Consider the following 72089-nt stretch of genomic DNA (forward strand, 5'->3'; position numbering starts at 1 on the left):
AGGTAGACTCGAAGAAGATTGAAGCAGTGCAGAGTCGGCCTAGACCGTCTTCAACTACTAATATCCAGAGTTTTCTTGGTTTGGCAGTGTATTATCATCGATTCATAGAGGGTTTCTCATCTATTGCACCACCTATGACCAAATTTACCCAGAAGGGTGCTCCTTTCAGGGGGACCGAGGAGTGCGAGGAGAGCGTTCAAAAGCTCAAGACAACTTTGACTATAACCCCAGTGTTGGTGTTGCCTACGGGTTCGGGGTTTTATACTATGTACTGTGATGAATCGCTAGCCATGGCATGGTGTTAATGCAGGACAGTAGGGTGATTGCTTAAGTGTCTAGACAGTTGAAGTTACATGAGAAGAATTATCATGTCCACGACCTTGAGTTAGCAGCTATTGTTCATGCTTGAGGATTTGGCGACACTATTTGTACGGTGTCCCTTGTGAGGTCTATACCGACCACCGGAGTCTACAACATCCATTCAAATAGAAGGATCTTAACTTGCAGCAGTGGAGGTAATTAGAGGTTTTTAAGGACTATGATATCATCCCGAGAAGGCCAATGTGGTGGTCGATGCCGTGAGTTGCAAGGCAGAGATCTTGGATGGTTTAGCATATCTACTGACAACGAAGAAACATTAGCATTGGATGTTCAAGCCTTTTCCAACCAGTTTGTTAGATTGGATGTTTTAGAGCCGAGTCGAGTTTTGGCATGTGTGGTTTCTCGATTTTCTCTATATGATTATATCAGAGAGTGTCAATATGACGACCCCATTTGCTTGTCCTTAAGAACACGGTTCAGCAAGGCGATGCCAAGGAGGTCACCATCGGGGATAGCAGTGTATTATGAATGCAGGGCAGACTATGTGTGCCTAATGTAGAGGTTTTGCGTGATTTAATTCTTTAAAAGGCCCATAGTTTGTGGTAATCCATTCATCTAGGTGCTGCCAAGATGTACCAGGACTTGAGGCAACACTATTGGTGGAGGAGAATCAAGAAGGACATAGTAGAGTATATAGCTCGGTGCCTAAATTTTCAGCAGGTGAAGTATGAGCATCAGCGGCCAGGTGCCGCTCCCCCCTTTTCCCTCCGCGGAGAGGAGTCCGGGTTTCGACATTCATGGGGTGTAATGACTCATTTCCTTTTGGGAATTGGGTATTTAAAGAGTTGCAACCTAACGATTTTAAGGTGTGTTAGGGCACCTATAAGGTTCAACTACAACTATATTTGGTAACCAGAGATAGGTTAAGGACTTAAAATTATCCTAAGGGGATAGTGTTAGGCACCCCTAAGGATCCACTAGTGTGGTTCCCGACCAGATAGTTTTTTGTGAATTTGAACAATCAGCAAGTAGACAAGTAGAGCTCAAATAATAGGGAATTTAAGTTAAAGTACACAAGTATTTGAAAAACGATTAATAAAAGCAAGGTTTTGAAAAGAGTTATAATCTAAGCATACTTATAAAAATAAAAGGGGGCGTCCTAGGTTTTGTTTGTAATATGCATCACATAAATACAATACCCGGTATGACACTCCTCAGAAGAGGGGATACACGTGGTATTAGCGCATCGGTTATCATATCAATATCTACCCTTTCCCGCCCCGTGAAGGTAATTAAAGCGAGGGTTGGTCTCGACCACTATTGTATGCTGCTACCCATCCCTTCCTATCAGTCCCGGAGGAATGTAGGACTCCTATTCCTATAAGAAGGAGGTTCTAGGGCAGACCCTCAGGTTTAAAGGCAAAAATGCTAAAGCGACATACAAAAACATATAAGACTGCAATTAGGGGAAACATATAAGCAAATAGAAGGCTCGGTTATACCTATGCAAACTGTGCACATAAACAGCACAACTTATACACAATTAAGGTCTGAATTTAAAGTCCTAAGCAGGGTGTTTAAGTCAGAACCAGATTTTTCACATGACTCAGAAAAGAAGTTCGAATCAGGCCTGCCTTCTGGTTGTGACAGTTCATGATTAAACAAAGGCAGGTCTAGTTTTATTTAAGTCATTACCTAAGGCTTGCCTACGCATAAGCAGTATTCAGTAGTTATTCAGAATTGTTAAGACAGTTTGGAGATTATTATTACCTAAAATATGTTGTTCTAGTTGCAGAGATTATTACCACTTATCCAGAAACTCCGCAATGTGAAAACTATTACCTTACTACCTTTTTTCATGAATTAGTAATTAACTAGGCGTTTTAAACAAAATGCAAACAGGATCCTAGAACATGATATCTAATATGCACATGCAGATGGCAGAGTTCCTAAGGCATGATTTCTAAATGTACGAAAGAGTTGCGGAATTATTAAGAAATGACTTCATGAGTAACCGTTTTTATTTATTCGTCCTAGAAGCAGGATTTCTAAGTGTTGGACACGAAGCATGGATTAATGAATGAGATGCTAAAGCAGGAAACATGAATCCTAAGAACATGATTTCTAATGCATTGTATGAGTCCTAAACATGATTTCTATTGCACAACTTGGAATATAAACCTAATAACATGTTTTCGACCCTTTAACTATAGCATGCATATTTCCCCATCCCTTTTCACTAACCACCCCAATATTTGTTTACAAATTATTACAGACCATGTGATTTAATTACATAAGAAAAATACAAAAATAAGAAGTTACAACCATAGAAAGCCTAATCCTAACTTCCTCTCTGAGTTATACGATAAACCACTTCAAAAGCCAATATTGTTCCAAAGCCTTTCTCATATTTGGGTGAGTCAGAGCTCCCTAAGGACCTCAAGGGATCCCGAGCAGTGCTCACACCCAGATTGCATAACCAAGAATAGGTGCAATGTGGAAGGGCCAACTCTTATGTGTATAGGTTTAGAGGGATCTCAAGGGTCCCAAAGCAAGGCTCACACAAGAGGAGCATAACCTAATGATCTAAGAGTGCATGTGAGAGTGCTGGACATAGACTCAAAGGAGTTGAGTTGGAAATAGTTTTAGAAACATGTTTGAAGTGAGTTAGTAAAACAGCAGAAGAATTGCTTAATAAAATAGTTTTTGAAAGGGAAAGGGGGTAGGAGCAACACCAAAATATACAAAACAAGTTCAGAGAGAATTGCATGCTTCAGCAATTACAAACAGGGGAGTAGGGGTTGGGGACATAGAGGACCCAAATCAGAAACACACAATTAGTCATGAATTAGGTACATTATAGACATGCTAGTTGAAGGACATAAATAGGAACAAGTAAATATGTTGATCACATTTGAACAAAAGAGGGCAGAATTTTAAGCATGCTGACTAAAGCAATAAACAAATAGTACAACTCAACAACATGAGCCATTAAGTTAGTGCAGAAAGAGACAAGGATTGACAAATAAGGGAACACATAGAGTTGAGTTTTAGAATTTAAATTAAAAACATACCAGTTGAAGGAGCAAAGTGCAGAAAAAGTAAAGTAATCAGAATTCCAAAGTCTAGCCTTGGCTTTCAGCCGGCTAGACAAGGCAGCAGCACAAGTAGTAGAGAAAGAAAGAGAGTTTGAATGTGTAAGTGTGTATTTTTGAACTCAGTTGTTCGTGTCATTTTTGAGAAGAGAGGGTAGGATATTTATATCTTTGAAAACGAGTAGAAAATAAGGTAACAAGTAAACGTTTAACACAAATATGGAAATAATCACAATCAGAATCAACTAATACAAGTATTCCCTTTAATCAAGGAATTACTGCTTAACGGATATTAATAGGGATAATTAGGGAAAGAAAAATCAATTTGAGAAAGATTAATTTTTTACCATATAAGGGATAGTAAGAATATAGAGTATACAATTGAGTCTAGGTACAGAATATACTTAATTGGGGAAGGGATTCAGCAGGGGTGAAACATCACTACAAATAAAGAAAGGGAATTAATCAATTTAAACAAATGAGTAAAATTAAGGGTTTATAAGAAAACCCTTGCAATCAAATTGTAGCTTAAAGAAATCAAGATCAATCAAGAAAGAATCATGATTCTGCACTTCGCCATATAAATAGAGAAGAATGAACAAGAGTATCAGACATGCAAGGCCAACTATATTGGCAAAAGAAGCAACAAGATTAACATACAGTAGTAACACGAGTAGGCTAAGGATTCAGTAGTAAAAGAACCCATTCGAAACATGGAAATCAACAGGTCAAGTAGTCATGGCTTACACATAGAACCAAAGTGAAGAAACCAGTCTAACACATAGCAACAGGTAAAGGAGATCAAACCAACACACGAAAATAAGTAGAGGAAGTCTTTAAAACTCACAGTAACAAGTGAGAAGAGTTGTAGGAAATTAGGGGTTTAACAATAGTCGAGTTAAAAATGGTAAGAACTCTGAATCAGTTAACAAAGAAGAGGATCTAAACACAAAGAACTTAATCGAAATAAGTATACATATAAAACAAACAAAGACAGTTTCAGAACACGGATAAAACCAAAAATACCTAGGGTTTTAACATGATGAACCAGGTAGAAGAAAAACATAAGCAAATTGTTTAAACATAGTAAAATCATAAAACAACACTGAAAATCGGAGAAGAGATCTTTTAAAAGAGGTTAAGAAAACCCTAATCGTTGAAGACGAAAAGTCATTTTTGAAAAATCGGAAAACCTTTGAGGAAAACACTTAAGAGGTTCATAACATACATAGATCTACGATAGATCTGGAAAAAATCGGAAAGCCTTTAGAGTTAGGGTTTCGGAGAACCCAGAAAAATGAGAAAGACTTCGAAAAGTTACCGATCTAGCCGGAAAAGTCATGGATCTGACTCGAATAGCCATGGATGGCCGGAAAGAGACCATTGATAGAAGTTGAGCAAGGTATGGACTAGATTTCTTCGATATCTTTCCATGAAATCACGAAAACAGGCAATCGGTAGATATAGGAGACCGGTATACATCTCAAACAGCCATGGGAGTCCATGGATTGGGAGAGGATCGAAGGGGATTAGGGTTAGTTTGGGTGGCGGCGGCTAGGGTTTGAGTGGGGTTGCAGAGAGAATTGGAGAGAAAGGGGATTCAAAGGTAGTGGGTTGGTAGAAATAAAGTAGGTTAAGGGGTCGTTTGGGTCTAAATATGGAAAAGTGAATAGGGACTGTTGATTTGAATGATCAATGGTCTAGATTAAACGGTGTAGGTGGGGATCCGGGTTTGGGTTGGGTTTAAAAAGGTTAGGGTCGGGTTTAAATCAAAATTGGGCTGGGGAATTGGGGTCCGATTTGGGTTATAATTGAAATGCAAAAGGGGTTGTTATTTAAATAGCCAGTTTTCCCTTTTTAATTATAAAAAATAGTAAATAATTTCTGAAAAATAAATTAAAGTAGTGAAATGATTTTTAACACATACATAACAATATAAAAATACAAGACCCAATTTTATGAATATAAAACCTAATTCAACCTTAAAAGGCTAATATTGCAATTATGTGCAATTTAGCTTTAAAAATACTAAATGAAATTGTAAAAATTACTATAGCCATATTTTGGCATAAATATAAAAATACAATAGATGAATTATCAAAATAATAATTTTGAAAATAATTATTACGGATTTTATGGATAAAAAGGGAAAATAAATCAATTTAAAAACCTTTAAAATTATGGAAAAATAATAAAACACTTGAACATGCTTATATATGCATACATATGCTATTTTGAAGGTATTTTGCATATTGAAAAATATATAGAGAAAAATTGAGTATCAACACCAGGCAGATTGCTTTAGAGGCTAGAGATTCTATAGTGAAAATGGGAGCGGGTTACTATAGATTTTGTCATTAGGCTCCCACGGACTCAGAGGATGTTCGATGCAGTATGGGTTATTGTGGATAGGCTGACTGATCGAGGCCAACCCTACACTACTACAAGTAGCAAGAGTGGTCGAAGCAGCTTTTACCCAAGAAGGTCGGATCGATTTCCACAGGGAGCTAGATATTGGAATTGAGTGTCTATCTAAATTGGAGTTGCATAGTTGTTCCTAATTGCACTTGTAAACATTTTTGGTTTTGATATTACTTCTAAATTTATACTACTAAGATGATAAATTAGGCTAAGTCAAGCTAATAGTAAACTATTGAAGGTTGTCTAAATAAGTAAAAGGCACTAGGGAAGTGACTTTCTCCTAGGTGGATAATTGACGGATTCTCGAGACTGAGGCTAGATTGTCATATTTGGGGAGTATGATATAACCATTGCACGATTCTACCCACTCTATACCTCTCAGTAGGTCGAGTGATTTTGCCCTAATTGACTTTCTCAAGACCAATTAGGTATGATAATTTGTAAAAGCAATAAAGGTTCAAGTCGGGTATTACTATCTCTAGGTTTAACTCTTTAATTGGGGCTATCAATCTCTTGAATACACTCTAATTCCTTGTTTGACCAATTTTACGGACTTAGGCTCTCTTTCTCAAGAAGAGCCAAAATCAACTAGGCATAAACTAGTGTTTGCAACCACTAATTCAACATTTAAACCATAAATTAGTCCAAATATCAAACATCCATAGATATTCAAGCCTTAAAACACAAGACCCATCAATTACCCACACTAGGGTTGAGCCACAACCCGATCTAATGGGTCTATGATTATAGAAGAAAACAAAGAAATAGATGAAGAAAAACTCATAATATTTAATTACTAGATAAAACTTGAAGATTCAATGATGAAACTAAGCTAAAATTACTCAAAATAGAAAAGGAGTATTGTTCACGAGCGCAGCTGATCATTAAAATACAACTGATGACCTAAAAATGGGAAAAGAAACTATTTATACTAGGCTGAAAATTATGGACAAAAATACCCCTACGGGGCTAGTGCAGACCGCACAAAATCGAGTGCGGCCGCACTAAGGCTCTTGGCTGAAACAATCTGCTCTCTGAAGTTGGCCACCGCTGGCCGCACAAAATGCACCACAGCCGCGGTGGCTTCTATTGCGGTCCGCACAAAATGGACTGCGGACCGCATTGGCAATGTTCCTCCAACTTGGCACCTCTCTGAACTTGAGCTTTGAGGACCGCACAAAATTGAGTGCGGCCGCAATGAAGTCAATGCGGTCCGTATGAAATATTTTGTGGCCGCATTGCTTGGCTACCTGAAATGAGCACTCTCTGAACCTCCTCTTTGCGGACCGCACAGAATGGTGTGCGGCCGCACTAGTCCTATTATACTGAGCTTGGCCTTGTTCTTGGTACTTGTGCATGTTTCACTCCTTTTTGAGCTGGTTTTGAGAAATTGTCACCTTGTTGACCAAACCCTGCAATCAAGTAAAGCATGTGAGCCTTTGGGACTATTTTGTACATATTTCTAATCAAAACTTAAAAAAGAAGGAGTAAAATGCATCATAATCCCTAGTTATCAACTCCCCCAAACTTAAGCTTTTGCTTGTCCTCAAGCAAACCAAATAAGACCCACCCCTTAAGAGTCAATCCAAGAAAATTCAGCTGACCTAAAGTGACCTCATCTAGCATCAATTGGGACTAACAATTGCCATCAATTCAAACGAATCATTAACAACATTCACTCTTTTAAACACCATGGATTTAGAGAGACACAAGAGCCTCAAGAGTTGACTCAACACATCAAAGAAACTCTTTCTATTACTTTGGTCATTGTTGAACCCAAACTCACACATCCTCGACTCTCCCTAAGCAAACCTCACCTTTGGAATAGTAGCACTCAGAACGAGGTTAATGGAAATATACTCATCTCTCTCAAGGAAAAGTCACAAGTCCGGCTCGAAGTATCATATGCTTGCCCCATCTGTGAGTCACCACTAATGTAAGCTTCATTCAACTCAAGATCATATAGGCTTTTGTGGAGACATAGTGAAGGCTTTTGGTTCAGGGTAGGAAATGTTTGGTCTAAGTAGGTTCCATCTTTCCTTTAGCACTTCTTTTGCTTCGTTTTGGCACGCATTCACTTGACTTTGTAAGTCATTTGACTTCTTTTTAAGGGGTTAGAGAGACACATTGTCACTCATTCTTGTTCATTTCAAATCTTTTCTCCTTTCTCAACTTTTCACACCTTTCATTCTTTGCTTTTATTGAATCCCTTCATTCTTTTCTACATTGAACATTCTTTTTGTCTTTTTGCTTTTATTTCTTTTTCATTGTCTTTCCTTTTCTTCATTTTGTACCTTTTTACCACTATGTTGCAATCCCCGTCTCTCCCTCCGAACTTATACTTTTGCCATGTGCTAAGGAAATATCGGGTGCCAAGAGCGGGTATCTTTAGAATGGGTAAAGGCTTGTATCGTGGTTCTTGAAGGAAAAAAGTCTAAGGCTCAAAAGGGTTGACTAGGGATTTTATCATTGGTAGTCTATGGAAGTGTTCAAGATATCATTCGGATCAAGAAGAGCCTATAATCATATCTCAAGTCAAATTACACTTAGGATTTTACCTAGACAAACATTCAGGGCAAGTTCTAGACCAATGGCTCGGTACTTGGACTTGCAATTCAAATTCTCACCACATACAAGCTCTGGGATTGCTAAAGACACAGAGTCGGGGGTTCACAACAACCTTAGATAAGATTTGAGCACACAATGGTCCCGTAAAATCACTTGATGATTATCGCCAACACAAGAGTCTTAAGGTCACAACTTTCACCATCCTATACACAACGATTTGTTTTTGACCATAGGATCAAAGGCAAATGTGTTAGGCCCAAGTGAAGTTTTGCTTGAGGGACCCTTACCAAATAACTACTAAAACCAAAAAGAAAATAGACTCAAACCCTTAAGAAGGTCATCATGCCATCCATTATCGGGAAGAGCCACCAGTACACACAAATTCCACATTTGTAAAGAACCGTGGTATTAAGAAAACCAAAGGCTTATTGCAAAAACTCAAAACAAGAAGCTACGAACATAAAATAAGAATCTAAAAAAGGAAAAAATGTGGAAAGTAAAATGAATATGTACAAGAGGGGATTTAATCGAATATACAACAGTGGGGATGAATATATACATAAGAACGTAACTTTTTATATAGACCCAAAGTAAAAAGTATGAAAAGTGCAATGAAATGCTAAAATTATATACATACCAAAGATAAAAAAGAAAGAAATCATAAAATATTGTCATATGTACAGTCATCCAAATATCCAAATAGGCTACCCCCTCAAATGAAAGTTGCCATTGTCCTCAATGCCAACTAACAAAAATAAGCACAAAATATAGGAGAGAGGAAAAAGAAACTCCCTATGGGCCCTCCGTCTATATGGGATCCTGAGTCTGGGTCCCTGGGTCCTCTGTCTGCTCAGGAATATATGACTGGCTCCCTGTTATCTGTGGCTCTGCTGGGACCTGGGCCTGGACCTGGACTGAGTCCTGGGCTGAATCCTGGGGCTGGCTGGAGGAACCTCCCTGCGGGTCCTCCAACTGTATAACTGCATCATCATACCGAGGAATCACCCTTTTCCTCTTGGGTGGCCTCTCGGACTCCTGCTCTGGCTGGGGCTGGGCTGCTGGTGCTGGGTCATGTAATAAGAAATCTAAAGGCAGGTGATCTGTCTTCAACCTCTCAACCTCGACGCGTAGCTCCATCACTGACTCTTTTAAAGCCCAAGTCTTCCTCATTTTCTTCGCCTCCTTAGCAAGTTCCTTGAGTGCTTTTCCATGTGAATCAACTGCGTCCGTAAGCAATTTCTGGTTCTCTAGGATCTTCTTCTGGTGGTCCAGAAGATCCTTGAGAGTGTCTTCAATGGACTGTGGGACCTATGGAGGAGGAGGTGCTGATTGGGCTACCACAGTAGTAGATAATACAGACAGCTTAGAAGTAGCAGTGTGCATCCAGTTGTTGATGCTGGTGAGGGCCTGGCTCAGACGGTGGGTAGTAAATGGGTATTTAGTGGTGGAGGGTATGTCCGGAGCTTTAGAAGTGGATGGACCTGGGCCCATGTCTACTGAGGTGGAAGGAGGCTGAGTAGGAGCCACTACCATTACTGGCTCTTCAGACTGGCCAGTCAAAGTAGTGGCTTTGCCCTTGAAGTTCTTGCCTTTAGGGTTGTCATCACCCTGTAGGCTATACCATGAGAAAGGTGCCTTCACCTTCACTTTCACATCAAACTTCTGCTTTTCCACATCTAAGTCCTCCAGGTACATGGTCAGGAAGTTGGGGAAGGGATAAGATCTGTCACCTTCTTTCACTACCCGTGTAATAACCCAGGACATCACATTCCCGATGTTAATCGGGTACCCCGCCATGATAGATGCATCCAAAATTGCTCGGTGAATAGGGAGTGAGTTGTCATGGCTGGTGGGGTCTAGCCTGCTGCACACAAATGCCTCCCACCCCTTAGCCTCAAAGTTCAAAGTTCTCTTTAAGATCTTCACTCCCGTAGTCAACCAATCTGGGGTGGTACCTGGGATTGCGAAGTACTCCTCCAACCAAGGACGAGTTCCTCACCCAATGCCATCTTCTCCAAGTAGAAGGAGTCATCCTCCTCCAAGAAGCCCAGGTAATCATTTATGGTCTTGCCATCGAATTTCACCTTCAAGTTTCACACTTTGGATACTGTGGTGCCCTTTTTTGATGTGGGCCACATTTGTGTAGAACTCCTTCACAAAATGCTCATTGGAATCCTTCACATGGCCTATAAAGTAGTCCCATCCAGCTCTCTCTGAATTGCCTCAACACATTGAGGTTGAGAGGAAAAAGGTCCCGGGTGATAAATTTATGCTCAGGTATCAATTTTCTCTCGGGCCACCACTCTCGGAACATGTGGTAGGCAACCTCACTTACAAACTGGTCCTGCCATGCCTCCGGATTTCTAGTCCTCTCTACCCCACCTACTTGGGGCTCACCCCCTTCTACCTCTTCCCTTTCTTCTGCTACGGGACCCTCTCTGGACAATGAAGCTGTAGGGGAGGTGGAATATTTATTTCTACTACCGGCAGCTGAGCCTTCAGATGACTCAGAAGATATACGCACTGATACTTGGGAAGTGGGAGAGCCTGGAGGTGTATCCCTCAACCTGTTCCTCTCCGTCCAGTCAGGAATATACTCTGGCACGGTGCCTGAAGATGCCTCTCGGGAAGGCTCATACTCACTCCCTGACTGGTCAATAGCTCTCTCTGCAGCTCATATGATCCCTCCGTGTGTTCTTTATATTTTGTTGAACTTGTGGGGTCAATTTTATCATTCCTTGTCCCTTACCCCGGGAGGACTCTCCTCTTCCTAATTGTTTACCACCTTTACCTCGTGATTTCACCATTGTCTACAATCAACATTTAGTTTTGCTTTGTTACTATCAGTAGAACTAATGAAACTCAGAATTGCAGAAAAAATAATGCAGATAGTTAAAAGTTGTAGACTACGGACTGCACAAAATGAAGTGCGGCCGCAAAGAGGCTACCACGGACAGCACAAAATCCACTGCGGTACGCCCAAAGGTTGGGTTCAAACTACCCACTCCCTGAATCTATGCACCACGGACCACACAAAATGGCATTGCGGTCCGCATTGAGGCATCGCGGACTGCACAAAATCCATTGCGGCCGCGGTCCTCAAATGTCACCATTTAGTACTTGGTCCATTGCAATCCGAACAAAATAGCATTGCGGACTGCACAGAGGCACCGCGGACCACACAAAATCTATCGCGATCCGCATTGAGTGCCCAGCAGCAATACCAACCTAGGTTCATGTTTTGTTCATTTTTAGTCCAATTATTCACCTATTAATGATTCCCTAAGTGTTGCCTCAGTAGTTTAACTACCCAGTCCTAATTAAAACAGTATTTAATAAACCTATGCTACAAAATTGAAGGAAAACGGGAAGGGAAGGAAAAAGGAACTAAGAAAGACAAAAATTCAATTAAAATGACAAAATTAAACAAATGAGAAGGAATTAGAGTTACCAAAAATGAAATGTAGTGATGATTAATGAGCCTTAGCAGTTAATTGCGTGCAATTAGCGAGATGAACAGTAGTTTTGTGCTTCTAAGATTAAAGAGATTGAAAAATTCAAATGGAGGACAACAGGTCCTATTTATAGAAAAAGGTCCTGGGCCCCAACTCACCTACCCACTGCGGACCTCACAAAATGGCACTGCAGTCCGTGGTGCTCAAAACCATGAGGCACTGGCAAATTAACCACTGCAGACCGCAAGAAATCCAGTGTGGTCGCAATGGACCACCGCGGACCGCACAAAATGCAATGCGGTCGTGGTGGAAAACTTCAGAGACTTCCTACTTTTGTCAAATCACTTATGTGGTCCGCATTGATTTCTTGCCCCCGCACAAAGGCTTTTGCGGCCGCACAAAATGAGTGTGGTCCGCATTGCCAACTTCAGAGAGTGATCATTTTTCAACTTGTTCCTGCACTGCATCAACACAATCCTACAGCATCTTACAACCAGTCAGTCCAAAAATAAATCCTACACTACAATGAAAATCAAAGAAAAATAAGAAGAAAGACATATGGGTTGCCTCCCAAGAAGTGCCTGATTTAACGTCGCGGCACGACGCAGGTTACCATCAAATCACTTGAGATGAAGGAGTGCCACAACATGGTCATCATCAATCTTGCCCAGGTAGTGCTTGACCCTGTGCCCATTCACTCTGAAAACTTCCCCATTTTTGTTCTTCAAGTCAAGTGCACCAAACGGAGTCACAAACACCACTTCAAAAGGTCCACTCCATTACGACTTAAGCTTTCCTGAAAACAGACGTAACCGAGAGTTGAACAAGAGAACCAAATCACACACTTTGAACTCCTTGCCACGATCATATTTATCATGAAGGCACTTCATCTTGTCCTTGTACAAGGACGAACTAGAGTAGGTATGGAATCGGAATTCATCAAGTTCATTAAGCTGCTCCACACGAAGATTTGCTGCCACATCCCATTCATGATTCAACTTCCTCAAAACTCACATGGCCTTGTGCTCTAACTCAACCGGTAGATGGAAAGCTTTCCCAAACACCAACGGATACGGATACATACCAATCGGAGTCTTGTAAGTAGTCTGATAAACCCATAGAGCATCATCCAACTTCTTTGACCAATTGGTCCTATTTGCATTGACCGTCTTTGACAATATACTCTTGATTTGCCTGTTTGAGACTTCAACTTGGCCACTCGCTTGAGGATGATAAGGAGTAGAAACTTTGTGGTTGATACCATACTTTGCAAGCAAAGTGTCAAAAGCTCTATTACAAAAATGAGACCCCCCCAACACTTATGATTGCACGAGGAGTTTCAAAACCTTGTAAAAATGCTCTTCTTGAGAAACGCAACAACACTTCGGGCCTTATTGTTGGATAAAGTCACGGCTTTAACCCATTTTGAAACATAGTCAGCTGCCACAAGAATGTATGTTTTCCCACACGAGCTAACAAACGGGCCCATAAAATCAATGCCCCATACATCAAAAATATCAACTTCAAGGGTGGTATTGAGAGGCATCTTATCTTTCTTTGAAATTCCACATGCTCTTTAACATTAGCCACACCTCTTCACAAGTTCACTTGCATCTTTGTACAAAGTTGGCCAATAAAACCCACAACTAAGAACATTGGAAGTCGTCCTCGCCCCGCCATTATGGTCATCATAGGGAGAGGAATGACAAGCCTCCAGGACACTCAATTGCTTTTCCTCCAGGACACGCATCCGTGCAAATCTTGAACAAGTACAGCTCATCCCAATAGAAATACAAACTATCCCGTTTGAGCTTCTTCCTTTGGTTAGAAGAGAGCTCACACGGGATTATACCTGTCACAAGGAAATTATATAATTCACCGACACCGAAATGAGTTGTTCGTCGGGAAATGAATCATTGATCTCTAGGCCATCACGAGGCCTCTCCTCCTCCAAGCGGGACAAGTGGTCCGCCATTTGGTTTTCACTACCTTTCCGGTCCACAATCTCCAAATCAAACTCTTGAAGTAATAAGACAAATCTCATCAGTCTAGCTTTGGAATCCTTCTTCATCATCAAATACCGGAGTGCGGCATGATCGGTATGGACTATGACCTTGGCAACCATAAGATACGACCAAAATTTATCCATGGAAAACACAATAGCCAAAAGTTCTTTCTCGGTCACCGTGTAGTTCACTTGAGCATCATTCATTGTCTTGCTCGCATAGTACACCGGATGAAACATTTTATTCACTCTTTGACCCAAAACTGCCCCAACTGCAACATCGCTCGCATCACACATGAGCTTAAAGGGTAAGCTCCAATTAGGTGCGGCAATGATAGGAGTGGTGGTCAACTTGTGCTTGAGAAGTTCAAAGTCTTGCATACATCTCTCATCGAACACGAACTTGGCATCTTTTTCCAATAACTTGCATAAGGGGTTTACTACCTTCGAAAAGTCTTTGATAAATCTCTGGTAGAACCCCGCATGCCCAAGAAAACTTCTGACTCCCTTGACAGAGGAAGGGGAGGGAGCCTTGAAATCACATCAATTTTTGCTTTTTACACCTCGATACCATGCTTTGAAATTTTATACCCATGAACTATGCCCTCTTCCACCATGAAGTGACATTTCTCCCAATTAAGAACAAGATTGGTTTCTTCACAACGGGCCAACAATCTATCAAGATTTTTCAAACACTCTTCAAATGAATCACCCGTAACACTAAAGTCATCCGTAAACACCTCCAAAATATCTTCCCCCATATCGGTGAAAATGGCCATCATACACCACTGAAATGTAGCCGGTGCATTAAACAACCCAAAAAGCATCCGAGAAATGGCAAAGGTGCCATATGGAAAAGTGAATGTAGTCTTCTCCTGATCTTCCGGAAAAATCAAGATTTGGTTGCACCCAGAATACCCATCCAAGAAACAGTAGAAGGCACGCCCAGTAAGTCGGTCTAACATCTAGTCAAGAAAAGGCAATGGAAAGTGATCCTTGCTGTCACTTTATTCAACTTGCGGCAATCCATGCATACCCTTCAACCGGTGACGGTTCTAGTAGGAATCAACTCATTTTGTGAATTTACAACCACGGTCATGTCACGCTTCTTCGAAACACATTGCACCGGCGAAGTCCAAGAGCTATCAGAGATTGGGTACACAACGCCGGCATCCAACCACTTGATCATCTCCTTTTTCATAACTTCCTGCATTGCCTCATTCAACCTCCTTTGATGTTCCAAGGAGGGCTTTGCATCATCTTCCAAAATAATCTTGTACATACAGAATGCGGGGCTTATTCCCCGAATATCGGCTAAAGTTCATCCAATTGCCTTTTTCCTCTTTTGAAGCACCGCCAATGTGGCATCAACTTTCATGTTAGTAATACAAGAGGAAAGAATAACTGGCAAAGAAGAACTAGGCCCTAAGAACTCATACCTGAGGTGTGGAGGCAACGGATTCAACTCCAACACCAGAGGGTCCTCAATTGAAGGTTTCGTTGGTGGAGTCTTCCTATTATCAAGGTCCAAAGATAGTTTCCTAGGGTCATAAGAGTAAGAGCCCATCCCATGTAAAACATTCACACACTACACTCAGCCTTCATCATCATTGACATCAAGATTCAACAACACGACCTCTAGAGGTCTTCCATATTGATCATTGAACTTGTATCATCAACTATCACTACCGTGACAAGGTCCACAAAAGAGCACACCTCAGAACTGTTGGGCTGCTTCATTGACTTGCACACATGAAAGACTGCTTTCTCATCACCTACCCGGAAGGTGAGTTCCCCTGCTTCCACATCAACTAAGGTCTTCCCAGTAACAAGGAAAGGTCTCCCCAATATGATTGGAACTTCATAATCTACCTCACAATCCAAGATCACAAAATCAACTGGCAAGATAAATTTGCCCACCCGGACAAGGACATCATTAATAATACCCAATGTTCTTTTCATCATTCTATCCACCATTTGCAATCTCATGGAAGTCGGCCTCGGTTGCCCAATACCCAAAGTCTTGAAAACTGAGTAGCGCATCAATTTGATACTTGCCCCCAAATCACATAGAGCCTTAGCAAAGTCCGCACTCCCAATGGTGCAAGGAATGGTGAAAGTACCAGGATCTTCAAGTTTCGGGGCCATTGAATGCACTATTGCACTAACTTGGTGGGTCATCTTTATAGTTTCACAATCCATGGATCATTTCTTTGTCACCAAGTCCTTTAAAAATTTAGCATCGCCCGGCATTTGCTCAAGAGCCTCCACCAAAGGCACATGAATGGATAAGCTCTTCATCATATCAATAAACTTTTTAAACTGATTCTCATTTTTCTGCTTCACGAGCCTTAGAGGATAAGGTGGAGGTGTCCTTGGCAAAGGAGCCTTGGCTTTAGGCACAATCGGCTCCGGCATGTCTATTACGTGTTCCCTAGACAGGTTCATGTCATTTTGAGTTTCCACCTCGGGCATCTTGAATATCATTACTCACTTCTTCATTCTTGAATATCATTACTCACTTCTTCATTCACATTCTCATCAATCACATGTTCAACCACCAAAGGAACTTCATCTTCTTGCAACTAAACTTCACCACTCAAAATTTGCTTTTGTTTGGTGGCATTCACATCACTGCCTCGTCCACTCCTTGTAGTTACTGCCATAACATGATTGTTCCCACCCTTTGGGTTTACTACTGTATCACTTGGTAGAGCTCCCTTAGGGTGAGTATTCAAGGATTGTGAGATTTTGCCTAATTGAACCTCTAAATTTCTAATTGAAGTATTGTGGGAAGACAACTGAGCATCAGAGTCCGCATTCTTATTCATCATCTGTTCAAACATCATTTCAATTATCCCCATATCATTGTTGGAAGAACTAGGACCTTGGGATGGAAATGGGGGTGGATTGTTCGGTTGTTGGTACATTGGGGGCCTTTGGAAGCCTTGCCCCCAATTTCCTTGATTGCCATTGTTCCAACTTCCCTGATTGTTGTTACCACCCCAGTTGTTGTTGTTGCCATTCCAATTACACTAATTATTCTTATTATTTTTATAATTGCCCCAATTGGAATTTTGGTTGTTGTTCCCCAAATTATCATTGCCTTGTTGTTGTTGATTTCCCCAATTGCCTTGGGGTCTCCATCGTTTTTAGTTGGAAGAATTGCCCCTTTGGCATTGATAGTTGTTCATGTATTGCACCTCTTCATTCTGCCCATCATAACCATCATCTTGGAATCCACCACAATCATTGTCAAATTGATCCGAACTCCCTTGGTTATGTTGACCTCTTTGTCTTCTTTGTTGACTAGAATGTTGACACCCTCCATGGCATTTACTTGGTGAGGATTTTGAACTTGTTGTAACTGTGCCTTTTCTAGTTGGTTCATTGCAGTTGTCAGCTCAACTATAGCCTGCCTATGATCATGTAACTCTTTGGGCAAATGAGTGACCGTGGGGTCACCCTGGGGCACATTGGCTCGACTTTGCCAAGTGGAGGAAGTGTCAGCCATCTCGTCAAGAATGTCACAAGCCTCTTCATAAGTCAGCTTCATGAAATTGTCCCCAGCAAGTTGGTTCACTATACACTGATTTGTTGTGTTAATGCCCCAGTAGAAAGTCTGTTGGATCATCGCCTCAATCATATCATTATTGTGGCATTCCTTTACCATTGTTTTATAGCGCTCCCAAATCTCATGTAATGGCTCAGTGGGCTCCTGCTTGAAAGCCAAGATCACATCTCTCAATGCTTTCATATGCCCCGGTGAGAAAACCTTTGCAATGAACTTATCCGCCAACTCATCCAAAGTAGTGATGGAATGGTTGGGAAGTCGCTCAAGCCAATCCAATGTCTTCCCTCTACGTGAAAATGGGAAAAGTCTCAACCGAAGTGAATCCTCTCAGACACATTAGTTTGCTTTATCTCCCAATAGGTATCCACAAAACCCTTGATATATTTGTAAGCATTTTGATTGGCAGCGCCCTTGAAATACCCACGCTGCTCCAGCAATGTCAGCATCACATTGGCAATTTAAAAATTGCACGCCCAGATTCGGGGTGGGATAATTGCACTTCCATAGCCTTGATTTGGAAGCACTCAAGGAGCCACTCTTGGAGGTAGCGAAGGAGGGTCTGGAATATTGTCACTAGCATTGTCCCGGCGGTGTCTATGTTGTCCTTGAGGTACAAGAGGCACCTTATCATCTCCTACATCATCTACTTCCTCTCCCGCAATCACATTTCCAAGAGGGCCATTGTTGTTTTCTACCATTTTGTACCTGAAGTTGTGACAGGCACAAATTAGTAACGCAGAAGGAAAAAAGAACAATACATAAAACTATTTAGATAAATAGCCAAAACTGTTAGCTCCCCGGCAATGGTGCCAAAAACGGATCGAAGCCAACCCTACACTACTACAAGTAGCAGTGGTCGAAGCAGCTTTTACCTGAGAAGGTCGGGATTGATTTTCAGATGCAGCCTAATATTGAAATTGAGTGTCTATCTAAATTGGAGTTGCGTAAGTTTTCCAAATTGCACTTCTAAACATTGTTGGTTTTGATATTACTTCTAAATTTATACTACTAATATGCTAAATTAGGCTAAGTGAAGCTAAGAGTAAACTATTGAAGGTTGTCTAAATAGGTAAAAGGCACTAGGGAAATGACTTTCTCCTAGGTGGATAATTGACGGATTCTCGAGACTAAGGCTAGATTGTCATATTTGGGGAGTATGATATAACCATTGCACGATTCTACCCACTCTATAGCTCTAGGTAGTTCGAGTGATTTTGCCCTAATTGACTTTCTCAAGACCAAATGGGTATGGTAATTTGTGCAAGCAATAAAGGTTCAAGTCGAGTATTACTATCTCTAGGTTTAACCCTTTAATTGGGGCTATCAATCTCTTGAATACGCCTCAATTTCTTGTTGGACCAATTTTATGGACATAAGCTCCTTTCTCAAGAAGAGCCAAAATCAACTAGGCAGAAACTAGTGTTTGCAACCACTAATTCAACATTTAAACCATAAATTAGTCCAAATATCAAACACTCATAGACATTCAAGCCTTAAAACACAAGACCCATCAATTACACACACTAAAGTTGAGCCACAACCCTAGCTAATGGGTCTAACTACTCATGATTATAGAAGAAAACAAAGAAATAGATGAAGAAAAACCCATAATATTTAATTAGTAGATAAAACTTGAAGATTCAATGATGAAACTAAGCTAAAATTACTCAAAATAGAAAAGGAGTATTGTTCACGAGCGCAGCTGATCCTTAAAATACAACTGATGACCTAAAAATGGGAAAAGAAACTATTTATACAAGGCTGAAAATTCTGGACAAAAATACCTCTGCGGGGCTAGTGTGGACCGCACAAAATCGAATACGGCCGCACTAAGGCTCTTGGCTGAAACAATCTGCTCTCTGAAGTTGGCCACCGTTGGTCACACAAAATGCACCGCGGCCGTGATGTCTTCTATTGCGGTCCGCACAAAATGGACCGCGGACCACATTGGCATTTTTCCTCCAACTTGGCACCTCTCTGAACTTGAGCTTTGCGGACCGCACAAAATCGAGTGTGGCCGCAATGAAGTCAATGCGGTCCGCATGAAATATTTTGCGGCCGCATTGCTTGGCTGCATGAAATGAGCACTCTCTGAACCTCATCTTTGCCGACCGCACAAAATGGTGTGCGGCAGCACTAGTCCTGTTATACTGAGCTTGGCCTTGTTCTTGGTACTTGTGCATGTTTCACACCTTTTTGAGCTGGTTTTGACAAATTGTCACTTTGTTGACCAAACCCTGCAATCAAGTACAACATGTGAGCCTTTAGGACTATTTTGTACATATTTCTAATCAAAACTTAAGCAAGAAGAAGTGTAAAATCCATCATAATCCCTAGTTATCAACTCCCCCAAACTTAAGCTTTTGCTTGTCCTCAAGCAAACAAAATAAGACTCACCCCTTAAGAGTCAATCCAAGAAAATTCAGTTGACCTAAAGTGACCTCATCTAGCATCAATTGGGACTAACAATTGCCCTCAATTAAAATTAATCATCAACGGCATTCACTCTTTTAAACACCATGGATTTAGTGTGACACAAGAGCCTCAAGAGTTGACTCAACACATCAAAAAAAACTCTTTCTATTACTTTGGTCATTGTGGAACCCAAACTCACACATTCTCGACTCTCCCTAAGCAAACCTCACCTTTGGAATAGTAGCACTCAGAATGAGGTTAACGGAAATACACTCATCTCTCTCAAGGAAAAGTCACAAGTCTGGCTCTAAGTACCATATGCTTGCCCCTTATGTGAGTCACCACTAATGTAAGCTTCATTCAACTCAAGATCATATAAGGCTTTTGTAGAGACATAGTGAAGGCTTTTGGTTTAGGGTAGGAAATGTTTGGTCTAAGTGGGTTCCATCTTCCCTTTAGCACTTCTTTTGCTTCATTTTGGCACGCATTAACTTGACTTTTTAAGTCATTTCACTTCTTTTAAAGGGTTAGAGAGACACACTGTCACTCTTTCTTGTTCATTTCAAATCTTTTCTCCTTTCTCAACTTTCCACACCTTTCATTCTTTGCTTTTATTGAATTCCTTCATTCTTTTCTACATTGAACATTCTTTTTGTCTTTTTGTCTTTTTGCTTTTCTTTCTTTTTCATTGCCTTTCCTTTTCTTCATTTTGTACAGTTTTACCACTTTGTTGCAATCCTTGTCTCTCCCCCCAAATTTATACTTTTTTCATGTGCTAAGGAAAGATCGGGTGCCAAGAGAGGGTATATTTAGAATGGGTAAAGGCTTGTATTGTGGTTCTTAAAGGAAAAAGGTATAAGGCTCAAAAGGGTTGACTAGGGATTTTATCATTGTTAGGCTATGGAAGTGTTCAAGATATCATTCGGATCAAGGAGAGCCTATAATCATATCTCAAGTCAAATTACAATTAAGATTTCGCCTAGACAAACATTCAGGGCAAGTTCTAGACCAATGGCTTGGGACTTGGACTTGCAATTCAAATTCTCACCACACACAAGCTATGGGATTGCTAAAGACACAGAGTCGAGGGCCCACAACAACCTTAGATAAGATTTGAGCACACAATGGTCCCGAAAAACCACTTGATTATTATCGGCCAACACAAGAGTCTAAAGGTCACAACTTTCATCATCCTATACACAATGATTTGTGTTTAACCATAGGATAAAAGGCAAAAGTGTTAGGCCCAAGTGAAGCTTTGCTTGAGGCACCCTTACAACCTAACTACTAAAAGCAAAAAGAAAACAGACTCAAACCCTTAAGAAGGTTGTCTGCCATACATCATTGGGAAGAGTCACCCGGTTCACACAAATTCCACCTTTGGAAAGAACCGTGGCATTAAGAAAACCAAAGGCTTATTGCAAAAACTCAAAACAAGAAGCTACGAACATAAAATAAGAAGCTAAGAAAGGAAAAAATGTGAAAAGTAAAATGACTATGTACAAGAGGGGATTTAATCATATATACAATAGGGGAATAAATATATACATAAGAACGTAACTTTTTATACAGACCCAAAGTAAAAAGTACGAAAAGAGCAATGAAATGCTAAAATTATATACATACTAAAATTATATACATACCAAAAAGTGCAATGTCATATGTATAGTCATCCAAATATCCAAATAGGGCTACCCCCTCAAATGAAAGCTGGCATTGTCCTCAATGCCAACTAACTAAAATAAGCACAAAAATAGAGGAGAGAGGAAAAAGAAACTCCCTATGAGCCCTCCGTCTGCATGGGATCCTAAGTCTGGGTCCCTGGGTCCTCTATCTGCTCGGGAACCTGTGACTGGATCCCTGTGATATGTGGCTCTGCTGGGACCTAGGCCTGGACCTAGACTAAGTCATGGGCTGAATCCTGGGGCTGGCTGGAGGAACCTCCTTGCGGGTCCTCCAACTGCATAACTGCATCATCAGATCGGGGAATCACCCTCTTCCTCTTGGGTGGCTTCTCGGACTCCTGCTCTGGTTGGGGCTGGGCTGCTGGTGCTGGGTCATGTAATAATAAATCTAAAGGCAGGTGATCCGTCTTCAACCTCTCAACCTCGACCTGTAGCTCCTTCACCTACTCTTTTGAATCCCAAGTCTTCCTCATTTTCTTCGCCTCCCTAGCAAGTTCCTTGAGTGCTTTTCCATATGAATCAACAGCGTCCGTAAGCAATTTCTGGTTCTCTAGGATCTTCTTCTAGTTGTCCAGAAGATCCTTGAGAGTGTCCTCAATGGACTGTGGGACCTGTGGAGGAGGAGGTGCTAACTGGGCTACCACAGTAGTAGATAATATAGATAGCTTAGAAGTAGTTGTCTGCATCCAGTTGTTGATGCTGGTGAGGGCCTGGCTCAGACGGTGGGCAGTCAATGGCTATGTAGTGGTGGAGGGTATCTCAGGAGCTATAGAAGTAGATGGACCTGGGCCCATGTCTGCTGAAGTGGAAGGAGGCTGAGTAGGAGCCACTACCATTACTGGATCTTCAGACTGGCCAGTCGAAGTAGTGGCTTTGCCCTTGAAGTGCTTGCCCTTAGGGTTGTCATCACCCTGTAGGCTATACCATGAAAAAGGTGCCTTTGCCTTCACTTTCATATCAAACTTCTACTTTTCCACATCTAAGTCCTCCAGGTACATGGTCAGGAAGTTGGGGAAGGGATAAGATCTGTCACCTTTGTTCACTACCCGTCTAATAGGGAGTGAGTTGTCATGGGTTGTGGGATCTAGCCTGCTGCACACAAATGTCTCCCACCCCTTAGGCTCAAAGTTCAAAGTTCTCCTCAAGATTTTCACTCCCGTAGTCAACCAATCGGGGGCGGTACCTGGGATTGCCAAGTACTCCGCCAACCAAGGACGAGCTTCCTCACCCAATGCCATCTTCTCCAAGTACAAGGACTCATCCTCCTCCAAGAATCCTAGGTAATCATTTATGGTCTTGCCATCGAATTTCACCTTCAAGTTTCGCACTTTGGTGACTCTGGTGCCCTTTTTGATATGGGCCACATTTGTGTAGAACTCCTTCATTATATGCTCATTGGAGTCCTTCACATGGCGTATGAAGTAGTCCCATCTAGCCCTCTCTCTGAATTGCCTCAACATATTGGGGTTGTGAGGCAAAAGGTCCCGGGTGATAAAGTTACGCTCAGGTATCAATTTCCTCTCGGGCCACCACTCTCGGAACTTGTGGTAGGCAACCTTACTTACAAATCGGTGCTGCCATACCTCCAGATTTCTAGTCCTCTCTACACCACCTACTTGGGGCTCACCCCCTTCTACTTCTTCCCCTTCTTCTGCTATGGGACCCTCTCCGGACAATGAAGTTGTAGGGGAGGTGGAATATTCATTTCCACTGTCGGCAGCTGAGCCCTCAGATGACTCAGAAGATATAAGCATTGATGCTTGGGTAGTGGGAGGGCATGGAGGTGTATCCCTCAACATGTTCCTCTCCGGCCAGACAGGAACATACTCTGGCACGGTGCTTGAAGATCCCTCTCGGGAAGGCTCATACTCACTCCCTGACTGGTCAATAGCTCTGTCTGCAGCTCATATGATCCCTCCTTGTGTTCTTTATGTTTTGTCGAACTTGTGGGGTCAATTTTATCATTCTTTGTCCCCTATCCTGGGAGGACTCTCCTCTTCCTGATTGTTTACCACATTTGCCATGTGATTTCACCTTTGTCTGCAATCAATATTTAGTTTTGCTTTATTACTATCAATAGAACTAATGAAACTCAGAATTGCAGAAAAAAAAATAATGCAGACAGTTAAAAGTTGCAGACTACGGACTGCACAAAATGAAGTGCGGCCGCAAAGAGGCTACCACGGACAGCACAAAATCCACTGCGGTACGCCCAAAGGTTGGGTTCAAACTACCCACTCCCTGAATCTATGCACCGCGGACTGCATAAAATGGCATTGCGGTCCTCATTGAGGCACCGCGGACCGCACAAAATCCATTGCGACTGCGGTCCTCAAATGTCAGCATTCTGTTCTTGGTCCATTGCAATCCGCACAAAATTGTATTACGGACTGTAGAGGCACCGCGGACCGCACAAAATTCACCACGGTCTGCACTGAGTGCCCAGTAGCAATACCAACCTAGGGTTCATGTTTTGTTCATTTTTAGTCCAATTATTCACCTATTAATGATTCCCTAAGTGTTGCCTCAGTATTTTAACTACCCAGTCCTAATTAAAATAGTATTTAACTAACCTATGCTACAAGATTGAAGGAAAACGGGAAAGGAAGGAAAAAGGAACTAAGAAAAACAAAAATTCAATTAAAATAACAAAATTAAACAAATGAGAAGGAATTAAAGTTACCATAAATGAAATGCAATGATGATTAATGAGCCTTAGCAGTTAATTGCGTGCAATTTAGCGAGATGAATAGTAGTTTTGTGCTTCTCGGATTCAAAAGATCGAAAAGTTCAAATGGAAGGCGTCAGGTCCTATTTATAGAAAAAGGTCCTGGGCCCCAGCTCACCTACCCACCGCGGACCGCATAAAATGGAACCACGGTCCGCGGTGCTCAAAACCATGAGGCACTGGCAAATTGACCACTACGGACTGCAAGAAATCCAGTGCAGTCTCAGTGGACCACCGCGGACCGCACAAAATGCAATGCGGCCGCGGTGGAAAACTTCAGAGACTTCCTACTTTTGTCAAATCACTTCTGCGGTCCGCATTTATTTCTTACCCCTGCACAAAGGCCTTTGCGGCTGCACAAAATGAGTGCGGTCCGCATTGCCAACTTCAGAGAGTGATCATTTTTCAACTTGTTCCTGCACTACATCAACACAATACTTTAGCATCTCACAACCAGTTAGTCCAAAAATATATCCTACACTACAATGAAAATCAAAGAAAAACAAGAAGAAAGACACATGGGTTGCCCCCACGAAGCGCCTGATTTAATGTCGCAGCACAATGCAGGTTACCATCAAATCACTTGAGATGAAGGAGTGCCACAACATGGCTGTCATCAATCTTGACCAGGTAGTGCTTGACCCTGTTCCCATTCACTCTGAAAACTTCCCCATTTTTGTTCTTCAAGTCAAGTGCACCAAATAGAGTCACAAACACCACTTCAAAAGGTCCACTTCATTTCGATTTAAGCTTTCCCGAAAAGAGACGTAACCGTGAGTTGAACAAGAGAACCTAATCACCCACTTTGAACTCCTTTCCACGAGCATATTTATCATGAAGGTACTTCATCTTGTCCTTGTACAAGGACGAACTGGAGTAGGCATGGAATCGGAATTCATCAAGTTCATTAAGCTACTCCACACGAAGATTTGCTGCCACATCCCATTCAAGATTCAACTTCCTCAAAGCTTACATGGCCTTGTTCTCTAACTCAACCGGTAGATAGCAAGCATTCCCAAACACCAACCGATACGGAGATATACCAATCGGAGTCTTGTAAGCAATCCGATAAGCACATAGAGCATCATCCAACTTCTTTGACCAATCGGTCCTATTTGCATTGACTGTCTTTGAAAATATACTCTTGATTTCCCTGTTTGAGACTTCAACTTGGCCACTCGCTTGAGGATGATAAGGAGTAGAAACTTTGTGGTTGACACCATACTTTGCAAGCAAAGTGTCAAAAGCTCTATTACAAAAATGAGACCCCCCATCACTTATGATTGTACGAGGAGTGCCAAACCTTGTAAAAATGCTCTTCTTGAGAAACGCAACAACACTTTGGGCCTCATTGTTGGGTAAAGTCACGGATTTAACCCATTTTGAAACATAGTCTACTGCCACAAGAATGTATGTGTTCCCACATGAGCTAACAAACAGGTCCAAAAAATCAATGCTCCATACATCAAAAATATCAACTTCAAAGATGGTATTGAGAGGCATCTCATCTTTCTTCGAAATTCCACCCGCTCTGTGACATTCGTCACACCTCTTCACAAGTTCACTTGCATCTTTGTACAAAGTTGGCCAATAAAACCCACAACTAAGAACTTTGGAAGCCGTCCTCGCCCTGCCATAATGTCCACCATAGGGAGAGAAATGACAAGCCTCCAGGATACTCAATTGCTTTTCCTCCAGGACACACCTTCGGATCACACCATCCGTGCAAATCTTGAACAAGTATGGCTCATCCCAATAGAAATCAAAACTATCCCATTTGAGCTTCTTCCTTTGGTTAGAAGAGAGCTCACACGGGATTATGCTAGTCACAAGGGAATTAGCAACGTCCGCAAACTATATCATACCATTCATCGACACTGAAAAGAGTTGTTCGTCAGGAAATGAATCATTGATCTCTAGGCCATCACGAGGCCTTCCCTCCTCCTCCAAGCGGGACAAGTGGTCTGCCACTTGGTTTTCACTACCTTTCCAGTCCACAATCTCCAAATCAAATTCTTGAAGTAATAAGACCCATCGCATCAGTCTAGCTTTGGAATCCTTCTTCGTCATCAAGTACCGGAGTGCGACATGATCAGCATGGACTATGACCTTGGCACTCATAAGATACGGCCAAAATTTCTCCATGGCAAACACAATAGCCAAAAGTTCTTTCTCGTCACCATGTACTTCACTTGAGCATCATTCATTGTCTTGCTCGCCTAGTACACCGGATGAAACATTTTATTCACTCTTTGACCCAAAACTGCCCTAACCACAACATCGCTCGCATCACACATGAGCTCAAAGGGTAAGCTCCAATTAGGTGCGGCAATGATAGGAGTGGTGGTCAACTTGTGCTTGAGAAGTTCAAAGGCTTACATACATCTCTCATCGAACACAAACTTGGCATCTTTTTCCAATAAGTTGCATAAGGGGTTCACTACCTATAAAAAGTCTTTGATAAATCTCCGGTAGAACCCCGCATGCCCAAGAAAACTTCTGACTCCCTTAATAGAGGTAGGGGGAGGGACCCTTAAAATCACATCAATTTTTGCTTTGTCCAACTCGATACCATGCTTTGAAATTTTATGCCCATGAACTATGCCATCTTCCATCATGAAGTGTCATTTCTCCCAATTAAGAACAAGATTGGTTTCTTCACAACGGGCCAACACTCTATCAAGAATTTTCAAACACTCTTCAAATGAATCACCCACAACACTAAAATCGTCCATAAACATCTCCAAAATATCTTCCACCATATCGGTGAAAATGGCCATCATACACCGCTGAAATGTAGTCGGTGCATTACACAACCCAAAAGGCATCTGAGAAATGGCAAAGGTGCTATATGGAAAAGTGAATGTGGTCTTCTCTTGATCTTCCGGAGCAATCAAGATTTGGTTGTACCCAGAATACCCATCCAAGAAAAAGTAGAAGGCACACCCAGTAAGTCGGTCTAACATCTGATCAAGAAAAGGTAATGGAAAGTGATCTTTGCGGGTCACTTTATTCAACTTGCGGTAGTCCATGCATACCCTCCAACCGGTGACGGTTCTGGTAGGAATCAACTCATTTTGTGAATTTGCAACCACGGTCATGCCACCCTTCTTCGGTACACATTGCAACGGCAAAGTCGAAGAGCTATCAGAGATCGGGTACACAACCCCAGCATCCAACCACTTGATCACCTCCTTTTTCATAACTTCCTGCATTGCCTCGTTCAAACTCCTTTGATGTTCCAAGGAGGGCTTTGCATCGTCTTCCAGAATAATCTTGTGCATACAGAATGCGATGCTTATCCCCCGAATATTAGCTAAAGTCCATCTAATTGCCTTTTTCCACTTTTGAAGCACCGCCAATGTGGCATCAACCTGCATGTTAGTAAGACAAGAGGAAAGAATAACTGGCAAAGTAGAACTAGGGACTAAGAACTCATACCTAAGGTGTGGAGGCAACGACTTCAACTCCAACACCGGAGGTTCCTCAATTGAAGGTTTCGTTGGTGGAGTCTTCCTATTCTCAATGTCCAAATATAGTTTCCTATGCTCATAAGAGTAAGAGCCCATCCCATGTAAAGCATTCACACACTCCACCCGGCCTTCATCATCATTGACATCAAGATTCAACAACACGGCCTCTAGAGGGTCTTCCACATTGATCATTGAACTTGTATCATCAACTATCACTACCGTGACAAGGTCCACAAAAGAGCACACCTCAAAACTGTTGGGCTACTTCATTGACTTGCACACATGAAAGACCACTTTCTCATCACCCACCCGGAATGTGAGTTCCCCTGCTTCCACATCATTTAAGGCGTTTCTAGTAGCAAGGAAAGGTCTCCCCAATATGATTGGAACTTCATAATCTACCTCACAATCCAAGATCACAAAATCAGCTGGCAAGATAAATTTGTCCACCCGGAGAAGGACATCATCAATAATACCCAATGATCTCTTCATCATTCTATCTGCCATTTGCAATCTCATGGAAGTTGACCTCGATTGCCCAATACCCAAAGTCTTGAAAACTGAGTAGGGCATCAAGTTGATACTTTCCCCCAAATCACATAGAGCCTTAGCAAAGTCCGCACTCCCAATGGTACAAGGAATGGTGAAAGCACCAGGATTTTCAAGCTTTTGGGGCCATTGAATGCACTATTGCACTAACTTAGTGGTTCATCTTTATAGTTTCACAATCTATGGATCATTTCTTTGTCACCAAGTCCTTCATAAATTGAGCATAGCCCAGCATTTGCTCAAGAGCCTCCACTAAAGGCACATTAATGGATAAGCTCTTCATCATATCAATAAACTTTTAAACTGATTCTCATTTTTCTGCTTCGCGAGCCTTTGAGGATAAGGTGGAGGTGGCCTTGGAAAAGGAGCCTTGGCTTTAGGCACAACCAGCTCCAGTATGTCTATTACATGTTCCCTAGACGGGTTGACGTCATTTTGAGTTTCCACCTCAGCATCTTGAATATCAATACTCACTTCTTCATTCACATTCTCATCAATCACATTTTCAACCACCAAAGGAACTTCATCTTCTTGCAACTCAACTTCATCACTCAAAATTTGCTTTTGTTTGGTGGCATTCACATCACCGCCTTGTACACTCCTTATAGTTACTGCCATAATATGATTGTTCCCACCCTTTGGTTTTACTACTGTATCACTTGGTAGAGCTTCTTTAGGGCGAGTATTCAAAGATTGTGAGATTTGGCCTAATTGAACCTCCAAATTTCTAATTGAAGTATTGTGGGAAGACAACTGAGCATCAGAGTCCACATTCTTTTTCATCATCTGTTCAAACATCATTTCAATTCTTCCCATATCATTGTTGAAAGAACTGGGACCTTGGGATGGAAATAGGGGTGGATTGTTCAGTTGTGGGTACATTGGGGGCCTTTGGAAGTCTTGCCCCTGATTTCCTTGATTGCCATTGTTCCAACTTCCCTGATTGTTATTACCACCCCAGTTGTTGTTTTTGCCATTCCAATTACCCTAATTGTTCTGATTATTGTTCTGATTGCCCCAATTGGAATTTTGGTTATTGTTCTCCTAATTACCATTGCCTTGTTGTTGTTGATTGCCCCAATTGCCTTGGGGTCTCCATTGTTGTTTGTTGGAAGAATTTCCCCTTTGGCCTTGATAGTTGTTCAAGTATTGCACCTCTTCATTCTGCCCATCATAACCATCATCTTGGAATCCACCACAATCATTGTCAAATTGATCTGAACTCTCTTGGTTCTATTGAGCTCTTTGTCTTCTTTTGTTGACTAGCATGTTGACACCCTCCATGGCATTCACTTGGGGAGGATTTTGAACTTGTTGCAACTGTGCATTTGCTAGTTGGTTCATTGTAGTTGTCAGCTCAGCTATAGCCTACCCATAATCATGTAACTCTTTGTGCAAATGAGTGACCGTGGGGTCACCCTGGGGCACATTGTCTCTACTTTGCCAAGCGGAGGAAGTGTCAGTCATCTCGTCAAGAAGGTTACAAGCCTCATCATAAGTCAGCTTCATAAAGTTGCCCCCAGCAAATTGGTTCACTATGCACTGGTTTGATGTGTTAATGCCCCGGTAGAAAGTCTATTGGATCATTGCCTCAGTCATATCATTGTTGGGGCATTCCTTTACCATTGTTCTATAGCGCTCCCAAATCTTATGAAATGACTCAGTGAGCTCCTGCTTGAAAGCCAAGATCTCATATCTCAATGCTGCCATATGCCTCGGTGAGAAAAACGTTGCAATGAACTTATCCGCCAACTCATCCAAAGTAGTGATAGAATAGTTGGGAAGTCGCTCAAGCCAATCCAATGTCTTCCCTCTAAGTGAAAATGGGAAAAGTCTCAACCGAAGTGCATCCTCGGACATATTAGTTTGCTTGCTCCCTCAACAGGTATCCATGAAAACCTTGAGATGTTTGTAAGCATTTTGATTGGCAGCGCCCGTAAAATACCCACGCTGCTCCAGCAATGTCAGCATCACATTGGTAATTTAAAAATTGCCCGCCCAGATCCGGGGTGGGACAATTGCACTTGCATAGCCTTGGTTTGGAAGCACTCAAGGGGCTACTCTTGGAGGTGGAGGAGGAGGGTCTGGAATATTGTCATTGGTATTGGCCTGGTGGCCTCTACGTTGTCCTTGAGGTACAAGAGGCACCTCATCATCTCCGACATCATCTACTTCCACTCCCGCAATCAGATTTCCAAGAGGGTTATTGTTGTTTGTTGTCATTTTGTACCTGAAGTTGTGACACGCACAAATTAGTAACGCAGAAGGAAAGAAGAACAATACACAAAACTATTTAGATGGATATCCAAAACCGTTAACTCCCCGACAACGGCACCAAAAAGTGATCGAGGCCAACCCTACACTACTACAAGTAGCAAGAGCGGTCGAAGGAGCTTTTACCCGAGAAGGTCGTGATCGATTTCCACAGGGAGCTAGATATCGGAATTGAGTGTCTATCTAAATTGGAGTTGAGTAGTTGTTCCTAATTGCACTTCTAAACATTGGTGGTTTTGATATTACTTCTAAATTTATACTACTAAGATGCTAAATTAGGCTAAGTGAAGCTAAGAGTAAACTATTGAAGGTTGTCTAAATAGGTAAAAGGCACTAGGGAAGTAACTTTCTCCTTGGTGGATAATTGACGGATTCTCGAGACTAAGGCTAGATTGTCATATTTGGGGAGTATGATATAACCATTGCACGATTCTACCCACTCTATACCTCTCGGTAGTTCGAGTGATTTTTCCCTAATTGACTTTCTCATGACCAATTGGGTATGATAATTTGTTCAAGCAATAAAAGTTCAAATCGGATATTACTATCTCTAGGTTTAACCCTTTAATTGGGGCTATCAATCTCTTGAATACGCTCCAATTCCTTGTTGGACCAATTTTATGGACTTAGGCTCTCTTTCTCAAGAAGAGCCAAAATCAACTAGGCAAAAACTAGTGTTTGCAACCACTAATTCAACATTTAAACCATAAATTAGTCCAAATATCAAACACCTATAGACATTCAAGTCTTAAAATATAAGACCCATCAATTACCCACACTAAAGTTGAGCCACAACCCTAGCTAATGGGTCTAGCTACTCATGATTATAGAAGAAAACAAAGAAATAGATGAAGAAAAACCCGTAATATTTAATTAGTAGATAAAACTTGAAGATTCAATGATGAAACTAAGCTAAAATTACTCAAAATAGAAAAGGAGTATTGTTCACGAGCGCAGCTGATCGTTAAAATACAACTGATGACCTAAAAATGGGAAAAGAAACTATTTATACTAGGCTGAAAATTCTGGACAAAAATACCCCTGCGGGGCTAGTACGGACTGCACAAAATCGAGTGCGGCCGCATTAAGGCTCTTGGCTGAAACAATCTGCTCTCTGAAGTTGGCCAACTCCCCAACCCTGAATGCAACGTCGCGAACCCTCCGATCCGCGCAACTCTTCTATCTAGATTGGATAGTGCGAAGTCGATCTTGAATCAATTTAACATTTTCCAAAGCATCCTAAACCAAGTTTGTACCCAATAGCCTAGCCTCACCCGACTCCAACCAACCAACAAGAGACCGACATCGCCTCCCATACAAGGCCTCATACGGAGCCATTTGAATGCTTGACTGGTAGCTGTTGTTGTAGGCAAACTCCACAAGCGGCAAGAACTGATCCCAAAAACCCCAAAACTCTATCACACACATACAGAGCATATCCTTCAGTATATGATAGTATGCTCAGACTGTCCGTCCATATGAGGGTGAAATGTTGTACTCAACTCAACCCATGTGCCTAACTCACGTCGTACGACCATCCAAAACCACGATGTAAACTACGTACCTCGGTCAGAGATGATGGGTACCAGCATGCCATGAAGCCTGAGGATCTCGCAAATATAAACCTAAGCTAGCTGCTCTGAAGAATAAGCAGTCACCATTGGAATAAAATGCGTCGATTTGGTCAATGATAACTAGGGATTATGATGCATTTTACACTCCTTCTTGCTTAAGTTTTGATTAGAAATGTGTACAAAATAGTCCCAAAGGCTCATATGTTGTACTTGATTGCAGGGTTTGGTCAAAGGGGTGACAATTTGTCAAAACCGGCTCAAAAAGGAGGGAAACATGCACAAGTACCAAGAACAAGTCCAAGCTCAGTATAATAGGACTAGTGCGGCCGCACGCATTCTGTGCGGTCCGAAAAGAGGAGGTTCAGAGAGTGCTCATTTCAGGCAGCCAAGCAATGCGGCCGCAAAACATTTCATGTGGACCGCATTGACTTCATTGTGGCCGCACTCGATTTTGTGTGGTCCGCAAAGCTCAAGTTTAGAGAGGTTCCAAGTTGGAGGAACATTTCCAATGCGGTCCACAGTCCATTTTGTGCGGACCGCAATAGAAGCCACCGCGGTCGTGGTACATTTTGTGCGGCCCACTTCAGGTTTTGCCCATGAAGGGTGTTGTGAGGTTTAGGAAGAAGCGCAAGTTGAGCTCTAGGTATATCAGACATTTTCAAGTTATTGAAAGGATTGGAGAGGTGGCCTAAATGCTTGCACTACCACCTAGTCTAGATGTAGTTCATCCAGTATTCTATATTTCTATGCTCCGAAAGTATCACAGCGATCCGTCTCAGGTGTTGGATTTCAGCTCAATCCAGTTGGACAAAGATTTGTCTTATGTTGAGGAGCCGGTGGCCATTTTGGACAGGCAGGTCCGAACATTGAAATCAAAGAACATTGCTTCAGTGAATGTTCAGTGGAGGGGTCAGGCAGTCGAGGAGGCGACTTGGGAGACCGAGCATGATATGTGTAGCTGTTATCCTCATCTTTTCACCACTTTAGATAAGAGGGGAAGAATGTAATGACCTGACCGGTTGTTTTGAGTATTTTAGCCTCGATCCCTTATCTGTTGCCTCTTCTATTTATATTGTGATAATATGACTTTGTGGGGTGTTTGGTTTTGGTTTCGTGTAAGTTTCGGAGTGAAATAGGACACATAGTCCCTAAGTTGGAGTCTTAAGTTGATAGAGTTGATAGTAATTTTACTTTTGTGTAGACGAATCCGGAATGGAGCTTTGACGGTTACAATAGCTCCATGTGGTGATTTTGGACTTAGGAGTGTGTTCGGAAGTTCATAAGTTCATTAGGTTTGAATCGATGCGTGATTCGTGGTTGTAGTATTGTTTGATGTGATTTGACACTTCGAGCGTGTTCGTATGATGTTTTAGGATTTGTTGGTACGTTGGTCTAAGGTCTCGGGGCCTCAGGTATAATTCGGACCATGTTTAGCGCATTTCGTAACCTCGAGGATTTGCTGAAGCTACTGGTTATTCTATAGGTCTGGTTTCCTTCTACATGTTCACGAAGGTTGTCCCGCATTTTCGTAGAGTCTTTAGGGGTCACTGGAATTTTACCATTCGCGTTCGCAAAGGTTCTATGAGTCGTTCATTGCGAACGCGTAAGGTTAATCGCGTTTGCATATAAGAAAGACAGACTAGGGGCCTCACACGGTTGGTCTACGCGTTCGCGTATGAGGGGTCGCATTCGCATAGGCTTGGGCTCAGTGTTCATCGCGTTCGCGTGGGGGATCTCTTGTTCACGAAGAGGACTTTGGCAGCTGTGTATTTTTGTCTATTGTGAATGCGAGGCACATTTAGCATTCACAAAGAAGGAATCGTTGGGCAGTAAAAAAAATTCAAAACGAGGGTTCTATCTCATATTTCTTAATTTGGACCTAGAGAGCTCGGTGTGAGACAATTTTTCGACGGTGCTTGAAGGAAATTGTTGGGGTAAGTGATTTTAACCCGGATTGGACTATAATTTTATTAATCTATTACTATTTTCATCATCTAATTAGGGATTTGAGTTGGAAATTTGGGGGGAAATTGTGAAAACTTCCTAAACTAGATTCTTTTGAGTTTTGAAAGGCGATTTGAGGTCGGATTTGAGTAATTCTTATATGGTTAGACTCATTGTCGAATGGGTGTTCGGATTTTGTAATTTTTATCGGGTTTCGAGACATGGGCCCTGGTTGACTTTTCGAGTTGACTTTTTATTTCTTTGTAAAGATCGTAATTTTATTATTTGAATTAGTTTCCTATAGTTTATATTTATAGTATGAAGTTTTTTTGGCTAGATTCGAGTCGTTCAGAGTTGGATAATTGAGGGAAAGGCCTACTAGTGGATTGAGTTAGCATCTTTTGAGTTAATTGACTCGCCTAACTTTGTGTGGGAGAATTTTCCCTTAGGATTGGTGTTGTTTGTGATAACTGTGATGTGTGAAAGCCGTGTACGCAAGGTGTCGAGTGTAGGCATGGGCTAAATGTGGAAATTTGTTGGTTTTAGCTAAGTAGATTCCTTTCATGCCTTAATTGAGTTATCTTAACATGTTATCTTCATCAACATTAGTATACTTTCACATGCTCTACTTGTCATATCTCTTACTTGCTAATTGCTTTACATGTTTAGTTGAAGTTCTTGTTTCCTTTATTCTGCATTCATTATTTAACTGTTGAACTCTTTACTTGAAGTTGTCATTCTTGGAATATCTTGTTGTTGAATTTGGTATTTAGTTATAGCGGACGTCAATTCCATTGAGGCAAAGTATTAAGTTGTGAAATACTATTCTGTTGAGTTATTCACTTCCGGTGTTACGACCTGGAATTCCCAACGTCGACCGTGATGGTGCCTAACATTTCACTTGCTTGGCGAACCAACTTTAGAAACTTTTGTCCATTTTTAACAGTTTAAATTAATTAATGAGAAAGAAGTGAAATAACTGCAATAATTCAAAGTAAAAATGCGGAAACTAAAATAGCTAAACATCTGATACAACTCTGGACCCGATGTCACGAGTGCACAAGCTACTAGAATAGTACAAACAAGGGTCTGAAATAAAAATAAAGTTATCTGAAAAGAAAGTACATAGCTAAATATAAAGGAAGGGGACTCCAGGAGCTGTAGGCGTTGAGCAGTTGTACCTCAAGTCTCCATAAGTTGTCCAATCCGAGCACGCTAATAACCGCCATTGGGATCGACTGCAAAATCTGCACAAGAAGTGCAGAGTGTAGTATGAGTGCAACCGACCCCATGTACTCTGTAAGTGCCGAGCCTAACCTCGACGAAGTAGTGACGAGGCTATGGCAGATCACTCACACTACAACCTGTACACAGTATATAATAAAGACAGAAAAGGTAATACGAAATGAAATAAGACAATCAGTTGAAGAAAATAGTTACAGCCTCAAGAAATAAGCTAGTGACGTTCAGAATTACCAATCCTTAGAGTTTCAAATGAAAATACAAAAAGCCAACACAGCTCAAGGAAACAGAAACACATAGGTTATTGTGGCGCGCAACCCGATCCCATCGTACAACACAGAGTCCTCCATTATTCCATTGTAATAACATGAACAATCATACATACATATATATATATATATATATATATATGTTGCGGCGCGCAACCCGATCCCACAATATAACGATATCAGTATCATAATTCACCCTTATTTCACCGTATCAATCCACCCTTATTTCACATGTTGCAGCGTTCAACCTGATCCCACCATATCAGTACAAATTCACCCTTATTCTGAACCAGAAAGGAAACCTTGTATAATATGGGAATTCACATAAGTAACACTACACAGCAAGACAACCCAGTAAATGATAATTAGAAGGTGCAAGCAAGTCAATTAAAGCATATAGCAGGGAATCATGAAACTATGAAAAGATATAACATCATTAACAGGAGAAAACACTCATTAACATATAGCAAATAAGCATGGAAGGCATTTAGAGCATATAACAGTTAAGATAGGGAATAAGATAATTAAGGAAAGCGGAAAATCAGGGAAAGTAAGTAATTCGGCATTATAAGCACTCGTCACCTCGCATATACGTCACAACACATGAAATTCACATAGCACATAATCCGAGGGTCCCTAATTCCCTCAAGTCAAGGTTAAACTCAATACTTACCTCACTCCGCAGTCAATTCAGAGCTCTACCGGGGCCTTTCTCCTAGAATCCACCTCCAAACCTCTCGTATTTAACCACTATTGACTCAATAATATCAAATATTGCTAAAGGAATTAACTACAATGCATAAATTTAGAATTTACAAACTTTTCCCCAAAAAGTCAAAAATCGACCTCGGGCCTGCTTGGTCGAAACCCAAAATTCAGACCAAAACCCGATTACCTATTCACCCCTGAGCCCGATTATGCAATTTGTTTCGATATCCGACCTTAATATAAGGTCTAAATTCTAATTTTACAAAAATTCCTAATTCTTCCCAAACACTCAATTTCTACCATGAAAAATCCTAGATTTTTGGTGGAAATGTTATGAAATGTAATGGGTAATTGAAAGGAAGTAGGTTAGAATCACTTACCAACAAATTGGGGAAGAAAAACTCTTGGGAAAATTGCCTCTAGAGTTTCTAGTTTTGAAATTTTGAAAGAATGGACAAAATCCTATTTTAGGGATTTTTTAATCACTGGCGTCAAGTGTTCATCATGTTCGCGTGATCCCTGACGCGTTCGCGAAGAGCAGAGCCTCAATGGCTTAGGCGATCGCGGGAGACTACACGCATTCACGAAGGTATAGCTCACCTAATCTCCGCGTTCGCGAGACTGGACTCGTGTTCGCATAGAGTCACCCCAAATTCCCAACCCCCACCTCACTAAACTACACGTGTATGTGACTGGCCGCGTTCACGTAGAGCAGGCCCCACAGTGCTCCGCGTTCATGACCAGTGTCTCGCATTCGCGACTAGTGTCTCGCGTTCGCATCTAGTGTCTTACGTTCGCGTAGAAGAAAAACCCACCCAGCCCAGTTCACTCTTCGCGATCGCAAGAGTACCTTCGCAATCGCGAAGAAGGAAACTAGATGATATCTGAAGTTGAGGGAAAAACCAGATTTTCTAAGTCTAAACCATATGTTGCCTATCCGAAATTCATCCGAGCCCTAGGGCTCCAAACCAATTATGCACACAAGTCCAAAAACATCATACGAACTTGATCGTGCAATCAAAAAACCAAAATAATGCCTAAAACTACGAATTGGATACAAAACCAAATGAATTTTTCAAAAAAGCTTTAAAACTTCTATTTTAACAACCGGACGTCCCACTCACGTCAAACCAACTCCGTTTCTCACCAAATTTGATAGACAATTCATAAATATAGTAATGGACCTATACTGGGCTCTGGAACAGAAATACGAACCTAGTATCCACAAAGTCAAACATTAGTCAATTCTTTAAAATATTAAACCTTTAAACTTTAAATTTTCGACAAAAATAAATAATTAAAGCTAGGGACCTCAGAATTCTATTCCGGGCATACCCCCAGGTCTCAAATCACGATACGGACCCACCAGGACTGTCTAAATATTGATCCGGATCTGTTTTCTAAACACGTTAACTGAAGTCAACTCAAATGGATTTTTAAGACAAAATTTCATATTTTTATCAGTTTTTAACATAAAAGCCTTCCGGAAAAATACCCAGACTGTGTACGCAAAGTGAGGAAGGCTTGAAGAATCTATTAGAGGCTTCGAAATATAGAATTAGGTTCTAAAACCCTAGATGACCTATCGGGTCATCATATCCAGTTGTTATTGTTGAGACTCTTGTGTACATTGTGGTTGAGCCATAGGCTCTTTATTTTGAAAACACCGTTATTGTTGATTTTTTTGGCAAGTTGTGATATTGTGCACTTGAGGTGTGATTTGTGATATTGATACACATGCGGTGGTATAAGGTTTTAGGGTTGAAACGCATGCGGTGAAATAAGGTAGGCTTGATACGCGTGGATAGTAGGGGAACTACTAGAATTCATGCGGCGTGATAAGATGGGCTAAAACACGGGATGTTATTTTAGGAAAATAATTTTTAAAACTAAATGCAAGGCTCCCGCGGTGATATAAGAAAAGGTTGTGATTTACTCTTGTTATTTGAGAGTACGAGGAGATACCTCGGTAGTGACTCTTGTTGGTAATTCTCTTTGGTTGCACATGTCTTTGGTTGCTTTGTTTCCTTATCATATCATCCATTGTTTCTTCTGTGTTGCATTATTTGCTTTAGTTCCCTGAAGTTAATCTTGATATTTATTATTGTTATAGTTTCATGTTTATCATTTCTACACTACCATATACTCGTACAGTTTTCCTTATTTAAATCTAGTAAGGCCCTGACCTGACCTCATCACTACTCTACCGAGGTTAGGATTGGCACTTACTAGGTACCATTGTGGTTCCCTCATGCTACGCTTCTGCATATCTTTTGTGCAGATCCAAGTACCTCTTACCAATCCAAGTAGTAGTGAGCTGAATTCGTTGGCGGAGACTTTAAGGTACACCTGCCAGTGTCCTCAAGCCTCGAAGCCACCCTCTATCCACAGTTATATCTTCCTTCTTCTATTAGTACAGTTGTATAGGGATGACTTGATACTATCGTAGAGCTTGTGACTCGACATCACCAGGTTTTGGGGAAATTGTATATGTTAAACAGCAGAGTTTATTTATATAGATGTGGTATATTTAAGAGTTTATCTGTTATTTTAGTATCACCAGGTTTTGAGGAAATTGTATATGTTGAGCAGCGGAGTTTATTTTATATAGATGTGGTACATTTAAGAGTTTATCTGTTATTTCAGTTATTCCGCATGTTTGCTAGCTTACCTAGTCTTAGAGACTAGGTGCCGTCATGATATCTTACGGAGAGAAATTATGGTCGTGAAATGGGATCGGGCTGCAAGTCGCAGCAGGCCATATTGGCTTTATATTAGCGCTTGGGCAGGATCCGCCCCTTCGGAGTTTGACATACCAGCAGTGAGCACAGGTACCGTATAGTACCGAGTGATTGTGTATGATGAGTGGGAGTTTGAGACAGGCAGCTTGAGTATGTTTGAGGGTGAGAGTACCCAGGAATATCATCGTAACATCATTCATTTGACATTTGTACTTGGCATGTAGGCATAGAAATGCATTTTTCCTCATGTTACATAGTGTTGTGACATTCATGATTTGACATGTACATTGCCTGTAGGCATTGAGATAAGTGATGACTTGACATGCATATTGACATGAAGGCATAGAGATGCACTTACCTCATGCTATCTGATAATGAAGTATCTTATATGTTGTTGAAAGTTTGGGAAAAATAACAGTTTTATGATATACTCATATTTTGGTAATTCTGGTGAATGATTTTGGTTTTTCTGTTATACCTGAAAAGCTTGTCTATTCTTTTGTAACTATGAACGAGCTGAGCATGAGATCTTTTGACTTATTACATGTACTGCTTTCATTATATTGTTACAGGTTATTTTCGGCTATTGTTGTTGGACTCTGACTATTTTTTCCGAGCTCGTCAATGCCCAAGGTTAGGTTTGTTATTTATTGAGTACATGGGGCCGGTTGTACTCATACTAAACTTATGCACCTTGCGTGCAGATCTTGGAGCTGATGTTGTTGCATATGGTGGGAGTTGGCATTGAAGATGCACTTGCATTCCAGTTATAGCTGCCTCTTGTTCTTGGTAGCTTTAGAATTATAAATCTGTTTATGTATATTTCAAACAGATGATGTATTTATTTCATACCATATTTGTAAAAGTCTAAGTCTTAGAAGCTCATGATTTGTACGACCAATCCTTGAGATTTTTGTATAAAAGTTCAATTATTTGATCATTTATTTTCTTAGTAAATCTCATTTTGAATTGGAATATTATTAATTGGCTTACCTAGCAGGTTTGGTTAGGTGCCATCACGACTAGTTGGATTTTTGGATCATGACAAAAAATTATCCAATTCATGATTTAGAGTTGTTGGCGATTGTGCATGCACTTAAGATTTTGAGGCATTACTTATATCGTGTATCATGTGAGTTTTATACTAATCATCACAGTCTTCAGCACTTATTCAAGTAGAAGAATTTGAATTTGAGGCTTAACAATTATGATATCACTATCTTGTATCATCCATTTTAAGGCAAATATGGTACTATTTGGTTAGATTTGGGTCATTTGGAGGAGAATTTCAAAGAAAAGCAGTTTTCTAAGTTTGAAACGCTAAAGGAAGGTATCCCGCGCTCTACCTCCGGCCCAGCAGTAACAATATGAATAGGTGTCTCGTTATCACAAATTAATGATGGTGATAACGATAATTAAACGCACATCAAACTTAACCATGTCACCTTAATTAGCCACCACAGTCCTCATGAAACTAAACTTTGGCTTCAGAAGTAACATATAGAATAGGAATTTTATCTTTCATTTCCGGTATTTCCTTTTTGTTTCTAAAAGATTGCATACGATCTTTTCCCCTAGAAATCCTTCTTCCCATTCTTCTTTGATTGTCTAAACCATCTTACTTTATGGTATGGATTTTTGGTACGTTTTTTGTTACTTTGATTTCTTTTCATCCCCTTTCTTTTTTTATAAAAATCTGTTTTCAATCCAAAAAAGAAATGGAAATTAGAAAGGCCAACATTACACGTGATATAGACCTAAATGCCCTAAACTAGAAAACAATTACAGAAATCGACAAGGTAAATGGTAAGTATACCAATGCTGAATTGGTTTCAAGAAATGTAGAAAACAATTATCGAGATACTCGATGAAGTATATACGAATAAAGTGCTCCTCGGACATCTTAAGCATATTTAGATGTTCAAAGTCTTGTCAGTAATAAGTCGGTGGTGTTCTTCTCCTGAAAACATTAATAAATTGGTAAACCGAAAATTTAGAACAAGAAAATTTGAAGGTTCAACTTTCAAAAACCATCCAATCAAAAGAACCAGAAACTCATAAATAAAGAAACGAACATTCATAAAATCCTTTTCCTTCTTCGTAAAATTTCCTTTTTTTTTCCAACTTCATAATTGCTCTCTTGTCCTTCAAAATGTTTGCAGAACTCTAAGTAATAATGTTTGAAATTATGCATATATGATCAATATATAAAAAGTACAAAAATTTGAATTCATCTCCGAAAAGTATAGCGTAGATCGCAAATAAATTAACTTATAATTAAGAAAGTGAGAAGTTTCCTTTTTACAATAGAATACAGGTTGTGTATAAACACACATATACACATGTTAGTATACTGTATTTGTAAATAATTCTGGAGAAAAAAATAATAACGTATAGATAGAAATACAGAAGAAAAAGAATTTAATCCGAGAACACTGAATTCACAGTGTTTCCTTAAGAAACTTAATCCCCTCCTAGTACCCGAAGTTGTGGATTATTTTCTTCCAGGATAGAACGGATTACACAGTGGTGTAGCGGTACTTCAAACCCAAGTATTTCAGCGAACACAATGATCGGTAGCAATCACACTTACTATTGCTTTCTTTGTAGTTAAAACAATGCAGAAGAAAGGAGGAGAATTCAAAATTTCGTATGGAAAATCTAAGAGAATGGACTGCTATTTATAGCCAACATATTGAGTTCAAACGAAGAGGTACAACTCTTCAGAGGTCAGTTATGACGGTTAACCTAAAACGGTCATAACGTAAATGGCCATTTACACAAATTAAAACGGAAATTAAAAACGCAGAGGAAAATTAATTTTTCGTTACAAAAAACGGATAATTTGGATTAAATATTAATTATCCCTTACAAAAATGGATATTTAATAATATTACGTTAATATTTACTATTAACAAATAAATTTGGTCCAAAAAATTAATCATTCAATTGACCGAAGCCGAAGCCGAGCGACAACGACGACGGCACGAGGCTTGCCTTCTTCTTAATTCTTTAAGCGCTAGAAGAAGAGCAATTGTATATATATTCATCAAAAGTCTTTTCCTCCTCCAATATAGGACAATGCCCCTTTGTCCAAGAGGGAAACTCAAATATTTCATTTTCTCTCCATTTCTCATTCACTTACATGTAATATGTTCTATTAAGGGTTGAGCTTTATTTCCAAAGTTTTTTCAACGTTGATGTACCAAATTTCCTTTCCAGCGTTCGGATAATGCCAACTGGGGCGGAGCTAGAAGGACTGCATAATATATACTCCCTCCGTTTTAATTTATGTGAACATATTTCCTTTTTAGTCCGTGCTAAAAAGAATAACCTCTTTCCTTATTTAGAAACAATTTACCTTTACACAATGATTTATTGCCACACAAAATATATGTGCCTCATTTTACATCATAAGATCAAAAGTCTTCTTTCTTTTCTTAAACTTCATACCCGATTAAATGGGTTCACATAAATTGAAACAGAGGGAGTATAATATTAAATTTATTTTTTACTATAAATGATAAATTCGTTTGATAAAATTTTGACTTCGCCACTTTTAGTAACCCCCTTCTTTTCTCTTTGTGGTACATTTTTTTAGTATATTCGTACGTGTTCTGCTTTTATCGAAATTTTGAGGTAAAATAATTCATAGGTACTATAGATGTCAATTGGAACAGTGGGAGAGAACAATGTAAGGACGAAGTAGAATGTACTTGCCCTCATGCATGTATATTATCGACATATTTTTGCATGTATATATAATTTAAGTAATGAGTATAATTTCTGTGTATAGATCATTCATAATTTTCGTACTTTATTGGGATAAATAGATTTATGTTACGACCCAAAAATCTACCGTAATCGTAACGGCACCTAACATAACTGTTAGGTAAGCCGACTTCATAATTACCCAAAGCAAAACAAATAAATGATAATTTGTTGTTATGATATAGATAAAGGTTAAATAAGTCACACAGTATCAACCAAATACGAAACATACTACAATATTCTCGCAAAATCATGAAGTCATGAGGAACTAAATAGAGTACAACTGAGTCTCAAATGTAAAAGTACTGTCTGAAACAAAATAACAGTAGGATAGATAAGAAGAGGACTCAATAAGTTGCGAATACAGTACAACAGCTCAATGCAAAGTCTCCAAATCAAGCTGTTAAGCGCTCTCCGGAACACTGTTAGAACCAATATTAGGATCTACATAAAAATGTCACGACCCGGAATTTCCACCGTTGGGACCATGATAGCACCTAATATTTCACTTGCTAGGCAAGCCAACGTTAGAGGATTCTTAACGCCAAATTTAACCAACTTCAATAATAAGAATAATTAAGATGAACAGAAATTAAAACTGCTTTGCCTAATAACATAAACCCATAACATTTGAAACATTTAGGATCTGGAGTCACAACTCACGAGCTACTATGATTAACTATAAATAGAGTCTGAAGGGAAATATATTGTTCTGAAGGAAAAGAAACAGTAAAATACTAAGACTAGGGAGAGACTCCAGGGTCTGCGGACGCCAGCAGATCTACCTTGGGTCTCTTGCCAATCAATCCAGCGGCCAACCTCACGATCAGCTCGGACCAGTACCAAAATCTGCACAGAAAGTGCAGAGTACAGTATCAGTATAACCGACCTCATATACTAGTAAGTGTCGAGTCTAACCTCGACGAAGTAGTGACGAGGCTATGACAAGACACCTACTAAAAAACCTGTGCAAATAACAGTATACGTACAAAATAATGGCAAGTAAAAGCTAGACATGTAATATCGGGAGGGGGAACTTACTGAGGGGGATTACAAGATAGAGAATCACAACATTAATGAGAACTTGATCAACTAATATACCTTGAATCAATAAGAACAAGTAAACAAAGTAAATGAAAAATGCACAGCATCACCCTTCGTGGTTTTACTCTCAACCTCACTATAAAATCAATAGAAAAGGCACGGCATCACCCTTCATGCATTAACTCTCATAACATGGCACGGCATCACCCTTCATGCATTAACACTCACAATATGGCACGGCATTACCCTTCATGCATTAACACTCACAATATGGCACAACATCACCCTTCGTGCATTAACACTCACAACATGGCACGACATCACCCTTCGTGCATTAACACTCTCCCTTACCATAATGCAATGAACAAATAACAATTGGGAGATAAAATAATTAGTACAAGCCTTACTTCAACATTTGGTTATACAATATTAACCTCGACTTCGGAATAAATACTCAATTATCACTAAAAGATCCATAAACATGATAAGAACGATCAATTTAACAATACTATTCTAAACATGGATAACATGAACAAAGGAAGCTATAATTGCAAGAAACCAAGCCCCACCCGCATGCTTTAACCTAACTACAACGCATAAGTACGTGTCACCTCACATATACATTGCTCCCAACATTTAAACATGTAGCAAATAGACAAACAAGTCATATTCTCTCCAGTCAAGATTAACCACGACACTTACCTCGCTCCAAAGACCAAACTCAAAGCTTAACCATGGATTTTCTTTTCAAGCAAGCCTCCGAACCAATAGAATCTAGCAAATTACCAACCAAACGATTCAAATTAAGCCTTAGGAACTACCCATGATTGCAAAGAATTCAATTTATGCCATTATTGAAAAAGTCAACACCCAGTCTCGCGTGATCCTAACCCGAAATTCGGACCAAAACCCGACTACTCATTCACCCCTGAGCCCGGTTATGTAATTTATTTTGGAATCCGACCTCAATTTGAGGTTTAAATCTCCAATTTACCAAATCCCTAATTTCTACCCAAAAAGCCCCAATTCTACCATGAAAACACAAGATTTTTTGTTAAAATCTAAGGAATTATAGTGGATGATTGAAATAAAATTGGGAAGTCATCGCAAATGCGAAGCTCTTCACACTTCTGCTTTCTTCGCAAATGCGAAGAATGGTTCACAATTGCGACCAATGATCTCCGCAAATGCGACCATTTGATCACATTTGCGATCACTGCCTCACCCTGTCCCTCTTCGAAAATGCGAAGCTTTGTTCGCAAATGCGAATCCTGGCCTTCCCAGCTACTATTCGCATATGCGATGAGTAGATTGCAAATGTGAACCCAACAGTGGTCACAATAGCGAGGTTTGAGGCCTGCAATAAAACTGAAGCGCACCAACAATGCTCTAAGTCCAATTTTCACTCTGTAGCTTATCCGAAACTCACCCGAGCCCTCGGGGCTGTAAACCAAAAGTGCACACAAGTCTAAAAACATCATACAAACTTGCCCGCGTTATCAAAACACCAAAATAACACCTAGAATTTCAAGAGCACCAAATCAAATGGAATTTTCAAGAAAACTTTGAAACTTCTATTTTTACAACCGGACTTCCGAATCACGTCAAACCTACTCTGTTTCTCACCAAATTTCACAGACAGGTCATAAATGTGGTATTGGACCGATACCATATTCCAGAACTAGCCCGTTATTCAAAAAGTCAAACTTTGGTCAAGCATTTCAAATTCATTAAGCCTTTAACTTTCAAATTTCGATAAAGTTCGATAACTCAGGCTAGGGACTTCCGATTTCGATTCTGTGCATACGCTCAAGTGTTAAATCACGATACGGATCCACCGGGACCGTCAAAACACGAATTCGGGTCTATTTACCAAAAATATTGACCGAAGTCAACTCAAATGTAATTTTTAGGCAAAAATTCTTATTTTTATCAATTCTTAATATAAAAGCTTTCCGAAAATACGCCCGGACTGTGCATGCAAATCGAGGAGGGATAAAATGAGGTACTTAAAGCTTAAAAGCACATAATTGAGTTCTAAAAAATAAGATGACCTTTCGGGTCATCACATTCTTCACATTTACAATAATCGTTCGTCCTTGAACGGATATAAAAAAGTACCTAGACTGGTGAAAAGGTGGGGATATCTACTCCGCATGTCCGACTCGGACTCCTAGGTAGCTGCCTTAATGGGCTGACCTCTCCACTAAACTCGAACTGAAGGATAACTCTTCGATCTCAAGTGACGAACCTGTCGGGTTAGAATAGCCACCATCTCCTCCTCATAGGTCAAATCCTTGTCTAACTGGATAGTGCTAAAATCTAACATGTATGATGGATCACCGTGATACTTCTGGAGCATGGTCACATGGAATACCAAATGAACTACTGATAAACCAGGTGCCAACGCAAGTCTATAAGCCACCTCTCCCACTCGCTCAAGAATCTCAAAATGTCCGATATACCTAGGGCTCAATTTGCCCTTCTTTTCGAACCTCGTTACACCCTTATTGGGTGATACCCGGAGCAACACTCTCTCTTGGACCATGAAAGCAACATCACGAACTCTACAGTTGGCATAACTCTTCTACCTGGACTGAGCTGCGCGAAGTCGATCATGAATAATCTAGACTTTATCTAAGGCATCCTGTACTATGTTTGTACCCAACAACCGAGCCTACCCCCGCTCGAACCATCCAACTGGTGATCGGCATTACCTACCGTACAATGCCTCATAGGGAGCCATCTGAATGCTCGACGGATAATTGTTGTTGTAAGAAAACTCCGCAATTGGCAAGAACTGATCCCACGAACCTCCAAAGTCTATAACACAAGTGTGGAGCATATCCTCCAATATCTAAATAGTGCACTCGGACTGTCCATCTGTATGAGGATGAAATGTTGTGCTCAGCTCAACCTGTGTTCTCAACTCACGTTGTACTGCCCTCCAGAAGTGCGAGGTGAACTGCGTACCTCCCAACTCACGTTGTACTTCCCTCCTAAAGTGCAAGGTGAACTGCATACCTCGATTAGAAATGATAGACACAGGCACACCGTGAAGGCGGATGATCTCGCGGATATAAATCTCTGCCAACCGCTCTAAAGAATAAGTAACTGCCACAGGAATGAAATGCGCTGACTTGGTCAGCCTGTCCACAATGACCCAAACTGCATCGAACTTCTTCTGAGTCTGTGGGAGATTAACAACGAAATCCATAGTGATACGCTCCCACTTCCACTCAGGAATCTCTAACTTCTGAAGCAACCCACTAGGTCTCTGATGCTCACACTTTACCTGCTGACAATTTAGACATCGAGACACATATGAAACTAAATCTTTCTTCATTCTCCTCCACCAATAATGCTGCCGCAAGTCCTGATACATCTTGGCGACGCCTGGATGAATAGAATACCGGGAACTATGGGCCTCCTTAGGAATCAACTCACGAAGTCCATCCATATTAGGCACACAAACACAACCCTGCATCCTCAAAACTCTATCATCTCCAACAATTAACTGCTTGGCACCACTGTGCCGCACTATGTCCTAAGGACAAGAAAATGAGGGTCATCATAGTGCCGATCTCTAATGCGCTTAAACAAGGAACACCGGGCGACTATACAAGTCAAAATACGGTAGGGCTTAGAAACATCAAACCTCACGAACTTATTTTCCATAGCCTGAACATATAATGCAAGCGATCTCTTACTGACCAGAATGTACGCAAGGCTGCCCATACTCATTGACTTTCTACTCAAAGCATCGGCCACCACTTTGGCCTTCCTGGGATGATACAAGATGGTGATATCCTAGTCTTTCAATAGCTCCAACCATCTCTTCTACCTAAAATTGAGCTCCTTTTGCTTGAACAAATACTGCAAGCTACGATGATCTGTGAATACCTCACACAGCATGCCTTATAGATAGTGCCTCCAAATCTTCAGCGCATGAGCAATGGCTGCCAGCTCTAGGTCATGAATAGGATAATTCTTCTCGTGAACCTTCAGTTGTCGTGAAGCATTATGTGATTACCTTGCCATCCTGCATCAATACCGCACCAAGTCCAATACGAGATTCATCATAATATACCGTATAAGATCCTAAACCTATGGGCAACACAACACCGGTGTTGTAGTCAAAGCAGTCTTAAGCTTTTGAAAGCTCACCTCACACTCGTCTGACCATCTGAATGGGGCACCCTTCTGGGTCAACCTGGTCAACGGGGTTGCTATAGATGAGAACCCCTCCACAAACTGACGGTAATAACCCGTAAAACCGAAGAAACTTCGGATCTCCGTGGCTGAAGTAGGTCTAGGCCAATTCTGAAACTACCTCAATCTTCTTAGAATCCACCTGGATGCCCTTTGCTGATACAATGTTCCCCAAGAAAGCGATTGAATCCAACCAAAACTCGCACTTCAAGAACTTAGCATATAATTAGTTGTCTCAATCTGATGTACGATCCGAGGATGCTGCTCTTGCTCCTCTCGCCTGTGGGAGTAGATCAAGATATCATCAATAAACACAATCATGAAAGAATCTAAATAAGTCTTGAACACCCGGTTCATCAAATTCATAAATGTTGCTGGGGCATTTGTCAGCCCAAATGACATCACTAGAAACTCATAATGCCCATATCGAGTCCGAAAAATTGTCTTAGGAACATCGGACGCCCTTATTCTCAACTGATGGTAGCCAGATCTCAAATCGATCTTTGAAAACACCTTGGCACCCTGAAGCTGATCAAATAAGTCATCAATCCTCCGCAATGAATACTTGTTCTTGATGGTGACTTTGTTCAACTGCCGATATTCTATGCACATTCTAATCGATCCATCCTTCTTCTTCACAAACAACACGGGCGCACCCCAGGGTGAGACACTAAAACTAATGAAGCCCTTATCAAGCAAATCTTGTAACTGCTCCTTTAATTCTTTCAACTCTGGCGGGGCCATAAGGTATGGCAGAATAGAAATAGGTTGAGTGCCCGGGACCAAGTCAATCCAGAAGTCGATGTCCTTATCGGGTGGCATCCTCGACAGGTCTGCAAAAAATACCTCTAGAAACTCTTGAACAGCTGGTATCGAATCCATGGAAGGAACCTCCACAATAGAATCGTAGACATAAGCCAAATAAGCTAGGTATCCCTTCTCGACCATATGTCGAGCCTTCATATAAGAGATAACCCTGCTGGTTGAATGACCATGAGTCCCTCTCCACTCTAATCAAGGCAACCCCGACAAGGCTAAGGTCACCGTCTTGGCGTGATAATCCAATATAGTGTGATAAGGTAACATCCAATCCATACCCAAGATAATGTCAAAGTCTACCATATCGAGAAGTAGGAGGTTTGCACTAGTCTCAAGACTCCCAATGGTAACCACACATGAACGATAAATGCGGTCTACAATAATAGCATCTCCCACAGGTGTGGACACATACAAAGAAGCACTCAAAGAATCGTGGGGCACAACCAAGTATAAAGCAAAATAGGATGACACATAAGAATAAGTAGAACTCAGATCAAATAGAACTGAAGCATCTCTACTGCAAACTGAATCCGTACCTGTGATGAGAGCGTTAGAAGACTCAGCCTCAGGCTTGGCTGGAAAATCATAGCAGCGGGGTTGGGCCCCAACACTCTGAACTGCATCTCTAGGACGGGCCCTAGCTGGATGGCCTCCACTTCTAGCAGTCTGACCTCTACCTCTAATGGTCTGACCACCACCTCTAGCTGCCTGACCCTTACCTCCAGCTGGCTGAGCGGGCGGTAATGCACCCAGTGCCGGGACCATGGCACGAGAACCCTGATGTTGAGAACTGCTCGATGCACAAGGGAAAAATCTAGTAATGTGCCTCGTATCACCACAAGTATAATAGGACCTCGGCTGCTATGACTACTGACCTTGAAACTGACCCTGTCGACCGGAGTAACCACCCTAAAAACTTTGGAGTGGAGGTGCACTAATAGGAGTTGATGGTGTATTGTAAGCTAGCTGGTTGGAATAATGCATATGAGGGCCACGACCACCTGAAACACCATGGGATGTATGGAGTGCTGAATGAAACGACCTGGGAGGATGACCCCTACCAAAAGTATCTCGGCCTCCTGATGAGGCTCCACTGAATTCACCGGAGTGACGAGGCCACTTGTCAGACCCTTGAACGCTCCCCTGAGCTAGAACCATCTTGACTCGTCTGGTAACATTGGCAGTCGTCTAAAAAGAAATCTCACTCCTAATCTCCTTGGCCATCTGCAACCTGATAGGCTGTGCAAGCCCCTCAATAAACCTCCTCACCCTCTCTCTCTCTCTCTTTCTCTCTGTAGGAAGAAGAAGAATAGCATGACAGGCCAGATCTACAAAATGTGTCTCATACTGAGTGATGGTCATACTGCCCTGCTGGAGATGCTCAAACTGCCTACGATAATCCTCTCTCAGTATGACAGGAAGGAACTTCTCAAGAAATATCTAAGAGGACTGGTCCCAAGTAAAAGCAGGCAACCCAGCTGGTCTGGTCAATACAAAATCATTCCACCATCTCTTGGCAGAACCCATCATCTGAAACACAGCAAAATCGACCCCATTGGTCTCCACTATCCCCATGTTTCGCAGCACCTCATGGTAGCTGTCAAGATAATCTTGTGGGTCCTCAGAAGGTGCCCCACTGTATTGAACTAGAAAGAGCTTGGTGAACTTGTCCAATCTCAATAAGCTCTTAGAAAAAATAGTTGATCCACCACCGGCCTGTGCCGCAACAACCGGTTGAACCACTCTAACGGGCTGAGCTGATGGAGTCTGATACTGGGGAGTCATCTGCTCTGGGGTGTGAGTAGCAGGAGTCTATGCTCCTCCTCCAGCCTGAGAGACGGATGGTGCCATAGGAAATGTGCTAATCTGGGCCACACTCTCAATAAGGCCCACCAAACGGTCCAAAGCATCCGGAAGCATTAGGGTGGCGATGAACCCCTCTGGGACCTAAGTTGGTCCTGCTGGAACAGTTTGGGCTAGAGCCTCATCATCAAACTCCACCTCAGGCTCTATCACTGGTGTTGTTGCTCCAACTCTAGGTTGAGCCTGTGAGCACGTGATTTTTGCTTCACGGAAACTACTCCAAAAGAAATCAAAAAAAATAAAACAAATGTCCTTTAGGTACAATTTTAAGAATTTGCGGGGCATCTTTGGATAATTGTTTGTATTTTTGTCTGTGAATGTTTATCTTGTTTTAATTAATTAAAAATACAAAAATATATATTGCATGCACATTTAGGATTTAATTGTACACTTAGGAATTAACTGAACCATGTTTTGTTTCTAAAAGAAAGAAAATCACAAAATATGTATTTGTTGCATTTTTGTCGTTTTATTGTCCAATTGTGTGATTTTGTTTTTTAATTAATATTTAATCTTGTGTGTCAATTATTATTTAGGTTTAACTAATATTTTTAATTTAATTTTGGTTTTACAACTTATTTTAGAATTTTTAGTAATTAGGAATTAAAAAGGAAAATAATAGAAAAGAAAAACAAGTGAAATAAGAAACACATTCGGAACTGGGCCATTTTTTTTGGACCCAAAATCAGACCCAAAACACCCCATTTACCCGGTCCAATATGCCTGATCTCTCAGATGACTCAAACGACGCCGTTTAGGCGTCTTAAATCTGAACTGTTGATCAAACAGATCAAACAGTCCAGTTCAGCCCCAACATTGGTTCAAACGACACCGTTTCAGGTGATTAAATCTGAACCATCCGTTCCTTTTGATCTAATGGTCCCAGGCTTCCCCCATAACCCGGTCCATTTCACCCCGGTTCGACCCAGTCTCGTAGCATGGCCAAACGATGTCGTTTCCTATTAGTAAAATGATCCAGGCCGTTGATCGTGATTGATCCAACGGCCAAGATCAAATGCCCCCTCCCGTATATAACCCTAATCCCTTACCCCACGCCCCCAAACCAAACCCCCTCACCCCATCGTCTCTCTCTCAAGCTCAGAGACGAACCTGACCAAACCCTAGCCGCCTTTGTTACACCTTCACCTGAAACCCGGCGGCAACAACGCCACCGGTTACCAATTAACACCCCTAAGCCATCTGACCACCCTCGTTACGAATCTGTTAACCGTTGGCCTCGAATCAACCTCTAGCTTGTCGAATCTTCAATCGAAGATTCGAGCAAAACCTAAACCTACCCCAACCAGTCCCAAACTCACACCACGGCACCCCCTGACCTCCCTCGTGCCCAAAATACCTTTGGCCTAGTTCGAATCTTGATAGAACCATTCGAACCCCAAATGGAACCAAGACCCCTATAAAGACCAACCCTGGGTTTTGTCCGAAATTAAAGGAATTTGGGCGTCTAATCGACCTTAGTCGAAGTGTTCTCCGTTGAGAACACTCGATTAAGGTCCGTTCGAGTCAAGAGTTCAACCTGGGTTCGTCTAGTTTCTGTTTTGTTAAGGTATTTTTTTTCTCCTTTTTTGTTCTATTTTTGTTACGGTTAATTGTGTTTAGTTTAGTTATAATCCAGTTTTTGTTCATTACTTCTTCTTCTTCTCCAATCAGACCTTTTTATTTGGTCGAGTCTACTTCTGTTCATGGTCGAATATATGTTATTAGCCATGTAATTTGTTAGTTTATAAGTTCCCTATTTTTGTCAATACCACTCGAATCACTTGTTGGTCTGTTTATTCTGATTGTTTGTTGTTAACTGCTAAATGTTATAGCCTGTGTAATCAATTGAATAAGCGTCGTAGATTAGTCTTTTAGGCTTGAATGTTATGTTAACATGATAATAGTTCAACCTTTGGTTCATACCAGTATGTTTACCATCCTGCATCTTGTATATACTTGAATTAGAGTTGTGTTTGCTCGTTCCCTGTATTTGGTTTGACCTCCTATTCTTTATAGTTGTTCGCATAAACCTCCTTCCTTGATTCATACTGCTTCAATTTTGGCTTGTATTATTGAATCCCTGCTCAATCACTGGGTCTGAGTTGATTAGGATTGGTTCCCAATATGATCAACTCATTCCCTTTGATTGATGGCATGTTTGAAATGATCTGGTCTTCTGCTTTGAATCACTGTGTGAATTTGATAGTGGGAATTGGTTTATAGCTGTAGTAATTTAGTGATCAATTAGAAATTAGTTGTTAGGGTTACAACTTATAGAGTTTTAATAACAGATCAATGAAGCTTAGGGCAGGGCAGTAATACACAGGGGTTTCAGGGGTAGTTTTGGGATTTAAAAGTTGGCAAAATGGTCTTGCTAAGTGGGCTATCAGTAAAGCACTTAATTAATATTAAACTAATTCATTTGTTTAGTGCTAATGGGGAACAAAACATAATGGTAGGGGAAGGCTTAAAAGGGATTGATTAAAATAAGTGGCCCATGCCTGTTTGAACATTAAATAAGGAAAAGACATACTCTAGTGGAATTAAAAAGAAGATCATGGGCAGAATTAGTGGGAGGATTCTGCCTGAGTGCTTTTGAGAGGGGGCAAGGTCAGTGTTTGGTATAAAAAAGGGGTCTGGACAGAGTTAAGGGGGGATTCTTTTTTAGTCTGGTCTTGGTTTACTTTGGGGTCAATGTTAGAGAAATAGAGAGAGTTCTTGGGAGTTTCACCAGTCCTGAAGAAATCAGCTGGTGAGAATACATTTTAAGCCAGTTCTTCTTTAAGCAATCTGAGAGTTTGAAAACACTTAAAATACTGGAGAGTCAGTCAGTCTCTTAGGGATCAGTTTGGAGAGTTTTAAGCTTGAAAAGAACAGAGAGAAATACTGAGAAGCCTCACTGTGTCATTGAAATTCTTTTCCTACTTCAGTGATTTCATTTTCCTAATTCAAATACCCTAGACTGACTTTGAGTGACTTTGAGTCCAGCTGAAGTGGTTTCTGATTGAACTTTAGCCTATTGAAAGTTTCAAGTGGTTCTGGTTGTCTCTTTGAGTTCATTTGGTTTGTTTGGGTACTGCTGTGGGTCAATCTTTTGGTTTCTATTTGGTTTTTGGGTCATTGAATCATTCCTGGGTTGAAGAATAGCTGTGTTGTGGCTGTGTGAAATTCCTAATAGCTGTTGACTGCCCTGCTGAGCTAACTGCTTCTACTTCCTGTTGATTTCTGATTTCCAGGTACACAATTTGAACTCACCTAGATGTAACTGCAGATTTGAATGAAATGAAACCATATTTCCAGAGCCATGTTCGTTTGGAATGCATATGGCTGTATTTGATCATCTGTTGAGTAGTATACATATTTAGTTCATCTAATTTGTATTGTATTAAGGACTCTATGATTAGAACCATTTCTGAACTACTTAGACCAGCTGATTCATACTGGACCGTATTTGGACTGTGAGTATTTGGTTTTCTCAGACTTGTGTGAGTACTCTTAGCTAAGCATTCAGTTATACTTACGTTCAATAGAACAATGTCTTAAGGTTAACTCCAGTAGTCATTTCAGGTTGCTTCATGAAGTCATTCTAGTAAGTAATATAGTTGCAATAAAGTCATTTTAAGAAGCTATTTCAGTAGTAGTTAAGTTTGATTGAAATACTAGCTGAGTGTGCTAGGGAACATAAAGGATGTAAATAGCCAAATTATGTAATCAGGGTGGTAGTTCATATACTTGAGGTTACCTCATGAGCATTTTACTCAATCCAGTCTTTGCGTTTAATCTTGTCTGGGTACGAATTATTAAAAGTGGAAACTAAAATTCCAGCAAGTGTTTAGTCTTGTTTAAATTGGAGTTGTGGTTCATTTTGTCGAAAAGGGGCTGAGAGCCTATATTTAGGCGGTTTGGGCTTCAACGTGGGAACAAGGTGGTCCAGGTCCTGTTTCACATTAAATTCATTTGGACCTGGGCCCAGGCCTGTGAATGGCCTGCCCTTGTGCTTATTTGAATCTTAATTTTTAAAACGGGTCGCTTAAGTCGTGTTAATTAATTAGGGCCTTTTCTTTATTTTTTAGAGACAAAAATAAAAATAGCAAATCATAGTTGCTTTTAGGTTTTGCCTTTTAAATAATAAATGAGATGAGCCTCGCCAAACAAAAATATATAAATTGCGAGGCCCTTGATAAATGGTTAAAAATGAAACATTTAGAATTCGGGATGGGCCGCATAGTGAATTTCACGTCCCTCCCCAAAGATAACAACGCGCTAGTCATTTTAGACGCGCTTTTAATAATTTACTTTCTTAAACTCTGGTGCACATTTATGTGACCCAAATCCAAATCTCAACGGAGTCGAAATGTGTCAATAACCACGGGTGCATTGATGTGACGTGGTTCGAGATGTGTTTTCACGACGTTGCAATTCTCGTTAAATAATAATAATAAAAGCGGTAAAAAGTTAAAATTTGCACATAGGTTCAACATGTATTAAAATCAGATAAATAATCCGAATATGATATTTGAGCGACCGTGCTAGAACCACGGAACTCGGGAATGCCTAACACCTTCTCCCGGGTTAACAGAATTCCTTATCCGGATTTCTGGTTCGCGGACTGTAATATAGAGTCAATATTTTCCTCGATTCGGGATTCAACCGGTGACTTGGGACACCATAAATATCCCAAGTGGCAACTCTGAATTAAATAATAAATCTCATTTCGATTGTCCTTTAATTGGAAAAACTCCCCTACGCCCCTGCGGGCGCAGGTGAAAAAGGAGGTGTGACAGCTCTGGCGACTCTGCTGGGGACTGAACCCAGAATCTCTGGTTCAGGATTCAGAATTTGAGCTTTAAATATTTGTTATAATTGGCTTGTTTTATCCGATTTTTTACATGTTTGGGCCTAATGTGCTAAGTGATGATTTTTACCGCTTTGATATTATCTGAACTACATATAAACTGCTATGAAGCCCTTCTCTTCTCATCTTCGGGGATGTGCTCGCTGGTCGAGACTCTCTATTCTATTAGTGTCATACCTTGAAATAAGAAAGAGGCTCGGACAAGTTACTAAGTCGGATGGCCTTTTGGTTCCTGGTACGTAGCCCCCTTCTCGACTCGAGTTGTCCGCTCGGGTACACAGTCTAGAACAAATACCCAAGTTATAAACCTAGAATAACTCAGATTCATGGGGATCCCTAGTAGGAACGTTTGTTTGCATCACGTGCATTTGACTTTGGAGGTTCAACACAGGGGTTGGGTCTATCTAGGACAGGTGTACCAAAAATGACAAAAGACCATCCTTATGCATCTTACTTGCTACTTGTGCATTTGTTTGCTTCGGACTTGCATGTTGACCGGCTTTTGAATATTTTGAAAAAAGAGAGATAGAGGTACGAGGGTTAAAGAGAGTTAATCGCCTGTTTTGAAAAAAAAACAATGTCCAAATAGTGTCGAAACTCTGCCGAATTTTTGAGAAAATGAAAAAAAAAAGAAAAAAAAAGAGGAAAAAATATATAGTTTTATTTTCCAATGAAAAAAGAGTCTGGTTTTCAAAAGAAGTTTGTTTTATCGGCCCGAACTACGCTAGTTTGATTCCCACAGGGTGTGAGATACGTAGGCAACCCCCATCGGGTCCAACTTTACTTTTGCGAAATTAGCCAAAAGAACAAAAATTTTATTTGAAAATAACTAGGGCGATGTCATTCTTGCTAGAAATAGCCGAATGTCCCTAAAAAGGCGCCGAAAGGCTATTTTTGCAAGAACAGCCGTCTGTAGTCATTTTTTAGGGGCTTTCACCGGTTAGCCGACACAGCCTTAAAATCTTCGACCCTGAGGTGATGAAAGGCCATATTGGCAAAACTAGGTTTTATCTTAAATGAAAAAAAAAAGAGAAAAATGTCCACGTTACCTTTGAGTCAATTGAATCGTGATTTTTGCTTAAACCACCCTAATAAATGTGCAGAATGAACACAAGACAGAATTTGCACGTAACAATTGTAATCAAGATCCTTTTGGAGTTGCACATGTGGTGGGACGACTTGGGCGAATCAGGGCGCGACACGGTCAATCTATACCTGGGAGGCCTCACTGGGTTGCTGAAGATTAATCGTAGAGGGGATATCATAAAGGCCTTGGTCGCATTCTGGGACCCAACTCACAATGTATTTCATTTCTCAGATTTTGAACTTACCTCAACATTAGAAGAAATAGCCGGATACATCGGGGGTCCCAAGGTTCCTCTGAGACACCAGTACCTGATTGTGCCAAGGGCCGTAGCCGTACACAGGTTCCTAGACTCTTTGAAAATAAGCAGGGGGGTCCACAATCCAGACTTGGCAGCTGGTTTTTGTACTTTGCGGTTTATATACAACAGATATGGCCACATAGGGGGCTTCAATAAGCCAGAAAATAAAATCTATAGCAAAGGAAATCGCCTTAAGTGGGAAGAACATAGGTGTTTTGCCTTCATGGTAGCCTTTTTTGGACTCCTGGTGTTTCCTAGAAAAGACGGGAACATTGACATACGAGTATCGGGGTTTGTCAGCACTTTACTTACTCAGGCCAACAGCACCCTCGCACCCATGATAGTAGCTGAAATCTTCCGCGCTCTCACAGCCTGCAAAGTCGGGGGAAGCTTTTTTGAGGGGTGCAACGCGTTGCTGCAAATGTGGATGATCGAACACCTATGTCGCCGTCCTCAATTTATGAGTTATGGGTCGACGGAGAAAACGTGCATAGAAGAATTTCCTACGAGGGTCGACGGAATCAGCTTACCAGAAGGGGTCACAGAGTGGACAGCGCGCTTCCGTGCTGTCACTGCGAGCCAAATAGAATGGACATTCAGATGGTTGCCTGTGGATGAAATCATATATATGCCAGCCACTGGACCCCATTTCCTTTTGATGGGACTCAGGAGTATTCAGCCCTATGCCCCGTATCGAGTATTGAGGCAGTTGGGGAGATGCCAAATAGTTCCGAAAAATGAAGATCTTAGTGGCCAAGTAGTCGAGATCGGGCCCAACGAACAGTTTCATGAAGCAGCAGTCCGACAAATTTGGAGCGAGTGTCAATACTTAACAGCAAATACATGTGTGCGTGATCGGTCCAAGGGTGAAGTTTCGCCGGGATACCTTGCTTGGTTTAGGAGAGAAATCGAGTTTGGGAGACCGGCCAAAAGACCCCATCTCCAGGAGTTCGCCAAGGCATTACAAGAACAGTGGGATTGGTTGGGTAAAGAAGAGAGTTACAGGGCAGAAATAGGCAAGCTGAAGCAACAGATTAAAAACCTGGAATTTGAAAATAGTCTGCAAGTTGACGCCGATCAGGGAGAAAAGAACAAATTGGCCAAGGAAAATGAGGCGCTGAAAGCCGAAATCCGACAAATGAGGATAGATGCTGACAACCAACAAAGGAGTCGATCGGATGAATTATTAGTAAAAGGGTTGAAAAAAGTAATCAGTGAGTGCCGGAATGATTTGAAGCAATCTGAGGGTACCATAGCATCACTCCAGGCACAATGGGCAAAAAGAACAAAAGAGTGCACACAGTACTTATAGCAGGCAAGGAAAGATTATGAAAAGACCATTGTCAGTCTAAAAAGGAATGTGACCACCCCATAGAGCAAGGCGGCTAAAAAAGCCAAGGTTTTTGAAACCGAAAGTAAACACTGCTATAATCTAATGGCCTCGATGGAAGATGAAATACAGCAGTTACAGAAACAACATCTGCATGATTCTCGGGTTTTGAAGGCTAGAGGGGATCAGATAGAACGTCTACTCCTAAAGAAAGACCGAACCAGGGACAAGATTCTGACTATTGCTCATGCTATTACCAGGAAATGTCGGGTGTGTGAAAACATGACCCGCACTACTTTCTTCTCGGCGGTGATGATATTTGTGAAGCAAATCATGTATGAATTGGAACAGCTGGAAAGGGACCTTACACCTAAACCCGTGGTGAGGCCGAATGACGCCCCGCGGGCACCCAAATTTAAAACTTTAATGTGTTCATAGTTCGAATCTGCATTTTCTTTTTCTTAGAGTCTATTGTCTGTTAGAGTCTGTTTTTTCTTTCGCATTAGAGTCTGTCCGAAGTTATTAAGTTCGTACTTGGTTTGGTTTCGAGGCTGTTATTTTCCTTTCCACAAGCGTCTGATTTGTAATAGAATATTTATTACTGAAAAATTGAAAATTTCCAAAAATTATCTCTTTGCTTTTTGCACTTATATGAGACAGAACTACGCACGGTCTAATTCATGCGGGGACATGATACGTAGGCAATCTCTATAGGATTCGACCACCACTAAAAAGGAAAAAAAGGGAAAATGAAAAATAAATAAAGAAGGATAGAATAAAGGAAGCTTAAAAAGAGGGCACAATTATGAGAGGCCGGAATGACGCACGCAACCGAAGCAAACGCATGATAGAAATGGTTAATTACCTAGGTGCATTGCATCCCAACGTGTAATTGCATATGTGTTAAACTCTAAAAACTAACAAGTTTGTTGATTTCCAGAGAATTCAAGCAGTTAGTTTATTTAGAGGATACTGGCATATTACTATTACCAAATCAGATCAAAGGGACCAATACCGGAAATCATGTCTAGCCTAAATGTCGACACTAGTGTTGAGGTAGAGGAGTTGGATGTCTATAAAATGAAAGAGGAGATGCTCAAGCTTAAGCAACAGATGGCCAAAATGTACCAGGCCTGGTCCAAAGGGCAATCACCGCCAGCTTACCCAGCCAACCCGGCTTTTACCCCACCATTAGCTCAGTCTCAGGATCATCCCGCCACCGATCCAGGCTTTCCCATTTATCAACAATACCATGGCACCACTTCTCATACGCCACAAGCTCCACCACCAAAATCAATTCCATACCCTCCTCCGCCAATCACCCCTGTCTTTGTGGCATCTCCACCAACTGCACTCCATAAATCCCCGAGTGAACCTGTGTTCCAAGCGCAAGACAACCAGTATTATCCCCCGGAGCTTACCTTCAAAGCGCTCGAAACCTATCCACATGATCCACATTCTGACCTACCCGGGAAAGTAGAAAAACCGGCCAGAAATCCTGAACAGGAAGAGATGTTTAGAAAAATGAAAAGCATAGAACAATCCTTCAGAGATATGAGAGGGTTAGGAGGTCAGGTGAGTGTAGCTTACAAAGACCTGTGTTTGTTCCCAAATGTACAACTACCGGTAGGGTTCAAAATGACCAAATTCGACTTGTACAACGGACACGGTGATCCGGTGGCTCATTTGAGAGGTTTTTGCAGTAAGATGAGGGGAGCCGGAGGAAAGGATGAATTGCTAATGGCTTACTTCAGTCGGAGTTTGAGCGGAGCAGCATTGGAGTGGTACACCCGCCAAGATCACGGAAGATGGTATACATGGGATGATCTGGCACAAGCATTCGCTTGTCACTTTTAGTATAATCTTGAGATCATTCCAGACCGACTATCTTTGACTAAACTAGAGAAGAAGCACAGTGAAAGCTTTAGAGAATATGGTTTCCGGTGGAGGGAGCAAGCAGCAAGCGTAGATCCCCAATGAAAGAGAGCGAGATGGTTGATTACTTTTTGCAGGCTTTGGAGCCGACCTACTTTGGTCATCTTGTGTCCGCAATTGGAAAATCTTTTAATGAGGTTGTAAAAATGGGAGGCATGGTCGAGGAGGGGCTTAAGTCCAACAAGATCATGAGTTATTCAGCGATCAAGGCAACCACTCAGGCCATTCAAAGTGGCACTAGGGGTGCGCTCGGGAAAAAGAGGAAAGAAAATGTCACGACTATTGAGTCCGGAGCCTGGTTCGGATCCAGAGGCCCGTCACCCTTCTATAGCCAACCACGACCCTACCACTAAAATTACCCTCATACTCCATATAGCCCTCCACAATATTACTACCCACCGCCAGATCCCCATTTTTCCGTCCATCATGCACAAACCTATACCCAAACTCCGGCACACGCGCCATGGCGTGCGCCGGTTCCACAAAATCCATACCCAGCTCCACAAAACACATATCCACCCCCAAGGGCCTACAGAAATCCCCCGGGATGGGTTTCCGACCAAACCCAGCCCTCAAGAATGAGAGGTCACAGAAGCAAAAGACTTTCACTCCGTTGGGGGAATCATATACCAGTATTTTCCACAGATTGAGGCAGTTGGGCATTTTGAATCCAATTGAGCCTAAAATGCCAAATCCTCCCCATAGAAATCTTGACCACTTGGTGAGTTGTGAGTACTGTTCAGGGGTCCCTGGGCATGATACAGAGAAGTGTTGGAAACTAAAAACAGTTGTACAAGAGCTTATCGATACTCATCGGATCGAGGTTCAAGCCCCAGAAGCACCAAATATTAATCAGAATCCACTGCCAGCTCACCATGAGACACACATGATTGAGTTGATACACAAAGAGGGGGAGCCCAAGAAGCCCTCACAGACGGTAATGATGATCCAATTCCAGCGAAATCAGCTCAAAGGAAAAAGTAACCAGTGGGAAATCAGTGGTCCACTTGAGAGGGGTAGATGATAAGCCAGCTGTGGTAGCCGAGAGAGGGTCGTCAAGCATTGTTGCAGTGAAACCAGAGAAAGTTAAAGTGGTAGTGTCGGGGGTCGCAAGTAAACCTGTTGTGGTCGTGAAGGGTGCTCGCACAGAGCCTGTTATTATAAAACCAGTAACTCAGCTTCCAGTGATCAACAGCAAGGATGTTCCTTGGAATTATGAACGGGTGACGGTGATTTACAAAGGGAAATAAGTCAAAGGAGAAGTGTGTGAAGCCCAAGGTCTAACTCGTTCAGGAAGGTGTTTTGCTCCCGTAGAGTTAAGAAGGGCCAATCCAGTAGCGACAAAGAATCCAGTTACCGAGGAAGAGGCGGAAGAATTTTTAAAGAAAATGAAGGCGCAAGATTACTCCATTATGGAGCAGTTGAGGAAGACCTCGGCACAGATCTCATTGTTATCCTTGTTGATCCATTCAGATGAGCACCGCCGGGTATTGATGGAAATTTTTAACAAGGCCCATGTTCCGGATAAGATCTTTGTGAACCATTTGGAGAAAATAGCAAACAAGATTTTCGAGGTCAACAGGGTCACTTTTTCAGACGATGAGTTGCCCGTAGAGGGTACAGAACATAATAGAGCCTTCTATTTGACCGTGAAGTGTGAAGACTCGGTAGTCACTCGAGTACTGATTGATAATGGGTCCAGTGCCAATATCTGTCCTTTGACCACGTTGAACAAACTGAAGGTCGATGGTGACAGAATTCACAAGAACAGCATCTATGTTCGAGGGTTTGATGGAGGTGGTACAGACAAAGTGGGTGACATCGTACTTGAATTAACAATTGGTCCGGTCGAGTTCACCATGGAGTTTCAAGTGTTGGACGTGGCAGTCATATAATCTTCTGTTGGGGCGACCCTAGATCCACGCCGCCAAAGCAGTGCCTTCTACATTATATTAGATGGTCAAGTTCGAGTGGGATAGGCAAGAGATCGTAGTACATGGGGAAGACAATACAAGCACCGTAAGTGATGTCATCATACCCTTCATAGAGGCTGACGATGACAAGGGTCCCTGGGTTTACCAGGTCTTCGATACGGTTTCAGTGGACAAAGTTCCCGAGGGTGAAAGCATCCCACTTCCCAAAATAGCAGCTGCAACTGTCATGGTAGGGGCTGATCTTCAGGGTATTGTTCAACCGGTTTCTTTGCCCAAAAATCTGGATACCTTTGGGCTGGGGTTCAAGCCTACAGCGTCGGATGTGAGACGAGCCCGCAAGTTGAAGAAAAGAGGTTGGGTCCTTCCCAAGCCAATCCCGCACCTGTCCAGATCTTTTGCCAGGTCGAGCATCAAAAAGCAATGGTTGTCCAAGGTTACAAGGCCATTGATTGGTGCAGATGGAGACTTAAATGAAGGCTTTGAAAGATTATTCGCCGAAATCAACATGGTAGAAGTTGGGGAGGGGTCCAGCAAGGCGGATGTGCAGTTTGAGGGGCCAAAGGCAAAAATCAACAATTGGATGGCTACTCCTATTCCCATTCGGAGGGTGTCTTGATAGTTGGCTCTGATTTTCCTTCCTGTTTTCTGGATTATTCCAGGGTTGTAGTCTAGATTTCTTTTATTTTTGTTGTGTTCATCAAAGTGTGAAACCTTGTTATCCCGTAATTCAATAAAATAAAAAAGTTTTCTCTTCATTCCTTATTTTATTTTAATTTTGCTTTCGTCTTTTCTTTTTCTGTACAATTCTCTTTATACTGGTCTTAATGACATGGCGTGCATAAGGAATCCTCAACCCAGTCTTAAAAATCAATCTGATTCCAAACTGATAGTTCAAGAAGTAGATTGTGATTACGAATCAGAATATGATGATGAGGATGAAGCCTTCGAAGAAATTAGTAAGGAGTTAATTCACTTCGAAGAAAAACCCAAACCCAATTTGAATGACACAGAAGCCGTCAATTTAGGGGACACAGACAACGTCCGAGAGACTAAAATAAGTGTCCACCTCGAGCCAAAAATCTAGGAGGAGTTAATCAAAGCACCCATTGAGTACAAAGATATTTTTGCATGGTCATATAATGACATGTCAGGTTTAAGCACTGATTTAATGGTCCACAAATTGCCCACTGATCCACCGTTCCCACCCGTCAAGCAAAAGTTGAGGAAATTCAAAACTGATATGGGTGTGAAGAATAAAAAAGAAGTTACCAAGAAGTTGGATGCAAAGGTTATTCGGGTCACTCGATATCCTGTCTGGTTGGCTAATGTTGTGCCTGTACCGAAGAAGGACGGTAAGATCAGAGTATGCGTTGATTACCGCAATCTCAACAAAGCAATTCCGAAGGATAACTTCCCACTACCCAATATCCACATTTTGATCGATAATTATGCCAAGCGCGAGATTGGATCTTTTGTGGATTTTATGCCGGGTATCATCAAATTCTAATGGATGAAGAGGATGCAGAAAAGACGGCCTTCATCACGTCGTGGGGAACTTATTGCTACCGAGTAATGCCATTTGGGTTGAAGAATGCTGGGGCAACTTATATGAGGGCAATGACTACTATGTTTCATGATATGATACACAAGGAGATTGAGGTATACGTAGATGATGTGATCATAAAATCAAAGCATCAGGCCGACCACGTCGAGGATTTGAGGAAATTCTTCCAGAGGCTCTGCAGGTACAACCTCAAGCTTAACCCCGCCAAGTGTGTATTTGGTGTTCCATCCGGAAAGCTGTTAGGATTCATAGTTAGTCGGCGAGGCATCGAGTTGGACCCATCAAAGATCAAAGCCATACAAGAATTGCCACCTCCTAGGAGCAAGACTGAAGTGATGAGTCTGTTAGGAAGACTGAACTACATCAGCAGGTTTATTGCTCAGCTCACGACAACTTGTGAGCCTATTTTCAAGTTGTTGAGGAAGGACGCTGCGATCAAGTGGACTGATGAGTGCCAAGAAGCGTTTGATAAGATAAAAGGTTACTTGACAAACCCACCTGTGTTGGTTCCGCCAGAACTAGGGAGACCTTTGATTCTTTACTTGACAGTCTTGGAAAATTCATTTGGTTGTGTACTGGGGCAGCATGACGTCACTGGCAGGAAAGAACAAGCCATATACTATCTTAGCAAAAAGTTCACAGCTTATGAGGTTAAGTACACTCACCTGGAAAGGACATGTTGCGCCCTAACTTGGGTAGCACAGAAGTTGAAACATTATTTGTCATCCTACACTACTTACCTCATCTCACGCTTGGATCCATTGAAGTATATCTTTCAAAAGCCTATGCCGACAGGAAGACTTGCAAAATGGCAAATTTTTCTCATAGAGTTTGACATAATCTATGTGACTCGGACTGCGATGAAAGCCCAAGCATTGGCTGATCATTTGGCCGAGAACTCGGTCGATGAAGAGTATGAGCCACTGAGGACTTATTTTCCTGACGAAGAGGTGGTGCATATTGATGAACTAGAACAAGCCGAAAACCCAAGCTGGAAACTTTTCTTTGATGGGGCTGCTAACATGAAAGGAGTCAGAATAGGAGTTGTGCTTATTTTTGAAACAGGGTATCACTATCCTGTTACGACTCAACTTCGTTTCTATTGTACTAACAATATGGCTGAGTACGAACCATGTATTTTGGGTTTAAGGTTAGCTGCAGACATGGATGTCCAGGAAGTCTTGGTGTTGGGAGACTCGGACCTTCTAGTACATCAAATTCAAGGAGAATGGGAAACGCGAGATCTGAAGCTCATACCATACCGACAATGCTTCCATGATCTTTGTCAACGGTTTAGATCAGTGGAGTTCAGGCATATTTCAAGGGTCCATAATGAGGTCGCCGATGCTTTAGCTACCCTAGCATCAATGTTGCACCATCCGGACAAAGCTTATGTCGATCCTTTGCATATTCAAGTTCGAGATCAGCATGCTTATTGTAACATGATTGAAGAAGAACTAGATGGCGAACCATGGTTTCACGATATCAAGGAATACATCAGAATGGGGATATACCCAGTGCAAGCCACGGGGGATCAAAAGAGAACAATTCGACGGTTGGCAAGTGGATTTTTCTTGAGTGGAGGAGTTCTGTATAAAAGAACACCAGACTTGGGATTGTTAAGATGCATAGATGCTAGACAGGCTATGGCTATCATGTCCGAAGTACATTCAGGAGTCTGCGGACCACATATGAGCGGATATGTGCTGGCGAAGAAAATTCTCCGAGCAGGTTATTATTGGCTCACCATGGGGCGAGATTGTATTAGTTTTGTGCGCAAGTGTCATCAGTGCCAGATACATGGAGATTTGATTCATTCTCCATCATCGGAATTACACAAAATGTCAGTGCCATGGCCCTTCGTCGCTTGGGGCATGGATATCATTGGACCAATTGAGCCAGCAGCATCCAACAGGCATAGGTTCATTCTGGTAGCCATTGATTATTTCACCAAATGGGTTGAGGCCAAAACTTTCAAATCTGTGACCAAGAAAGCAATGGTCGATTTTGTTCACTCAAATGTCATCTGTCGATTTGGAATCCCAAAGGTGATCATCACGGATAATGGTGCTAATCTTAACAGCAATTTGATGAAAGAGGTATGTCAACAGTTTAAGATTACACACCGCAATTCTACCCCATATCGTCCCAAGGCGAATGGAGCAGTTGAGGCAGCCAACAAAAACATAAAGAAGATACTTCGGAAAATGGTAGAAGGTTCTAGGCAATGGCATGAAAAATTACCATTTGCGTTGCTGGTTTATCGCACCACTGTCCGTACTTCAGTAGGTGCAACTCCTTATGTGTTGGTATATGGAACTGAAGTCGTAATACCTGCGGAAGTTGAAATCCCGTCCCTTCGGATTGTCGTTGAAGCTGAGATTGATGATGATGAGTGGGTCAAAACCCGTTTGGAGCAGTTGAACTTGATTGATGAAAAAAGATTGGCAGCTGTGTGTCATGGCCAGTTATATCAAAAGAGAATGGCAAGAGCATACAACAAAAAGGTGCATCCCCGGAAGTTTGTAGTGGGCCAGCAAGTGCTGAAACGCATCTTTCCACATCAGGCTGAGGCAAAAGGAAAGTTTGCCCCGAATTGGCAAGGGCCATTCGTTGTGACCAGAGTGTTGTCCAATGGTGCTTTATGTTTAACAGATATCGAAGGAAAATGCATCGACATGGCTATCAATTCCGATGCAGTTAAGAGATATTATGTATGATTTCTTTTAATTGTAATTGTTGTTTGTTTGCATTTGGCATGACATCAGAGAATGAAATGACGGAGGCAATTTGTTCTTCCATCCAAACACTTCAACCTTTTCTTCCCCTTTTGAGCCTTATTTATTCTTTCATACCCCTCTTTTGGAATCAGTAATGAAAATGGAAAAAGGGAGAAAAAAATAATGATAATAAAGACAAAAGGAAAGTCACAAGAAAAACAAAGGAATTGGGAACTACGTTTGACCTGATTCCTCAAAGAGGATACGTAGGTACCTCACGGCTCGGTCATAGTGTAATAAGAATCAAAAATCCCCAAGCAAAAAAGAACTGGGGCAGAAGTTGTGTTTATAATTTTGGGGAAAGAAAGTTGATTCCAAGGGTTGTAATGTTTTACCCATCAAAATTATTTTAAATTTTTCTTTAGCCATACACCAGAAACCCATATTGATGTCCAAAAGACCTCCCGATCAGTATCCGAGAAGTGCCAAGTCGGGCAAATGGAAGTCTGGAGTAACACTCTGGTCCCCAGCAGAAAAGAAATGAAATGAGAGAATCCCCAGCAGAAAAGAAATGAAATGAGAGAATCCCCAGCGGAAAAGAAATGAAATGAGAGAATTTTATCAGTAACACCCCAATCCCCAGCTGAAAAGAAATAAAATGAGAGAGTCTTATTGGTGAAAACCTTCACAGGCACCATAAGGTGACGGAACTTGAGAGAAATAAAATGAGAGTCTTATCGGTGAAAACCTTCACAGGCACCATAGGGCGACGGGAGTTGAGAGAAATGAGAGAGTCTTATTAGTGAAAACCCCTCGAAGGGCACTATAAGGCGACAAGGAATTGAAAGTGGGCAAACGAGGTAAGGTTGACAGAAATGATCCGTCGAGGCATCAAGCAGAACAAAGATGTTTATTCGGCAAAAGAGTTGGGTGGCGGGACCTTTTGAAATGCAAAGTAAGGTTATCAGAAAGATTGATGGATGTAAACAGACTGGGTTGATTAGGCCGAAATGCACGACATGATCATTAAGATCAGTTATACTATTCAGATAAGTCCTTTTCCTTTTTCTCTTCAAACAATTGTTCAGAAAGAATTTTCTTTTCATCTTTGGAAGTCATCATCTTTCATTTCTTTTGGTTAAAGATTTTTTTTATATATAGTAGTTTGTCTTTAAGAAGGATTTTCAAAGCCAACTACCAGTCGCCAACATGGGGCAAGGTAAATGGGGATAAGACAGGCCGAAGATAATGTGACGTGACAAGAAAGACGTCATTATAAGACCAAATGATGGATTGCTCTAAGATGTCGTGGAAAGTATGGAGTAAAAGTAGAAAACAACGGTTGAGAAGTTGGCAAATAACAGAAGCATCAAGAAGGTCGAAAGTTATTAGCCAAGTTTCAAGAAGGTCGAACAACGCAGAGCATGGGAAAAAGAAAAGGGGAAAACCATCCCCAGCAGGAACGTCCCCCACGTTTTAAACTAACAAATTTTCTTTGATTTGAAGCAGGGACAGGAAATGTTATTGATGATGGAAAGACATGCCACAAGAAAGATTGTCAAACTGAGGCAGAAAATTTTCTTTCATTTCGAAAATTTTCTGGAAGTCTAACACAGGTTTGTTGAAAAGCGGTATTCCCAGCAGTTTTCGGGAGAAAGCAAAACAAGTTTTAAAGAAAGAAATTTCGGGAGGAAGATAACATAAGTCTTAAGGGAAGTAGTTTCAGAGGAAGGAAAACACCAGCTTTAAGGGAAGTAGTCTTTGAAGGAGGAGAATAACATATTTTTGAATGAAACACCAATGTTATCCCCAGCAGTTTTCAGAGGATTGAAACACCAGTTTTGAGGGACGCAGTTCTGAAAGAAGATGATTCAAGTTAGAAGGAAAATGGTTCAGAAGGCAGGAAGGAACAACGGCAATAGAACGCATTTTAAGAAGTTGTTGAAGTCAAGAGCCTGCCTGGAGAATGGAGGCTGTTTTATCTTTAAATTGTTGTTGAAGTCAGGAGCCCGCCTGGAGAATGGAGGCTGTTTTATCTTTAAATTGTTGTTGAAGTCAGGAGCCCGCCTGGAGAATGGAGGCTGTTTTATCTTTAAATTGCTGTTGAAGTTAGGAGCCCGCCTGGAGAGTGGACGCTTCTTTATCTTCAAGTTACTGTTGAAGTCAGGAGCCCGCTTGGAGAATGGAGGCTGCTTTATCTTTAAGTTGTTGATGAGGTCAGGAGCCCGCCTGTAGAATGAAGGCTGTTAAATTTTAAGTTGTTGTTGAAGTCAGGAGCCCGCCTGGAGAATGGAGGCTGTATTATCTTTTAAAGTCAAGTTAGAGTCAGGAGCCCGCCTGTAGAACAGAGGAGTACATTTCAAAATAAAGTCAGGAGCCCGCCTGTAGAACGGAGGAATAAATTTCAAGTTTGAAGTCAGGAGCCCGCCTGTAGAACAGAGGACTACACTCAATTTCAAGTCAGAAGTCAGTAAAGCGGAGGGTTACAACAAAATATCCCCAGCATAAATTCCGCTGCAGAAATCAGAAGGAAGACTACAAGAGCAAGTTTGAAGATAGATAAGATGTTGTAATCCCTAGTTTAGTCTAGATTCTTGTTTTCTTTTAGCACGGTGTAATAAGGAGGTCGGAAAGCAGTAGTAACAGCACGCAGCAGTAGTAACAGCAAAATTGCAGTCCCATGGTAGTCCCAGCTACCAAAACTTCCCGAACTACATTAACCTGATTCCCTTTTAGCTAGGGATATGTAGGAAACCTTCGAAGCAAAGGTTCGGTTAAATTTTTCAAAAAATGCTTCACACGGAGTAATCCAACGGGCAAAAATCGCTCGTATCCGCTCACTTTATCTTTGCACGAAAACCCTTCGTGTTTTCGGACAAAGAGGGGCAGCTGTGAGCACGTGATTTTTTCTTCACGGAAACTACTCCGAAAGAAATCAAAAAAAAATAAAACAAATGTCCTTTAGGTGCAATTTTAAGAATTTGCGTGGCATCTTTGGATAATTGTTTGTATTTTTGTTTGTGAATGTTTATCTTGTTTTAATTAATTAAAAATTCAAAAATATGTGTTGCATGCACATTTAGGATTTAATTGTGCGCTTAGGAATTAACTGAACCATGTTTTGTTTTTAAAAAGAAAGAAAATCACATAATATGTATTTGTTGCATTTTTGTCGTTTTATTGTCCAATTGTGTGATTTTGTTTTTTAATTAATATTTAATCTTGTGTGTCAATTATTATTTATGTTTAATTAATATTTTTAATTAATTTTGGTTTTACAACTTATTTTAGAATTTTTGGTAATTAGGAATTAAAAAGGAAAATAATAGAAAAGAAAAACAAGTGAAATAGAAACACATTCGGAACTGGGCCATTTTTTTTTGGACCCAAAATCAGGCCCAAAACACCCCATTTACCCGGTCCAATATGCCTGATCTCTCAGATGACTCAAACGACGCCGTTTAGGCGTCTCAAATCTGAACCGTTGATCAAACAAGATCAAACGGTCCAGTTCAGCCCCAGCATTGGTTCAAACGACACTGTTTCAGGTGATAAAGTCTAAACCATCCATTCCTTTTGATCTAACGGTCCCAGGCTTCCCCCATAACCCGGTCCATTTCACCCCGGGTCGACCCAGTCTCGTAGCATGGTCAAACGATGTCGCTTCCTATTAGTAAAATGATTCAGGCCGTTGATCGTGATTGATCCAACGGCCAAGATCAAATGCCCCCTCCCGTATATAACCCTAATCCCTTACCCCACTCCCCCAAACCAAACCCCCCTCACCCCATCGTCTCTCTCTCAAGCTCAGAGACGAACCAGACCAAACCCTAGCCGTCATTGTTACACCTTCGCCTGAAACCCGGCGGCAACAACGCCGTCGGTCACCAAATTAACACCCTTAAGCCATCTGACCACCCTCGTTACGAATCCGTTAACCGTTTGCCTCTAATCAACCTCTAGATTCTCGAATCTTCAATCGAAGATTCGAGCAAAACCTAAACCTACCCCAACCAGTCCCAAACTCACACCACGGCACCCCCTGACCTCCCTCGTGCCCAAAATACCTTTGGCCTGGTTCAAATCTTGCTAGAACCATTCGAACCCCAAATGGAACCAAGACCCCTATAAAGACCAAACCTGGGTTTTGTCCGAAATTAAAGGAATTTGGGCGTCTAATCGACCTTATTCGAAGTGTCATTCTTTTCCTCGATTCGGGATTAAACTGGTAACTTGGGACACCCTAAATCTCCCAAGTGGCGACTCTGAAATAAATAAACAAATTCCGTTTCGATTGTCCTTTAATTGGAAAAACTCCCTCTGCGCCCCAGCTGGCGTGGGTAAAAAGGAGGTGTGACAGAGCCCTGCCCCTGCCTCGGCCCCTAGCACGGCCTCGGCCTCGACTTCTGCCCCTTGTAGGAGCTACCATTGGGGGTGCTGGCTGCTACTCAGCTGAGGATGTGGTACATGTTCTAGCCATCTACAAGATAACAAGAGTAGAAGAGTTCAATTAGCAATGAGAGAACAAAATTGCATGACAGAGAAGAATAGAAGTGAAATTGTTCCTAAACTCCATAGCCTCTGGAAGATAAGTACAGATGTCTCTGTATCGATCTTCCGAACTATACTAAGCCTGCTCATGAATTGTGAGACCTAGGCAACCTAGTTCTCTGATACCAACTTGTCATGATCCGGAATTTCCACCGTCGGGGCCGTGATGGCACCTAACATTTCACTTGCTAAGCAAGCCAACGTTAGAGGATTCTTAACACCAACTTTAACCAATTTCAATAATAAAAATAATTGAGATGAACAGAAATTAAAATTGCTTTGTGTAATAACATTAACCCATAACATTTGAAATATTTAGGATCTGGAGTCACAACTCACGAGCTACTATGATTAACTATAAATAGAGTCTGAAAGGAAATACATTGTTTTAAAGGAAAAGAAACAGTAAAATACTAAGACTAGGGAGAGACTCCAAGGTCTGAGGACGCCAACAGATCTACCTTGGGTCTCTTGCCAATCAATCCACCGGCTAACCTCACGATCACCTCAGACCAGTACCAAAATCTGCACAGGAAGTGCAGAATGCAGTATCAGTACAACCGACCCCATGTACTGGTAAGTGTCTAGGAGGGATAAAATGAGGTGTTCAAAGCTTAAAAGCGCGGAATTAAGTTCTAAAATATAAGATGACCTTTCAGGTCATCACAAAAAATATGCAGAAGTGTAATATACGTATAATCGACATGTACTTAGTAAGTATCAAGTCTAATCCCGGTGAAGTAGTGGCAAGGTTTAAAAAAAGGTGATATAATTCCACATAAACTCGTAATAATATACAATACTTAACCTTGACCTCCAAACGCTTCCACATAGGCTTCAACCTTTTAATATACCATTTCCTTGATCCTTGACCTCCAAACGCTTCAAATCTAGCCAAACAACGCTTAACGAGGTCATATAAAGTCATAGAAACCAATTTCAAAAATAAAGTTTCAATCTTTAATCAAATCTTAAAAGTTAACAAAAAGTCAACTTGGATACACATGGTCAAAACTCGAGTCCAAGATCAAATCCCGTTGACCCATAAACCCACGAGTTTAAATA

General features: G+C 41.3%; 1 protein-coding gene across 1 annotated transcript; it reads right to left on the bottom strand.

Moving 5' to 3' along the window:
• Positions 1 to 15503: 15503 nt before the first annotated feature.
• LOC138868762 (uncharacterized) lies at positions 15504 to 16046 on the bottom strand. The gene has a single exon (XM_070146333.1). The coding sequence runs from the start codon at positions 16044 to 16046 to the stop codon at positions 15504 to 15506; it is 543 nt and encodes a 180-aa protein (XP_070002434.1).
• Positions 16047 to 72089: the final 56043 nt, after the last annotated feature.

Source organism: Nicotiana sylvestris, chromosome 5, assembly GCF_000393655.2.
Source record: "Nicotiana sylvestris chromosome 5, ASM39365v2, whole genome shotgun sequence".
NCBI classification, from domain to species: domain Eukaryota; kingdom Viridiplantae; phylum Streptophyta; class Magnoliopsida; order Solanales; family Solanaceae; genus Nicotiana; species Nicotiana sylvestris.

Excerpts from the sequence above, each read along its gene's own strand:
- LOC138868762 (XM_070146333.1), bottom strand. The coding sequence starts at position 16,046 with ATGACCCACCAAGTTAGTGCAATAGTGCATTCAATGGCCCCGAAACTT.